This window comes from Aulonocara stuartgranti (genome assembly GCF_965226115.1).
Source record: "Aulonocara stuartgranti genome assembly, chromosome: 3".
Taxonomy (NCBI): Eukaryota; Metazoa; Chordata; class Actinopteri; order Cichliformes; family Cichlidae; genus Aulonocara; species Aulonocara stuartgranti.
This window is the reverse complement of record NC_138941.1, coordinates 54,203,372-54,275,460: the sequence shown is the minus strand read 5'-3', so window position 1 is coordinate 54,275,460 and position 72,089 is coordinate 54,203,372. Positions and strand designations below refer to the sequence as shown.

The 72,089-nt window shown below is 38.2% G+C and overlaps 4 protein-coding genes and 3 long non-coding RNA genes across 7 annotated transcripts in view; all 7 read left to right on the top strand.

Moving 5' to 3' along the window:
• Positions 1-2,509, top strand: part of LOC309699503 (uncharacterized protein) — a 6,685-nt gene extending 4,176 nt beyond the window's left edge. Inside the window, exon 3 of the mRNA XM_082522545.1 lies at positions 1,375-2,509. Coding sequence (XP_082378671.1) covers positions 1,375-2,378 — 1,004 coding nt within the window. The 3' untranslated portion in view covers positions 2,379-2,509. The remainder of the gene's footprint in view (positions 1-1,374) is intronic.
• Positions 2,510-10,828: 8,319 nt separating this feature from the next.
• LOC309699806 lies at positions 10,829-12,890 on the top strand. Its single transcript, XR_014274476.1, has 3 exons — positions 10,829-11,011; positions 12,181-12,667; positions 12,860-12,890. It is a non-coding gene; the product is annotated as an uncharacterized lncRNA (long non-coding RNA).
• Positions 12,891-12,954: 64 nt separating this feature from the next.
• On the top strand, positions 12,955-21,596 carry LOC309699631 (uncharacterized protein). Its single transcript, XM_082522737.1, has 9 exons — positions 12,955-13,123; positions 13,460-13,729; positions 13,834-14,112; positions 19,418-19,525; positions 19,669-19,749; positions 19,920-19,970; positions 20,057-20,110; positions 20,189-20,251; positions 21,143-21,596. The coding sequence occupies exons 1-9, from the start codon at positions 12,967-12,969 to the stop codon at positions 21,148-21,150; spliced, it is 1,071 nt and encodes a 356-aa protein (XP_082378863.1). The 5' UTR covers positions 12,955-12,966; the 3' UTR covers positions 21,151-21,596.
• Positions 21,597-26,855: 5,259 nt separating this feature from the next.
• LOC309698489 (Fc receptor-like protein 5) lies at positions 26,856-30,848 on the top strand (the record flags this gene model as incomplete). Its single annotated transcript, XM_082520968.1, has 6 exons — positions 26,856-27,021; positions 27,352-27,387; positions 27,570-27,836; positions 28,453-28,722; positions 28,826-29,104; positions 30,562-30,848. Exons 1-6 carry the CDS (start codon positions 26,985-26,987, stop codon positions 30,846-30,848), a joined length of 1,176 nt encoding a protein of 391 aa, XP_082377094.1. The 5' UTR covers positions 26,856-26,984.
• An 879-nt stretch (positions 30,849-31,727) lies between these two features.
• On the top strand, positions 31,728-35,578 carry LOC309699784. The gene is made up of 5 exons (XR_014274469.1): positions 31,728-31,919; positions 32,085-32,135; positions 32,222-32,275; positions 32,354-32,416; positions 35,125-35,578. It is a non-coding gene; the product is annotated as an uncharacterized lncRNA (long non-coding RNA).
• A 4,009-nt stretch (positions 35,579-39,587) lies between these two features.
• Positions 39,588-41,560, top strand: LOC309699817. Its single transcript, XR_014274492.1, has 3 exons — positions 39,588-39,725; positions 40,854-41,337; positions 41,530-41,560. It is a non-coding gene; the product is annotated as an uncharacterized lncRNA (long non-coding RNA).
• Positions 41,561-41,597: 37 nt separating this feature from the next.
• On the top strand, positions 41,598-63,835 carry LOC309698483 (Fc receptor-like protein 5; the record flags this gene model as incomplete). Its single annotated transcript, XM_082520946.1, has 18 exons — positions 41,598-41,793; positions 42,406-42,675; positions 42,779-43,057; positions 44,348-44,617; positions 44,721-44,999; positions 56,576-56,845; positions 56,949-57,227; positions 58,535-58,804; positions 58,908-59,186; positions 60,399-60,509; positions 60,636-60,651; positions 60,747-60,820; positions 60,910-60,960; positions 61,043-61,099; positions 62,386-62,445; positions 62,611-62,676; positions 62,880-62,939; positions 63,091-63,835. 18 exons carry the CDS (start codon positions 41,598-41,600, stop codon positions 63,174-63,176), a joined length of 2,973 nt encoding a protein of 990 aa, XP_082377072.1. The 3' UTR covers positions 63,177-63,835.
• Between the last annotated feature and the right edge of the window lie 8,254 nt (positions 63,836-72,089).

The following is a 72,089-nucleotide window of genomic DNA, read 5'->3' as shown; positions in this document are numbered from 1 at the left end:
GCTGCAGGTTTCTGACTGAACCAGTAGCAAAAGATCAAAACTATATTTCACATTTAATAAACATTATCATGATATCAATACTTATTTTCCACCCTGATTTACGAATAAATTCTTTACAAATCCTACCATGTGGATTCATGGATTTTTTTGTTTTTTTTCACATTCTGTCTCTCACAGTTGAAGTGTACCTCTGGTGCAAATTACTGACCTCTGTCATCATTTTAAGTGGGGGAACTTGCACAATCAGTGGCTGACTAAATACTTTTTTGCCCCACTGTATGTTGATTAATGGTTTTCTTCAGTTTTTGATCTACTGCAGAATATTTTTCAGGCGGTTATCGCCTATAAAAAGCCAGGTCAGGAAAATCTTCATGTTTTTCTGTGTTTTATTCTCAGTTACTTTGACTCAAAGGCATCTGCTGTGATGCTCACACCTCTGACGAAGTCTCACATGATCAGAAATGAAAGAAATGGATTATAGAAATCAGTGACGATACACAGCCCTAGTGAGTAGCCTAGGCCTAACAGAAGTGGATGTAGCTGTGGGTAATGAGAAAAGATGAAAAGAACAATTGATAACTTTTTTGCTAAGTTAAGGCCTCATCCGTCTGAAATTCATAGCCAGTGCTCTGATACGGACATTATATCCCCAAGTTTGCGTGGGTTCTCTCCGGGTACTCCGGCTTCCTCCCACCGTCCAAAGACATGCAGCTTGTGGGGATAGGTTAATTGATTAATCCAAATTGTCACTAGGTGTGAATGTGCGAGTGAATGTGAGTGTGAATGGTTGTCTGTCCATGTGTGTTGGCCCTGCGACAGACTGGCGACCTGTCCAGGGTGTACCCCGCCTTTCGCCCTATGACAGCTGGGATAGGCTCCAGCGCCCCCCGCGACCCTGAAAAGGATAAGCGGAAGCGAATGGATGGATGGATGCTCTGATACGGACATTATATGCCGTGATAAATGTACTGCCCAAGTGTCCCCTCTCCCCACTGCCTTTCTTGTAGAACTGTGCTCCAAGTAAAGAACTTTGTTTTGACAAGATTGCTAGTAAATCATTTACAAATTAATGTTGGACAGCAGTTAAAAAAAAAAGTTGAACATTTAAAACTGTGGTCAGAGAGGTCCGGGTGAATATCCTGATGGCATGAGCGAGAGCAGTGAGTCCATCCTGGGTGATCCAGGGATGATGGAGGCAGGAGGTCTGGAAGGTGAAGCTAGATGGAAAACCGAGCATTGTTTTTGTACTCTCTTTGACAGTGTCAATCTTACTTGTGCCTTTGTTTTTTGTTTTCTTTATCACTGTTGTGTGTATGTATACCTTCCTGCATTATCTTATAATATATTTCCTCAAAAGTTTGTTTTTCCTCTCAGACTTCCTACAGGAGGATGTCTGTGAGGAGGAGGTTCTTGCAGACCAGCAAGTCTGTACCCAAGAGAGAAACTCCAGCCTGGACGAGGAGGACCCAGAGCCTCCACAGATTAAGGAGGAACAGGAGGAACATTGCAGCAGTCAGGAGGAAGAGCAACTTGGACTGAAGCAGGAGGCTGATACCTTCATGGTGACTCAATCTTATGAGGAAAGTTCCCACAGTGAGCCAGAACCAAACAGTGAGCAGCTCCTTTCTCACAGCTCTCCTGAACCAGAGAGCCGAGATCATGAAGAAAGCCAGCATGTGGACTCAGGATCAACTAGAAATGAAGAGCTGAAGAAAAGGAGACGTTACAGAAAGAGACGTCACAGTAAAAGAGGAGGCAAAGAGAGCCAACGTAAAACTGAAAGGAAAATGTCCCTAAAATGTGAAACTTGTGGCAAAACTTTCGAGTTTATATCCTGCCTCGCTGCACATTTAGAAATTCACGCAAGTGAGAAAATGTATTCTTGTAGCACGTGTGGGAAAAGATTTGATCAGAAATCTGCATTGGATCATCATTTAACAAGTTATCTAGGTCAGAAGATGTATTCTTGTAGCATCTGTGGAAAAAAAATGCACTCTAAAGCCTACATGCCTACACATATGAGACTTCACACGGGTGAGAAACCATATTCTTGTAGCATCTGTGGGAAACGATTCAATCAGAAAACAGGATTGAAAACTCACATAAGACGTCACACAGGGGAGAAGAGGTATTCTTGTAGCGCCTGTGGGAAAGGTTTTCTCTTGAAAGCAGCACTGGAGCGTCATATAAGATGTCACACAGGTGAGAAGCCGTATGTTTGTTTAAACTGTGAGAAACCATTTGCAGATAAAACGGCACTGGACCGTCACTTAGTAATCCACACAGGTGAGAAACCATATTGCTGTAACAGCTGTGGAAAAAAGTTCAATCAGAGCGCAAACTTAAAGAAGCACATGATGAGAATTCATACTGGTTAAAGTTTCATGCTTAGAAAATGTGGGACGGCTGTGACTTACCCCCTATTTTTTTTTTTTTTTTCTTTTTTTTCTCAAAATTGTCAGCACTGTGTTCTTCTGTTCATTGGATTAAAATGAAGGCTCCGATATCATGTTGGCTCCTTTCTTTACTCAACCACACACTTAACTAGGGCTGTGCGATGTGACCAAAATCTCAGATACCCATATAAGACATTTATCGTCCCGACAACGATATATATCACAAAAATTTACATTTTCTATAAATTATGTGAATCTTGGGCAACTCGTGTGTTTTCAGCTGGGCATTGTGTACCTTATGCTGAGTGTTTTGACAGATGAATTAAACTATATAAATTCAGATATAATTTGTAACGGCCTCTATTTTCTTTTTTTCAATATTTGCTACATAGCGTGCTGCTGAGAAAAGCCTGTTCTTTTTTTTTTTTTTTTTTTGGACAACTTTATGATTTTACAATGTGACAGATAGTAGGTGGCTTTAAAGAAAGAAAAAAGAAAAGGTAAAGGCCTGTTCTAACGTTTGAGTCTAAGGTTTATTTTGTCAGGGTTTGTACGAGTGCTTGAAATCCTTGAGAATGCTTGAATTTTAATGTTGTCTTTTCAAGGTTTGAAAACTGCTTGAATTTCAGATGTGGTGCTTAAAAGTGCTTGAAAGTAACTATATTTCATTCACCACAAATAACTATCTGACTGAATAGTTTTCGTATCAGATAAAAAAAATAAAATAAAATGAATCACAAAATGTAGAAGCAAAAATTTTTTTTAACTATTTTTAACTACTTTTGATGTTTCCTCCACATTTTACCTTTAAAAACTATTTACTTTGCCTTGTTTGGTATCATCCTTTTCAGCACAACCTCGCATGTCTGAATTTACAGTTATGTTTTCATTTTGACATACTGTATTAACACAATTGATCTAAAATCAGACAAAAAACATAAAATCCTAGTAGAAAGTTATATTTTTTACTGTAACAACCACAAACATGTTTATTGAATCATATTTCATAACTTGCAAATATAAATTGTCAATTTTGCACAAGTTTTGCAAACAAAGTTATTTGCAGCCATTTACCTTTTACCTTGATTTTTTTAAATAACCATTTCAAACTATTTACAGAACAATCAGCTGTTCTTCATTCAATAAGATGCCACACAAATTATTTGTGCAACTCCAAAACAATAATTTCTGTCCACTATAAAGGAGAACATCACAGCCTGATACCTGCAGGTCTGACAGCAGCAGGTGTATCACTCCTGTTTCTACCTGGAGACAGCAGTCGCCTCATTGTTCTGGCACACAACACTACACACTAACTACACAAGACAACACATTAACTACACACTCCAAACACGCTAAACATCATAAATCTCTCACATCTCAAAACTCTCTCTCTCTCTCTCTCTCGTCGTCACTCCTAAAACGTCCCCGGTTCTTTTGTTTGTTTGGTTTTTTTGCTCATAAGCAGAGAGTGCTTGCTAGCGCTAACGTGACGAAACACCGTGTATATATTGTTTATCATGACTCTGGTTTTACGTGGCCTATCAACACAATTTAAAAACTGGTATTTATCACCTTGTTGCTTTGTCTTTAAGTGGTCATGTGATTGGCTTACCACAACCACTTTATTCTTCCTCAGTCAAACAGCAGCACTCATGCGATTGTTTTGCACCCTTAGCTCCAGGTGTTGTGCTAGACAGTGATCGTGATTACAGCTGTACTGTCCAGATTACTTACAGCTACTTCCGTGCAACTGATATAAGATGCGGTAAGCTGAACACAGCTTCAACCGTCTGTTTGTTGAAAAATAGTAACAGGCCGCATTTTCTTGTTAGTAACTGTAACGGCGTTGTAACGATAGGAATAGTAATTAGTTAGATTACTCGTTACTGAAAAAATTAACGCCGTTATTCCCATAACTGGTAGTTAGTGTGTAGTATAGTCGTTGTTTTGTTGTTTTTGTCAGTTCTACTAGTGAACATCACAGTTGCTTAGGGTTGCCAACTCCCTGAAAAATAAATAAGGGACACCTCGTGGCCAGGGCCGGGCAACCCAGTTGTCTTCACCCTTCCTAGTGCGGTAGCTCTTTTTTTGTGTGTGAAATTATTTTTTAACCATTTGACTTTAATTTGATTAAAGTAGATGCATATTCTTTGTGATATGACCATATGGGAAACAAATGATCATTTAGCCATTTATTTTTAGCTCAAAATGACAACATTAACACAGTAAAACAGGTCTCTTTCTTAAACAGAAGCCTGTCATGCTTAACTTTTGAGAATATAAGTAAATCTTTCTTTAAAAGAACTCTGTCCTGCTTAACTTAAAATTATATAAATTAATAGAAAGCAATAGAACAAAAATATTCTTGTAACAGTGCACATATAGTGCATTTAGTACAATTGGCTTCAGTTGAGGTTTTATTTCAGCTTTTCTAATGCTAATCAGCTGCTCCTGTTTGTAAACCCGCTTGTTCCCATGATTACTCATCTTAACTCATCATCATTATTCATCTACTTTTATGTATTAGTCATCTATTTGTTGTAATCATCTATCCTTGCAGTTGTTTATTACACAAAATAAGTTATATTATCACACTTCTGGCCACATAGTGCTGATATTCACTGCACATGCCCATATTAACCTTAACCAGAGGGTTTTAAAAAACAAACCAGTGTTTACATACCATATCTGCTTCTGCCGTGGCCTGGTGGACAAGAAATTGGTAAAGGGTTCCCCGAGCTTTCATGCCCCTCGTGTTCTTCATGTGCCCACCACTAGATTAGAAGATTAGAAGCACCATTAGAAGCATGCCTATGGAAAAAGTGCGCCGGCACACAGTGCAGTGTGCTTTAAAGGTGTTATCGTGCACTTTTCCAGCCAGGTGTTTTCCTTTTCCCATTCCTCCTTTTGCAGCCTTTTTTTTCTTTCTCTGAGCAACAAACATTGCTGCTCTAATGCTGGGCTCACACTGTGCGGTTTTTGGCCCATTTTGAGCCGATTTTTGAGTCATGCGACCGATTTGGTGATCAGCCCGATTTTGGCCTTCTTCATCGTGTAGTATACGTGGGGTAACGAGAAGCGATTAACACCTCACGACCAGCTCCCGATCATCAATCGCTCGTGAGGGTGTCACCGCAGCCGCTCACACTGCTCACACTGCAAACACGTAAACGTCGGTGAAAAAGATGGAGCAGCACGGCTGTGCGGCGTGTGATCTGGACACAAGCGATGGAGGCACAACTTGTAGAACTTTGGAAAGCTCATCCGAGCCTTTTCGATGTGGCATCACAAAATTATCACGACTAGGGATGGGTACTGGTATCCGGTGCCATGATGGCACTGGTTCTGACATAAACGGTAGTAACCAGACCGAAAAGCAGCGCACATTTCGGTGCTTTATTTCGGTGCTTTTTTTTCCTGAGCTGTGACACACTTTAGATTCTAGCCAATCATTTTACGTTTCCGAGGATAGTAGGCGGGTCCAGGTACATACGTTCTTTTAGAGCAGAGCTACAGATTAAAAATGCCCAAGGCGAAGCGGTTAAAGTCTGGCTGTACTTCATAGCAAAATATGCAAACTCAGCAGCCTGCAACAAGTGCTTTAAGCTGATACTGTGATACTGTCAAAGGAGGTAACACCTCAAATCCGATGAAACACCTGGCGATGCATAGTGTTTTTTTTAAAAGCCGAGAAATGCGCCGTATTTGATAGCTTGCTGCGAGACCTCACACCGAGCGCATCTACTGCGTGTGGGTTGCCTGTTATCGGACCCAGAGTTAGCAGCATCCCCCAAAAACCCGAAGAGGGGAGTCCTGGCCCCTAGCCCTGCCAGTGTAGCAGAAATGATGATGGATGATGATGGCAGCAGCAGCCGTTCTTCTCTGCGTGAGTAGCTTAATGTTGTTCGTGTGTAATTTACATTGAGTAGGCTAACCACGTTATTACATTAATGCAAGTAAGGTGAACTAGCAAACATCATCATAGCTACATGCGGCTGTCTTCTTGTTTGATGGCAGGTACTCCCTTCACCCTGGACAAAAAGGCTAAAATGACCAAAGAAAAAGAGGGAAACAGCTAAACATGAGAGGTTTTTGGACAAAGATTGTTTTTTTTCCATTGTTTAAGCACTGCTTCCAGCCGAGAGTGATACCATATATGCCCCATAGCTGCAGAAAAGGCTAACATTGTTATCTTTTTACAAAAAAACAGCTGAACATGAGAGGTTTTTGGACCAATTTTGTGTTCTCCATTCTTTAAGCACCGGTTTGAGCACCGTTTAAGCACCGGCACCGTTTCAAAAGTACCGATTTGGCACCGGTATCGGATAAAACCTAAATGATACCCATCCCTAATCACGACCACAACAACCGTGAAAATAGTTGAATTTACACTGCTGGTCAATCACAGCTGCCTGACCAATGTTTTTCATTAGCAATTTAGCAAAGTTGATGGTGGTGGTGTGTCTGTGTGAGTGAAAGACAGAGAGAGCGAGCGACAGATTTTCTGTTATAACCTTCATTTTATGGAGGCACAGTGTGAGCACTCAGGTCGCATCAGAGCATCGGGCGGTATAGTGTGAGACCTGCATCGTGACCTACCAACTTCTAACCCCTGCGAGTCAATCGTGCAGTTTGAGCAGGAGCTGAATAACGTGACTGAAAAAATCGCACAGTGTCTGCCCAGCTTTAGGTGTACTGTCGTCCGAGACTTGCACCGCAGTGTCGGCGTTTGTTTCCCTGTTGGCCATGCTTCTTGTTGTGGTCATCTGTTGTCTTCCGGTATTTTCTCCGCAAGCGACCTTTCCTCGACCAATGAGATGAGCGGTAATCTGAATTGTCATACTCGAATTGTCATAAGTGTGCTGTCAGCTCATTGGTCACAAAGCAGGAGAGGGGCTGGGAATTATGTTTTCAAACAAAGCGTTAATTCCATAAACATTTATAGACTACTTTTGATTCTCACTGTATTACGGGACAAAGTGCGTCCCTTATTAGCTCAATACGGGACTTATTGAGCTAATAAGGGACACACTTTTAGTCCCATGTACCCTAAAAAAGTACATGGGACGTGTACTTTTGTTTCTAAATACAGGACGATTCCATTTTTTAAGGGACGGTTGGCAACCCTACAGTTGCTGCCTTAAAGCCACCAAAGGCAGATTGCAGTGCCAACGCCGAGTGACACACCTGCTGTCAGACCTGCAGGTTTATCCCTGTGCTGTTCTCATCTGTGTTAGAGTGGACACAAACTATTTTTTGGAGTTGCATAAATAATTTGTGTGCCTTCTTATTTGATGCAGAGCACCGTTTTGTTCTGTAAATAGTTTGAAATGGTTATATAAAAAACATCTGAGCCTTGGCTGCACTTTTAGGTAAACCATAAAACTTTGTTTGCAAAACTTGTGCATATTTTTTTTTAAAATGTACAATTTCTATTTGCATTTCAAGTTATGAAAATCATTCGTTAAACATGCTTGTGGTTTTTACAGTCAAAAATATCACTTTCTACTCATGTTTTCAATTTTGTCTGAATTTAGATAAATTGTGCTGATACAATATGTCAAAATGAGTAAATAACAGATTGGCAAGATAAACAGTTTTTAAAGGTGAAATATAGAGGCCAAATCAAAAGTAGTCAGAAATGGCCAATTAAACCCTGGACCCCATAGGGTTAGAGGCTAAAAGCAAAGTTGTCACCAAGTACTGTTTATATTTGTGTTTATTGCTGCAGCTTTTTTGAGTATTAACTTGGTGCCTTTGGGTGAAATAATGGTAATATGAGGGACGGATCCATATGGTCACAAAGAATAGCCACTTGTTTCTGTGCTACCAAAGTTCCCTGGCTTTCATTCAAAATGTGTTTATCGTCAGCACCTGCACATTAAACTACTTAAACATTATAAATGTCTTCAAGCTCACACTGAGGCCTGTGGGGCACAATCAGTCACAGAGACAGTTCACACATTTATATGTGTATTTGTATATGAATATTTCATACTTTAGGCTGCCTGTTTATTTAAGGGAGATGAACAAAATACATTGGAATTATACATAATAACATCACAGATGATAAATTCAATAGATTTTAAGTAGATGCTTGTGCATTCTTAAAGTCTTATATGTTGAATTGAACTATGTGATCTGTTCAAAGCCTCTCAGTCAGTGCTGTTGTCCATGCCTGTCTGACTGTACATGATGTTATTGGCACAAACACTTTAAAAGTGATCATTTAGGACTTCAGCAATAAAACAGTTTTATTGGCAATTAACTTAGAAAACAAACAAACAAACATCTGTCTCCTATTTTCTGTCACACAGGAAAGAAGCATCAATATCTGATGAGAAGACTTATTTCTTTTTTGGGTTTTTTTTTTCAACAGGAGAAGAATATCTCTAACAAGTTGATTTGTTCACATTTTCACATCTTCATTTTTAAGTCAAATGTGCATTTTGAGTTTATACACTATGTATATAAGGCGACCGTTTCCTTTTGCAGTATTTTTGTGTGGTGCGTTTTTCTATGTCTTAACAAAAGGGGAACAAAGGTGTTTAAGATCACCTAGGATGATTTGTTTTAATTTTCACATGGTCTTATTGAGGTGATGCGAATTGAAACACACATTCTTGGTTTTTTTGGGCAGTGGCGGTGGGGGGGTTGGAAAAGCTTGAAAAAGGACCTTGAAAGTGTTTAAAAAGTGCTTGAATTTGACCCTGAGATAGGTGTCTGAACCCTGTTTTGAGCACCTGGCTCTTTTTGCTTCTCATTTGTAAACTCTCTCCATACTCTTTCACATGATTCTTGCATTGGTAGTTGACAAGGTTTTCCATGTTTGAGTCTGAGGTGGGAACCGGTTTCCTGCATAATTTGCATGGTACAGTTTTCTGGTCTGTGTCAGACTTTTCATAACCAGGCTACATGCCTCGTTTAGAAATAAGGTCCTGGATTTGTTCTGACTGATCTTTCTGTTTCTCATCATTTCAGTTCATTTTGAAAAATCTCAACAGGATCTTCAGTTTTATTGTGAAAGGTTTATGTGGGAAATAAACAAGCGGATGGCGGAGCCACACGCTGGGTTCACCGTCATTGTTGCTAACACCAACGCGTAAAAACAGTGGCTTCAAAATGATGAAAAAAACTGATCATAAACAGTTTATTTTACAAAACAAGCGATAGCGTGATATGAAACCATAGACGTTTTCATATCATCCGATGTATATCATTATATCGAACAGCCCTACACTTAACTCAGAGTACACTCAGTTGAACTTCGTCTGATCAGCTGTTTGGGACTTGAAAACTCAGATTTGCCGTTGAGTTTGTTGAACATGTTTCCTGAAAACCGGCATTTATCACCTCATAATTAGAACTGTCTCAGGGAAAGCCTGATCTTATATTTCATGACAGTTAAAGTTATCTGTACTCCTATTCTGTTGGTTCATTGTTTTGTTTTGTTGTTTATTAGTGTTTGTTGTGTTCACAATGTTCAAATAAAGATTTAAACCTATTGTTTTTTTCTGAGGCGTAATCTCTTATACATGAAAGCAGCACAGCAGAGCGTTCTGTTGAATTTCACACACGTGCACACCTATCTTCAGAATACCTGCAGCAACATGCTCACAATGAGTCACCATTAAAAAGGGGCAAATAATAAAACAGTACAGAAAGCCAACAAGTCACTGCTAAGGCACTGGGAGTCTCCTGTTAGTGAGCAAACTGCAGTACAATCAAACAAAAACACCAAACTCAGCATAAAAACAAATTCTATCAACATGAAATGTGACCCTCCATTATGCCCATATGGAAAAGAAATAGTAAAAACATATATGATTTACTCATGAAAGTGGCCACTTTCTCATTACTTTCATATATATTTTTTAGTAAGTATACAAAACATACAAGTTTCATTATATAATTTTTCAAGGGATCTTATATGTGTTTTCACTCTTGTATGCTTTTCATACAAGTTTCATACAAGACAGATAAAAACTTTATAAGATTTATATATATCTTTTCCATATGGGTGAACCCATGACCCAACCACCATCTGCAAGGAAAGCATGAAGAGAATTACTGCTACAACTGTATACCAATCCTGGCATACCTCAGCTGTTTCTCCCTGTCATAGCTATACAACAGTTACAAGAAATAGGAAATGGATTTTGGATTTGAGTTAAAGTGTCTCTTCGGTTTCATCTCAGTGAGTTTCAGTCTGTGCTTGTAACTGAACGATTATCTGCTGCAGTCTGAACGACCTGCCATTTTAAAGTCGGTCAAAGTTTGTTCGATCTCAAAAACATTTCCCATGAGCCTCAGGAAGTAGCTCACTGTGTGGTTACTGAGTGACAAAGTTAACAGCTTTCATCTCTTTGAATACAACAGTTACAGCTACTTTTAAGGAAACAGACAAGAGAAGGGAGGGAGGCGGACTTCATCTCACTTCCTGAATTTGAGTGAACATTTGACCAGAACTGAACTTCATGTTCAAAGACTCTGCAGTGATGACTTTACATTAGTGAAGTTTGTCAGTTAAAATGATAAATAAAGTATTTTTAGTGAAAGATTTCACTGTGGTGGGAAAAAGTGCTTTCTCCTGCTGTGACCATTTGCTCTGAGTAAGTATTACGTCTCTGGGCTGATCATCTATCAATCTGTTTTTAACTGTTTACAAAGCTTCATGGAAACATGTTTGTTGTATTTTGAAGCAATGTAGTGACTTTGTGCAGCAGCCTTTAGAATATAATCAGTGATTCGTGGCTCCTTGAAAATTATCAGCAGCTGATTAATATTTCTATGGCAGGAGGAAAATACTAAATGTCTCTTCTTGTGCTTGCTAATGGTTTTAATCACTTTTCTACAGCAGTTTGAACCCATCAGAATGATGTGTTTGTGTGCTGGAGCATCTGTGAGAGTAACTATTATTGGTGTCAAAGCTCCCAGCAAACACAACAAGCAGACGAGGAGCAGACAAAGGAAACAAAATGTCCATCGCCGTTTCTGTAAGAAGTCAGTCGAGCTCCAAGACTTTAATTTGAAAACTTCCTATGCAGTTATTCCAGGATTTCAAATGTTTCCAAGATTTCAAATGTTTTGAGGGTCTTGATGCTTAATACATCAAAACTCTTAACTACACCTAACAAAGAAAAACAGTTGATAGAGGCCACTTTCACCATCCAGGGTAAACTTACTTATAACTTTATGACTGCATTTTATTAATTTAGTAATTTAAAGAGTAAAAAGAAACTAAAAGAAAATTAAAAAATAAAAAGTGTCCACAAACTTGCCTCTGCCTGTTCTCCGTGTCAGGGTTCAAATGAATGAATACAAACACATTTTATTAGTTTCAGGAGTGGAACAGTTTTGAGAATTAGATTTATTTAATACTGTGTCTGAATGTGATTTATGACAAAGAGTGTTTAACATGTGCATATATGTGATCAGTGTGCGTATGAGACCTGCAGGTGAAGGTGCAGACAGCTGTGTTCTTGTTGTGTTTCTGGATGTAAAACAAAAGTACTTCACATTTAAAGCTTCACTTGGACTTGTAATCTGTTTATTTTGTCTATTTATTATTCAGCTCACATGTGTATGATACAACTACAACTAAGTAAATTATTACTTAGTTTCATAAAAATCTCACTAATTTGTTTCTGCAGCACCAGGAGAGTAAACATGTCAAAGCATGCTGTAGTCAGAGCTTGTTAAGGTGTGATAGTTCTGAGTAAAAGGAAGGAAGCGGAGGAAGCGGAGAGAAGAAGTTTTAAAGTCTTTGTTTTCTTCACAGTTCTCAGCGTCTCGTGTGCTTCTTCTTCTTTCTCTTCACACAAAGTCGTAGAAGTTTTCAGACGTGTCACAGCTGGATGTGAGGATGGGACCCACTTTCCTCTGTGAGCTGGGCCTATTCTGTCAGTGCATCACTTCTTCCTTTGATTCATTGACTGATGAACATGTTTTAGTAAAATGACAGAGTTTCAGTCATTTGCAGCATTTCAGTTCATGTTTTGTTCTCAACATGGTTGTTTGCAGACTGGATTAGATTTCAGTGCACTGACGCTGGTTTAGTTTATCTAAGAATGGTTTGTTTCTTCATCAGTGATAATTTGATGCATATTACATTAAATATATAATTTAAACCAATCACAGCAGCCTCTGGTAACACCAGGTGTGTTTGACTGATGCCATGTTTGAGTGAGTCTTCAGTTTGATGATGTGTGAAGTTTCTTCCTTTATTGCAGTTCTCTGTACGCTCCTCTGCAGCGGACACGCTCAAGGTGACTGAACAGTTTGCACTTTTATTTATTTAGTAAATATTAATCTCAGTGCATCAATCTTAAACACTTTCCATTTCTATTTTTATTTCTCAATATATTTATAAGTTTATGAACATGTCAGAACAGATTTTGATTTGTAAAGTACATAAAAGTGTTTCAGGTCAATGATGTTGTGTTTGTGTTGGATTCTAGATGCTGTGCTAACTGTTGAACCCAGCTCGACCATTTTCATTGGAGAGACTGTTAGCTTCAAATGTGACATGAAGGAAGGAAAACACACTGACTGGGAATACAAACTCATGGAGGATGGTCAAGAGATGTTCAACTTCAACACAAACAAAGGCCTCAGATTAAAACTTGCATCTACAGTTCAGAGTGGTAAATACAGCTGCTCTGCTCACAGGACGAGATCACAGAAAACAAGGAACAGTAACATCGTCTCTCTAACTGTGAAGGGTAAGTCGTCAGTGACATGTGCACTAAATAATGTTGTCATGGAAACTTGTTTCTGTTGCTGTAAAGCATAAACTTTAACCAGGAAACTGATTTTACCTGTTACATCACTCACAGTACACACAGTGATAAAATACTCACAGACTCTAAACTTTAAAACAAAGAAAAAGAAGAAACATGAAAAGTTTAAAGTGACTGATGTTTCTGTTATTTAAACCAAAAACCACACAGAGCTGTGAAACCATCATTGTGTGTCCTTCAGCAGTGACCTGTGTTAGTTTACATTAGTGTGACTCTTTCAGGTCAGTGAATAATGCATTTTTCCTTTCCCCCTAACAGCAGGTAAACCCAGGGCCACACTGACTCCAGGATCAACTATCATACCAGTAGGGGGCAGTGTGACTCTGGCCTGCTCTGTGGGGAGCTCTGCTGGCTGGAAATATGAGTGGTTCAGACGTGACCAAAACACTGACGTTCAAATCAGAACAGATGATCAACAAAACGGAGCAATCAGAGTATCTCAAGGAGGAATCTACCACTGCAGAGGAAGAAGAGGAAACCCAGTTTACTACACTGATAAAAGTGATGATGTCACCATTAAGATAACCTGTGAGTTCAGTCATTTTTGTTTGAAATTCACATTCAGACACACAGTGTTAAGTTTTCTCTGCTGAGCTGATGTTTCTGTTTGTATCTTAACTGTTAATAAACAGTTTCCAATAAGGTTGTTGTTAAAGGACGACCCAGCTGGCCTCAGATATTCAGCGGTGAGACGATCAGTCTGACATGTGAGGTGCAGGAAGGAGGTGAAACCACTGAGTGGGAGTATAGATGGAGAGGACCCAACCAGACCACACAGTGGACTCACAATAATTACTGGATATTCAATGTTTCTGAGTCCAGCAGTGGAGACTACACGTGTAAGAGTCGACGCAGAGATGACTCATATTCTTCAACAGAGTGGAGTGAAGCCTTCAACTTGTCAGCATCAAGTAAGTGATGTTTGTTGTTGAGCTTCATTTTACAAACATAACAAGGATCAGCACAGGATGAGATCAACCTGATTGTAGCCTCGTAGTTTGTCCGACACTTTGTGAATGTTTTGCTGGTACAATAATGTTGAGCTTTATTACCATCACCCCAGTAAGATGATGAAATAAACAAACATCATATGTGTCTATGAAAAGCACTTTCACAACTTTTTAAAATTTTTTTTATTAGCTTCATGTTTATTTCCATTTTTACTTTTAAATGTACAAAACAAATAATGACAAAACTACATCATCCCTATTTAAAAGTCTCTTGGAAATTTTCTTCCAGCTGATAACATAAATAAAACACACACATACTTGATCTCAGTCACCATGATCGTGCTGCCCCTCAGCTTCCTGGTACATGCAAGTAAGCTTGAACATAAGTGATTTCCTTCCTTTTTAGAAAACCTGACCTCTAACTTTGACCTCGAGGTCACTGAGATTTGAACTTATCTGAGATTATTAGTAGATGATGAGTTCCCAAGTTATCGTAATCATGAACACAAGTGTCCAAGCCGCCTGCCCCGCCATTGAGCTGGGGACCCCAACGAATACCCCGTAAAGTGATGATGATGAAAAAAAGTGCTTTACTGTGAATATTGAGGGCTGATGCCAGTTTGACAGTATTCAGTATGATGTTTATATAATATTCAGAATATCTGCTCCTTATCTGCAACACTACCGCAGATTTCACAGTGGCTGCATCACCATCGTTCTTGTGAACACTGACACTTTTTAATTTTAGCGTTTTCAGTGCCGTCTTTACTCAAAGTGTAAAAACACTGAGACAAAACACTGTTTTAGCTTAGAGAAGCTCTATAAAGAGGAAGCTCGCTCTTCTTTGGACCCATTTTTCCACAAAATCATGTCTAGTACATGATTTTATACATCTGTGACAATGGGACACACCTCAGAGATTAACCCTTGGATGCACAACCTACCAGTACCTACACTCTTCCACGAGTGGGGTCAAAAATGACCCCAAATAGAAACAATGCATTTTGCTATAAACTCGGTTGTTATTCTTCAAAATCTTTAAAACAAAGAGTTGTAATATTTTAATATTTGAGTTATTCCTCATAAAACATGTTTGTGACATGAGGCCCTTTGCATTTTTATTTATTTTTTCATTAATTTTAAGAAATTGCAGTTTTTGTATCACTTGTATCACGTTTGTATGCTTGCTCTGCATGTACTGGAGAAGCTGGGTCTTCCTTCTGAAATGCACAAGTTGTTCATCCACTGTAACACAATCACTGAGGGTGAATTTCTGCATGCAGTTGACCAGGAACAGGTCCCATATGTAGCAGAAAGCTGCCATGTGGTTTGTTTTCAGTCGGTAGGCTCTGGTCCTCTTGTCATCAAAGTGCAAGAAACGGCGAATATCTTTAAATCTTTGAATTGACATAGTGGCCTTGTACAATGGGTTATGCAGAGGACTCCCAAAAAACACACCGACTTGTACATCCCAGTTCTTCTCACTTCCTGCAAAAATGGTCAATCAAATGAAGGCCAGGAGCTTAAGTTTGATTACATTTTTCCACTCTTTTCCCCTGTCTGTGGCTACTCTTCATGCCTCCATGTTTGTGCATGTCAGCACCTCTTCTATTAAATTATCAGACATTTGTTTGTCATGTTTGTTGTTGAGCTCCATTTTACTTACTTTTTGATTGTGATTTTTTACCCAATGAATTAGATGTAAGATATTAAAAATGGGCAGGACAATGTTTTACGATAAGGGAATTCTTAGGGACTTCCAATCAATAAAAGATCAATACCAGTTAAGTAAAACGGATTTTTTAAGGTTCTTACAAATTAGGCATCATCTATATAATTTTATACCTAAGAGAACAGATCTTTTCTCTTTACCTGTTTTGAATATATTTGTCAAGGCTTATCAGGCTGACACAGGCCTTAAGGTGATCTCTAGACTGTATAAGGGTATACAAGAGGTTAAGAAATGGAATACTACCTACATCAAAAAAAAAATGGGGAAGTGAAACAAATATAGCAATATCAAATAACATTTGGTATGAGCAGTGCGCTTTTCAGTGGAGAATTTCTAGTTCTAATACATGGAGATGTTATGGTTGGAAGAGTATCTGTAGGTTTTTTATTACCCCTGCACAAAGTAAATATTATTTCAATCACTCTAATTGCTGGAGAAACTGTGGGGCCCAAGGAGTAAAACACTTCCACCTGTTTTGGTCTTGCCCAAGGATCAACATTTTTTGGGTATTGATCCACTCCGAGTTGCAGATTATTTTTGGTATGCAGCTTCCCTTTAACTGGGATGAACTTTTGTTTGGATATTTATACTCAGTAAATGTAGATAAAATGTCTAAGCAGTTGTATGGTATCCTGAGTCTGGCTGCCCGTAAAACTATCACCAAGAAATGGCTTAGTGCGAAAATTCCATCACTGGATGACTGACACGAGACTGTATATGGGATGTTTAAAATGGAAAGAATTACCTTCATTAAAAGACTCCAGTTTGATATATTTAGTGATATTTGGGGTAAATGGAAACATTACATTTGGTTAAGGAGACCCGATCTTGTTTGAATCTCTGTAACTATGTATGCCACATTTTTTGAATTGTTGTGTGTTTATATGTATATGTTAGTATGTATGAGACTATAGGCGAACACATATGTAAGTAGGTATGTGTATGTATGTCTAAGAATATGGGTGTGTGAGCAGAGATGTGCAGTAACGCGTTACTGTAATCTGATTACTTTTTTCAAGTAACGAGTAAAGTAAGGGATTACTATTGCAAAAACGGTAATTAGATTACCGTTACTTTCCCGTAGGAACGCTGCGTTTCTGCGTTACTAAAACCGTGATTTTTTGCGAGAATGTCTCACGACAGTGACGTAAGCGAGTGCGCTGTTAGTGACTGTTTGGGTTTGACAGCTACGTTCTGTTGTTCCAGGCAGCAGCGTTACGGTTGCCATGGTTACAGGGCGACGCTCTCTCTCTCTCTCTCTCTGCGACTGTGTGTTTCCTGGGTGAGAGAGCGCCTTTTCGTTGTTGTTGTTGTTGTGCTAAGCTAACAGACAGAATGCTACAAGCATAGCTCTAAAGAATGTAGCATCATGGGCAGTGTAGTCCGTGTTGCAGGGAGAATGGACTGCCATACACGTTATGGGTCTGTGAGCGCGAGGAGGGAGAAAAAGGGGAGTGGAAAGGTACGAGTTGTCGTCGAGCAAAAACGGGAGCTGGAAGCATGTAAATATAATAATAACCACTGCAGCCAAGAAGAGAGCCTGACGAGCCCAGTTGTAAGTAAGCTATTAAGACTCGACTGTACACTGTGTTCCGTTGGAGCAGTCTTTCAACGCCTCTCTCTGTCTCTCGCAAGAAAAGTTGACCCACACAACAAATAATAATAATAATAATGGATTGGATTTATATAGCGCTTTTCAAGGCACCCAAAGCGCTTTACAATGCCACTATTCATTCACTCTCACATTCACACACTGGTGGAGGCAAACTACGGTTGTAGCCACAGCTGCCCTGGGGCAGACTGACAGAAGCGAGGCTGCCATATCGCGCCATCGGCCCCTCTGGCCAACACCAGTAAAGCTAAAGTAAAGCTATTTTTCGGCTACGAGCCGACAGGGACCCCGCCGTATTAGTCAGAGGTCCCTTTACTACAGTTCGGAGTCGCGGACCTTCAGTAATAGTAATAAATCACACAGCAATAGTACATTCACGTTGTTGTAAAAAGCATGATAATATATTAAGTAATCCAAAGTATTCAGAATACATTACTGTCATTGAGTAACGTAACGGAATACGTTGCAGAATACATTTTGGGGCATGTATTCTGTAATGGAATACATTTTAAAAGTAACCTTCCCAACACTGGTGCAGCGTTTAAAGCGTGGAAGTACTGACCTTACTTTGAGTTTGATTCCATAAAAAGTGACAAAAACATTAGTGTCCGTTGTGCGTGGGAAGAAAACTTCTTTTTACAGCGAAAAAAACCCCTAAACTTCCAAGCAAGCACCGAGTGCGCAACGACGTAATGGGAAATTCACAGAGCTGCCATATCCTTCCACTGACCGCTGCGGCACACCTGCACCAGGGTAAACCTCCGCCTACCACAGTCCTGCTTTACAGGTGAAAATAGAGCAACAGGACCGCTGAGTCTTTGACTTTATTTATTTTCTGCTGTGTTTTACTTGCATCTATTTGAAAGAGTGAGTGTAAACACAAAAAATATTTTATTTTATGTGCTGGAATGTGTAGAAAATAGTTTTTCAAATGCCCGGTATGCCCGATGGCCAGTCCAGCTATGGTAATGACTATCAAGTAGTCATGGGACTAAAAACCAATGTGGTGGCGACTGTCATGCCTGGTGTGATCCCATTATGAGATCATTTCTAGTGTTTCTTTTTTTCTGTCCCTTAGTCATCGAAGGTGTTTTGTTTTTTGTTTTTTTTACTTGTAAAGCTGTTCACACCAGATGATCTTTATATAAATAACATTAAAGTTTGGTTTTTTTCAAAAAAAAAAAAAAAAAAAAAAAAAGAGATAACCTGTGAGTTCAGTCATTTTTGTTTGTCATGTTTGTTGTTGAGCTCCATTTTACAAACGTAACAATGCACAGGAACAATTCCGTAGTCTACAAAGTATGTTACATTGTTTTTAAAATATATGCAGCAAACATTTTTACAGACACTGTTGTAGAACAGGGATTTCTGAGATGATCATATCATTTTACATTTTATCTTTAGGTGTTTTGTTACGTGCAGCTTGTCACATGAACAAATAATTTGTTTCCCCTCTTTGTTAAATCTAAGAAAAATGCTAAATATAGAATCAGAACCAGAAAAGATTAAATTGCCAAGCAATTGATCAGATTTACAATATTAGGAAATTTCTGCTGTACTTAGTGTGAAATATATTATAAGATGAACACTTAAATAGATAAATAAATAAAATAAATAAATAAATAAATAACAGTTTGACAGGAATACAAAAGCATGTTTGTACCAGCAAAACGATTTCAATAGAGTTTTTAATTTAGCTGAACACTTGGCACATCTCAGCATGGTGTCCAGGCTGTCCGTAAAAAATCTGAGAACACTCGATAAAAATAAATGAAGAGTTGGGAGGACTAAAAAACTACAGCAGTGACTGAAGGTCACATCCTTAAGAAATAAAAAATCCAAAGCCCTTGAACATATTTATTGTCTTTAAAGCAGCTTCTGAATTATTGAATTCAAGAGTTTGTGTTTCTTATTTACAACAGCTGTGCTCAGTTCGGAGAGCTCTTCATTTCTAACGATCGTTGGACTCATTTCTGGAATCACATTTATTGTCCTCCTGCTCTTGCTGTATTACTGCATGAAGTCCAAAGGTGAGACTTTTTGTTCCTCTGATCTCAGAGATTTTACTCTTTAAATATTTATGTGCACAGACACATCATGCATTCCTGGAGTTGGAACTGTTGTATAACATGTATAAAAGATAACCATGTAAAAGCAAATGTCTTCTTTTAAGTGTTTAATAAAGGTTCAGCTGATGACCAGAGGGTCAGTCAGGATGAAGATCAGCAGCAGGTGTACTCGTCTCTTCTTCATGGTTAGCTTTTCATGTAGTTTAAAAGATTCTGATGCTCTTTGCAACAAGACTGCTGCAGTTGTAACACTGCTGAATTAAACAAAGTTAATAACAGCATTTAATATAAACGTTACTGATGAGAATACTTGATAATAGTAATGATAAGTAGAATAATTTTCTTTGGCCTGCAGGTGATCGTTGTGTCTATGAGACAATCAGAGGCTCTAAAAGCACTGACACTGGTACAGTATAAACTTTAATTCATTCACAGCTCATGGAGGCTGTTATAAAATAACTGTGATTATTAAAATAAATAATGTTATTTCAGGTCAAATAGAAGGTGATTCATGTGTGAATCAGCTTAAAGTGATTAACAAGACACGTGAGTATCCAACATAAAATATATTACATTTGCAAAACTGTTTGTTTTTTAAATGCTTTCATTTCATGACCTCAACAGAGCACCGTGGTGACCCAGAGGAGAGCTCTGACTATTGTAATGTCAATCCAAATTCAACCCCAGGTATGAAATCTTTACAGGAGCTCTTTAACTGTTTTATCTGCTCTCTCAGTGTGTTTCACTTGTTTCAGTTAAATTAGACGATAATTTTAATGTCCTGTAGATCTGTTTCAGGCTGAGAGGACATTTTACAGTTTTATGCTGTTGAGCATAGATGCACGGAAAGAGAGCATTCATTTAATGTGCTCTGAATATAACTGACTGCGTCTCATAGATACTACCCCAGCCTTCCTCTTTAGGAAGCTGGGTGACCTGTGTGATGGTCCAGTGGGTTCTTCCTGTGGAAAGTGATTCTTTCTGTTTGAATTACACATCTTTTTAGAATTGCATTTTGTTAACTTTCGTCTGTTTTTGTTTTATACCTTGTGAAGCACTTTGTGATCTTTTATCAAGAAATGTGCTATATAAATAAAATTTATATTAAATAAAAAAATTCTTACTTACTTAATTATGCGAGCCATGAGACGTAACAGTAGGTGGAGCTTCTCCTCGTGACCTAAGAGCCACTTTGGTTCTCAGCCATCAGATCTTATCTTTGTCATGTTCTGCCTCCACGTTTCCTTCCTGTCTATGCAGTCTCATGAAGAAAAACATTTTAATGAATGAATACAAACCCCTGTTAAGAATTACGCCTGGGTGAAGGGGACTGATAGGACGAGGATATACAGAAAGATTTGCTAAAGCACATAATGAAAGTGTGAAATAGTAAATCTGTGTGGACTAAAACCTGTTTTTATAAACTCCTTTAATCCAGCTTTTATTGATTATTTTATTGCTTTCTCTAGAATAATGAAACTGCACACATAATGTAGTGCATGTCAGAGGGCAGCGTATATCATTTACACACATGTGCATGAGTCTGTTTCACAGCTGTTTGTTATGATTTTGTTTCAGGTCCATAAAGAGCAGCTCACCATCAACAGAACGAGGAAAGTGACTGATGACAACAGCTTCTGTTGAGGAGACAATATGACAGGTTTTACATCACATTATAGCCAAACGTCTAAAATATTTTTAAAATTTGTCTATTTATTTATCTGGGAGCATTTATAGCTTTTATAGAAAATATATAAAATGTAGATTGCGTAACATTTGATGCAGCAAGAAAACATTTGAAACATGATGTTTAGCAGCTAATAATCTGGTTTTAAATTCAGCTTTTGCTGTGTTAAATGCAGGTAACAGTGAATATTATTGCTGTATGTGACCTCCTACATTATATCAGACTTAATGATGCAACACATGCTGTATGGATTTGAATGTATCAGTGAATGTATTTTGTATGTGTGTGTTTTTATTTCTAGCTATGAGCAGCATTTCTGTTGTATCCTACATCATGTTTGCAAAATAAAACTCAAAACCAAAGGTTTATATTAAGCTTTTATTTAAATTATGCACTATGAACACAGACAATTATAATTACATTGAAGCTTAATCAACACACTTATTGGTTCCTTGAAATGCTGCTAATGATATTTTGTGTTAAAGTGTAACAGGACAAGCAGCAAAGTCAGCTTTTTGTCACATTTCTACTTTCCGTCCTCCTCTTCTTCTTTCGTCTTCAACAACTGTGCTGTAAAAATGTCCAAACTTTGGCACAATGATGAACGGATGAGGCTTTATTTACTTAATTATAGTTTTTTCTATCATTGTAGCACTGTCAATAGATTAGGAACAGTGTTATGACTTAAAAAAATAATTTTCAAAACAAGGCACCACTGATTCTTTGGAATTTAGTCTAAGTCAAAGAAGACGTTACTATCTGTCTATAAAACCAGTCAAATTGAACCCCATAGTTATATATTTTTGGGGGGTTGGTAATATTGTATTTCTATTTTATATTCACACCAAGCCCCTGCATGTCCTCCTTGACTACGTCCAAAAATCTTCTCTCTGGTCTTCATCTGTGCCTTCTGCCTGGCAGCTCCATCGTCAGCATCCTTTGTCCAAAATATCCCCCATCCCTTTTCTGCACATGTCCAAACCATCTCAGCCTCGCCTCTCTAACTTTGTCTCCAATCCACTCAACCCAGGCTGTCCCTCAGATCTGCTCACTCACTCCCAGTGAAAATCCAAACATCTTCACACCACCCGTCTTTCTGTCAGTGACACCATCTCCAATCCTTACATCGCAGCAGGTCTCACTTCTGTCATGCTGCCCACTATTTCCGAGATGTTCAAATATTTATTTTCATTTGCTTTGTGAGTTTGTCTTTAATTGGACTTATTTAATAGTTGAAAAATGTCGTGTGAGTCTCAGTTTTATTTAGTTTTATTTTGAGATACTCTGATTACTCTTTTTTGTTGATAATCTGCTCTAGGCAAGGCAAGTTTATTTGTATAGCACAATTCAACAACAAGGTGATTCAAAGTGCTTTACAGAGACATTAGAAACAAAAACAAATAAAAAGCATGATTTAAAATTGATTAAAACAAGCAAACAAACAAACTAATTAACAAACAAACAAAACAGTATATAAAATCAAAACAGATAAAATCAGTAGTTAAATGTAAGTTTTGAAGTTTAAGCTTAAAAGTGTGGATTTGGTGCTTTATTCAAATGGAGCTGAGAACAGGTGAGTCTTCAACCTGGATTTAAATAAACTGAGTGTTTCAGCTGATCTGAGGCTTTCTGGGAGTTTGTTCCAGATATATGGAGCATAAAAGCTGAATGCAGCTTCTCCGTGTCTGGTTCTGACTCTGGGAACTGATAAAAGACCGGATCCAGATGACCTGAGGGATCTGGATGGTTCATACTGGGTCAGGAGGTCATTGATGTATTTTGGTCCTAAACCATTCAGAGCTTTATAGGCCAGCATCAGAACTTTAAAGTCTATCCTCTGACGGACAGGCAGCCAGTGTAAAGACCTCAGAGCTGGACTGATGTGGTCCACTTTTTTGGTCTTAGTGAGGAATTTAATTTGAACTTCAGTGTTTTGGTCACGCCTCTACAATCTTCCCTTTGACAGTTTTACTGTTTGATTGCATGAACAGAAGAACAATGTGCACACAAAAAGGGAAAATGGTACAACATCGCTTACAACGTATTTTCTCATTTTCTAGATATTTTAGGGTGAGTCAGTCCCTGAGCATGAATCAAGGCTCCGCTCTCACCCAGAATAAAACTAAAGTTTATTCCTCTCAGCTTCATGGTCAGCAACACTTCCACATTTACATATATCTAAAATCTCAGACGGATGAAACTAATGCTCAAGTGTAAATCTTCACATCTGTGATGAACATGATTAAACTTTAAACATGAATGTTGTCGATATGATTGTTCATGAGCTTCCATTTTTTATTAATTTTGGCTCTCCAAAACGTGAAATGGGCACGCATGGTTGCTTCACTGAATACAAACATTACAGCAGCAGCAGGGGGAGATAATATATTTAAAGAAAAGACACCACTAGTGAGCAAGCAACTGTAGACCAGTATTGAAGTACATTCCAGTTTCCTTAATCACCACAAATATTTCATGTACGTTTCTTATAAATATATATGTGTTAAATGGGTTAATAATGTCTATTTAAGGGCTTTCTGTGATTATTATTATGTTGCCTTGACATAAAAACCTCCCTCTGCTGTTATTGCAGTTTACTACAACTTACTGCAACATCTGGGTGGACCAGTGTGTCTAGTATACATTATGGTGTGATATCAGGTTGAACCAGGGGAGGCCCATATATAGAGGCGGCCACAACCATAAAAATACACCACTGGTCAATGTTTTTGAACACCCCAATTTTTCCAGTTGGACTTAAAAATATATCGTGGAATCAATTTATAGACCAACATGTCTTCTAAACTTTAGACTCATCAAAGTAAACACCTCTGGCAGATATGACAGCTGAACACGCTTGTGGCATTTTTTCTACAAGAGAAATCAAATATTCTTCAGAAAGTTCTTCTCATATCTGTTACAGATGTTCCCATAAATGTGTGTCACTTGTAGGTTGCTTTGCTTTCACTCTTCTGTCCAGTTCATCCCAAACCAGCTTGATGGGGTTAAAGTTTGGATACTGTGCTGGACACTCCATGTTTTCAAGCTTACCATCTTCTTTTTTCCTGAGGTAGTTCTGGCATAGCTTGGACTGTCGTTCAGCTTTTATGAACCCTGACCAACTAGGTACCTACCAGAGGGAATTGCATGGTGGTGCAGAATGCTGTGGCAGCTGTTTTGGTTCAGGGTGCCTCTCATTCTGCACAAGTCACCGACCCTGGGTCCAGCACACAGCCGGAGACCATCACGCTTCTTCCTCCATGTTTGACACTTGATGCCACACACTGTGGCTGTTCTGTGTTGCAGTTCTGTAACTATGCAAACTGTGTTTGAGCACTTTAAACAGGCCAGAGTGTCTGGATTTTCAGCAGGCTCCACCACTGTTTCTGCTTAAGGCTCAGCACCCCTCCTGACCCAGCACAGATTTAAACCATACAGAGTGGAGGCTGATTGGCCCAAAGAAGGAGGGCAAGAAGATGATTGGACTAGAGTAATGATGTAAGTATAGAGACTGACAGTGATAGTGATGCAGAGAACAGAAAAGCAGACTAACAGCCAGGAAAGCAGATGACTGATTACAGATCTTCCTTACACATAGGCAGCTCAACTTACACATAAGCTTCATTTACAATTATCGTATTGCAGCTTAACCAAAGAGTCACTGATTTAATGATTTTTTCTTTAAATCTGCTAAGTTAATAGGTGTAAGTGGAGGCCAAGCAACGTAACCGGGTTCTTCTTCCTCTTCTTCTATCAGGCCCATGAAGTGTGCTGTACAATGGTTTGAACGATGGCACACTGATGTTGGGACTAACGTTGAAGTCTAGCACAACACACTTACACCTCACCAGGAAACCTAACAAGAAGCACAAATGTATTTAGTGCATTCATATAACATCTGTGTTTCCAGCTGTGCTCTGCTATCCAACAATCAGACTGACAGTGTTTGTCTGTAGTCAGCCTAAAGAATTGTAATGTCTGGATTTACTCTGATTACTAATTCTCAAACAGTTTATGGAAACCTCCTACAGTATTTTCAGGAAATGGATTTTGGATTTGAGTTAAAGTGTCTCTTCAGTTTCATCTCAGTGAGTTTCAGTCTGTGCTTGTAACTGAACGATTATCTGCTGCAGTCTGAACGACCTGCCATTTTAAAGTCAGTCAAAGTTTGTTCGATCTCAAAAACATTTCCCATGAGCCTCAGGAAGTAGCTCACTGTGTGGTTACTGAGTGACAAAGTTAACAGCTTTCATCTCTTTGAATACAACAGTTACAGCTACTTTTAAGGAAACAGACAAGAGAAGGGAGGGAGGCGGACTTCATCTCACTTCCTGAATTTGAGTGAACATTTGACCAGAACTGAACTTCATGTTCAAAGACTCTGCAGTGATGACTTTACATTAGTGAAGTTTGTCAGTTAAAATGATAAATAAAGTATTTTTAGTGAAAGATTTCACTGTCGTGGGAAAAAGTGCTTTCGCCTGCTGTGACCATTTGCTCTGAGTAAGTGTTACGTCTCTGGGCTGATCATCTATCAATCTGTTTTTAACTGTTTACAAAGCTTCATGGAAACATGTTTGTTGTATTTTGAAGCAATGTAGTGACTTTGTGCAGCAGCCTTTAGAATATAATCAGTGATTCGTGGCTCCTTGAAAATTATCAGCAGCTGATTAATATTTCTATGGCAGGAGGAAAATACTAAATGTCTCTTCTTGTGCTTGCTAATGGTTTTAATCACTTTTCTACAGCAGTTTGAACCCATCAGAATGACGTGTTTGTGTGCTGGAGCATCTGTCAGAGTAACTATTATTGGTGTCAAAGCTCCCAGCAAACACAACAAGCAGACGAGGAGCAGACAAAGGAAACAAAATGTCCATCACTGTTTCTGTAAGAAGTCAGTCGAGCTCCAAGACTTTAATTTGAAAACTTCCTATGCAGTTATTCCAGGATTTCAAATGTTTCCAGGATTTCAAATGTTTTGATGGTCTTGATGTTTAATACATCAAAACTCTTAACTATACTTAACAAAGAAAAACAGTCGATAGAGGCCACTTTCACCATCCAGGGTAAACTTACTTATAACTTTATGACTGCATTTTAGTAATTTAGTAATTTAAAGAGTAAAAATAAACTAAAAGAAAATTAAATATTTTAAAAGTGTCCACAAACTTGCCTCTGCCTGTTCCCCATGTCACGGTTCAAATGAATTATTAGTTTCAGGAGTGGAACGGTTTTGAGAATTAGATTTATTTAATACTGTGTCTGAATGTGATTTATGACAAAGAGTGTTTAACATGTGCATATATGTGATCAGTGTGCGTATGAGACCTGCAGGTGAAGGTGCAGACAGCTGTGTTCTTGTTGTGTTTCTGGATGTAAAACAAAAGTACTTCACATTTAAAGCTTCACTTGGACTTGTAATCTGTTCATTTTGTCTATTTATTATTCAGCTCACATGTGTATGATACAACTACAACTAAGTAAATTATTACTTAGTTTCATAAAAATCTCACTAATTTGTTTCTGCAGCACCAAACATGTCAAAGCATGCTGTAGACAGAGCTTGTTAAGGTGTGATAGTTCTGTGTAAAAGGAAGGAAGCGGAGGAAGCGGAGAGAAGAAGTTTTAAAGTCTTTGTTTTCTTCACAGTTCTCAGCGTCTCGTGTGCTTCTTCTTCTTTCTCTTCACACAAAGTCGTAGAAGTTTTCAGACGTGTCACAGCTGGATGTGAGGATGGGACCCACTTTCCTCTGTGAGCTGGGCCTATTCTGTCAGTGCATCACTTCTTCCTTTGATTCATTGACTGATGAACATGTTTTAGTAAAATGACAGAGTTTCAGTCATTTGCAGCATTTCAGTTCATGTTTTGTTCTCAACATGGTTGTTTGCAGACTGGATTAGATTTCAGTGCACTGACGCTGGTTTAGTTTATCTCAGAAAGGTTTGTTTCTTCATCAGTGATAATTTGATGCACATTACATTAAATATATAATTTAAACCAATCACAGCAGCCTCTGGTAACACCAGGTGTGTTTGACTGATGCCATGTTTGAGTGAGTCTTCAGTTTGATGATGTGTGAAGTTTCTTCCTTTATTGCAGTTCTCTGTACGCTCCTCTGCAGCGGACACGCTCAAGGTGACTGAACAGTTTGCACTTTTATTTATTTAGTAAATATTCATCTTAGTGCATCAATCTGAAACACTTTCCATTTCTGTTTTTATTTCTCAATATATTTATAAGTTTATGAACAGATTTTGATTTGTAAAGTACATAAAAGTGTTTCAGATCAATGATGTTGTGTTTGTGTTGGATTCTAGATGCTGTGCTAACTGTTGAACCCAGCTCGACAATTTTTTTCATCGGAGAGATTGTTAGCTTCAAATGTGTCGTGAAGGAAGGAAAACACACTGACTGGGAATACAAAGTCATGAAGGATGGTCGAGAAATTTTAAACTCCAACACAAACAAAGGCCTCAGATTAAAAGTTGAATCTACAGTTCAGAGTGGTAAATACAGCTGCTCTGCTCACAGGACGACATCACAGAATACAAAGACCAGTAACATCGTCTCTGTAACTGTGACGGGTAAGTCGTCAGTGACATGTACACTAGATAATGTTGTCATGGAAACTTGTTTCTTTTGCATTGAAGCTTAAACTTAAACTAAACAGGAAACTGATTTTACCTGTTACATCACTCACAGTACACACAGTGATAAAATACTCACAGACTCTGTAATCATTACATAGATGTGTTTTAATGCTTTAAAAAACATCAACTATGGATAAATTAAACTTTAAAACAAAGAAAAAGAAGAAACATGAAAAGTTTAATAAAGTTTAAGGTGACTGATGTTTCTGTTATTTAAACCAAAAACCACACAGAGCTGTGAAACCATCATTGTGTGTCCTTCAGCAGTGACCTGTGTTAGTTTACATCAGTGTGACTCTTTCAGGTCAGACAAACATTTATACTGTGATTATTTAGAGATTTAAACCAGAGTTACAGAAACAATATCCACATGTTGAGAAAGACACGAGAAGAAAATCAAAGAACACAGAGAGAAAATAAATAGAAAAATATGATAAAGAGTAATGTGGGTGGAAAGTTTCACCACATTAAACCAAATCTTTAAATTTCCCTTTTCTGTTTTTTATGAGTTCATAGTGAATAATGCATTTCCCCCTTTTCCCCCTAACAGCAGGTAAACCCAGGGCCACACTGACTCCAGGATCAACTATCGTACCAGTAGGGGGCAGTGTGACACTGAACTGCTCTGTGGGGAGCTCTGCTGGCTGGAAATATGAGTGGTTCAGACGTGACCCAAACACTGAAGTTCAAATCAGAACAGATGATCAACAAAACAGAGTAATCAGAGTATCTGAAGGAGGAATCTACCACTGCAGAGGAAGAAGAGGAAACCCAGTTTACTACACTGATAAAAGTGATGATGTCACCATTAAGATAACCTGTGAGTTCAGTCATTTAGTTTGAAATTCACATTCAGACACACAGTGTTAAGTTTTCTCTGCTGAGCTGATGTTTCTGTTTGTATCTTAACTGTTAATAAACAGTTTCCAATAAGGTTGTTGTTAAAGGACGACCCAGCTGGCCTCAGATATTCAGCGGTGAGACGATCAGTCTGACATGTGAGGTGCAGGAAGGAGGTGAAACCACTGAGTGGGAGTATAGATGGAGAGGAGCCAACCAGACCACACAGTGGACTCACAATAATTACTGGATATTCAATGTTTCTGAGTCCAGCAGTGGAGACTACACGTGTAAGAGTCGACGCAGAGATGACTCATATTCTTCAACAGAGTGGAGTGAAGCCTTCAACTTGTCAGCATCAAGTAAGTGATGTTTGTTGTTGAGCTTCATTTTACAAACATAACAAGGATCAGCACAGGATGACATCAACCTGATTGTAGCCTTATTATAGACAGTTTTAAATCCATTGGATGTATGGGACTAAAGAAAAACATCCAAATATTGTTATTACCATGTCATAGTCAAAGGTGACTACGATGACCTGGATGACTGAGAACCTTCACAGACATATTACCATGTCATCACTACCACTCTCACCAACCCCAGTCATCATACTGAGACTGATCCTTTTCAAGCACTAATAGGTCCTGAGCCAGTTTATTATGGACAAACAGACATTTGGTCTGATTCCTGATAATTACTCTAAACAGAAGCTGAGGTCATTTTATTGTAAAGTTTGTGTGTGTAAGAAAGAGCAGTGAGGCTTGTAGGAAGTTAAACAGAGATGAGTAGGTGGAGAAAAGGTTTGTTGTAATATTTCAGATGGAGATGTTGTCATGGTGACTGATGGAGCTACAAGCAGAAATCGAATGTTTTCACTGTTGAGCTGGTTTATTGTGGCAGCCTAGAAACAGAGATGGTGACTCTGTGACGTCTGTGCAGCTGAAGTGGTGTAGAGAGCCCAGTGATGTGAACATAGTTTCTGCTGTATGCTGTGAATGTGAACACATCTCTAATGTGGAAACAACATTTTACGGCTGCGACAGACATTTTTTCCTCCACAGGGGACCGAACTGTTTGAAGGGATTTTCTTCATGGATTACATGTTTTTATACATTTTATCTCAGGAATGATGGATGAGTTTGTTTTATTAATGCAGTGATGTGTGAAATGTTTGACTTCTGATGGTGTTGAAAGAAGATTAACTAACACCAAATAAAAGCAAGATATTAAAGTTTGAAGGTATGAATTAAAGAAATGAAAAGTTAGAAGTCTCATAATTAAACTGCTGCAGTAGAGATTTGTCTGTGCAGCTATGATGATCTGCTTCTGTGTGGTCTGACATCTGAGTCTTACATTAGTGAGAATCTTCTGATGAATCAAGCAGGAAGGCTTGATGCAGAAAAAGGAAAGCAGTAGTTTATAAATGGAAATGCATTACAGAGCTGTGTGAGAGGAGAAAGTGGATGAGACCAGTATTAACACTGCTGGGATGCTTTAACGATTAATTTGTGATGCCTGTTGATGAAATAGAGAGTATTTTTTTTTCAAATGATGTTGTTATTAAATTTTTTTTAAAAAACTTTTCTCACACAAAAATGAAACAAAACAGAGTAATCAGAGTATCTCAAGGAGGAATCTACCACTGCAGAGGAAGAAGAGGAAACCCAGTTTACTACACTGATAAAAGCGATGATGTCACCATTAAGATAACCTGTGAGTTCAGTCATTTAGTTTGAAATTCACATTCAGACACACAGTGTTAAGTTTTCTCTGCTGAGCTGATGTTTCTGTTTGTATCTTAACTGTTAATAAACAGTTTCCAATAAGGTTGTTGTTAAAGGACGACCCAGCTGGCCTCAGATATTCAGCGGTGAGACGATCAGTCTGACATGTGAGGTGCAGGAAGGAGGTGAAACCACTGAGTGGGAGTATAGATGGAGAGGACCCAACCAGACCACACAGTGGACTCACAATAATTACTGGATATTCAATGTTTCTGAGTCCAGCAGTGGAGACTACACGTGTAAGAGTCGACGCAGAGATGACTCATATTCTTCAACAGAGTGGAGTGAAGCCTTCAACTTGTCAGCATCAAGTAAGTGATGTTTGTTGTTGAGCTTCATTTTACAAACATAACAAGGATCAGCACAGGATGAAGTAAATGTTCTAGAAAGAAAATCATATTGTTTTTGTGAGACACAGACCTGATATTGGACTTTTATTTTTTCAGGTACTTTGTGTAATGAATATTTAGCTGGTATAAACAAGACAGTGATGATTTGTTGCTTCATCATTTGTGTAAAATAATTATATAAATTAATAAAAAGAAAAAAAATTGTCTTTTATTATTACAAACTCCCTCCACTAAGAGTCCTTTGACCACTTTAAAAAACAATAACAGCAAAGTAGCACTTTGTTGCATTATTTTGTGAAATAAACTTTACAGACAATTTTAAATTTTATCTTTAGATGTTTTGTTACTTGCAGCTTGTCACATAAACAAACATTTATTCCCCTTCTTTGTTAAATCTCTGAAAAATGCTCAACATAACACAGTTTGATACAATATTATTTTTGTACCAGCAAAATGATTTCAATAGAGTTTTTAATTTAGCTGAACACTTGGCACATCTCAGCATGGTGTCCAGGCTGTCCGTAAAAAAATCTGAGAACACTGGACAAGCCACAGAAAAAAAATGAAGAATTGGGAGGACTAAAAAACTACAGCAGTGACTGAAGGTCACATCCTTAAGAAATAAAAAATCCAGAGACCTTGAACATATTTATTGTCTTTAAAGCAGCTTCTGAATTATTGAATTCAAGAGTTTGTGTTTCTTATTTACAACAGCTGTGCTCAGTTCGGAGAGCTCTTCATTTCTAATGACCGTTGGACTCATTTCTGGAATCACATTTATTGTCCTCCTGCTGTATTACTGCATGAAGTCCAAAGGTGAGACTTTTTGTTCCTCTGATCTCAGAGATTTTACTCTTTAAATATTTATGTGCACAGACACATCATGCATTCCTGGAGTTGGAACTGTTGTATAACATGTATAAAAGATAACCATGTAAAAGCAAATGTCTTCTTTTAAGTGTTTAATAAAGGTTCAGCTGATGACCAGAGGGTCAGTCAGGATGAAGATCAGCAGCAGGTGTACTCGTCTCTTCTTCATGGTTAGCTTTTCATGTAGTTTAAAAGATTCTGATGCTCTTTGCAACAAGACTGCTGCAGTTGTAACACTGCTGAATTAAACAAAGTTAATAACAGCATATAAACGTTACTGATGAGAATACTTGATAATAGTAATGATAAGTAGAATAATTTTCTTTGACCTGCAGGTGATCGTTGTGTCTATGAGACAATCCCAGGCTCTAAAAGCACTGACACTGGTACAGTATAAACTTTAATTCATTCACAGCTCATGGAGGCTGTTATAAAATAACTGTGATTATTAAAATAAATAATGTTATTTCAGGTCAAATAGAAGGTGATTCATGTGTGAATCAGCTCAAAGTGATTAACAAGACACGTGAGTATCCAACATAAAATATATTACATTTGCAAAACTGTTTGTTTTTTAAATGCTTTCATTTCATGACCTCAACAGAGCACCGTGTTGACCCAGAGGAGAGCTCTGACTATTGTAATGTCAATCCAAATTCAACCCCAGGTATGAAATCTTTACAGGAGCTCTTTAACTGTTTTATCTGCTCTCTCAGTGTGTTTCACTTGTTTCAGTTAAATTAGACGATAATTTTAATGTCCTGTAGATCTGTTTCAGGCTGAGAGGACATTTTACAGTTTTATGCTGTTGAGCATAGATGCACAGAAAGAGAGCATTCATTTAATGTGCTCTGAATATAACTGACTGCGTCTCATAGATACTACCCCAGCCTTCCTCTTTAGGAAGCTGGGTGACCTGTGTGATGGTCCAGTGGGTTCTTCCTGGGGAAAGTGATTCTTTCTGTTTGAATTACACATCTTTTTAGAATTGCATTTTGTTAACTTTTGTCTGTTTTTGTTTTATACCTTGTGAAGCACTTTGTGATCTTTTATCAAGAAATGTGCTATATAAATAAAATTTATATTAAATAAAAAAATTCTTACTTACTTAATTATGCGAGCCATGAGACGTAACAGTAGGTGGAGCTTCTCCTTGTGACTGAAGAGCCACTTTGGTGGCCACTAAGAGCCACGCCTGGGTGGAGGGGACTGATAGGACGAGGATATACAGAAAGATTTGCTAAAGCAGATAATGAAAGAAATGTAAGAAATGAGTGTGAAATAGTAAATCTGTGTGGACTGTGTGGACTAAAACCTGCTTTTATAAACTCCTTTAATCCAGCTTTTATTGATTATTGTGTGGATGCCCTCAAAGGCAGTTTTTTGGCGCTTAACTACTCCCTCAGTTTTTGTGCTATTTGCACCGTTCAAGTCTTAAAAAATTCTGCTCTTTCTGCTCTTTGTGGCTATATCTTTTGGTGCTCATAACTTCTATACTTTTTGAGATATTGAATTTTTTTTGCAATATTTTTTGCCTATTTCTGCATATTATCAGTGGCCTCACTGATTTTCCTTGCCGGCTTGACCTGTGTTTTAGCTCAGTGAGATGAGCGTCCGTTCTCAGACTGGGAGGCCGGGGTTCAAATCCCGCTTATGGCAACATTTCTTTCAGTCAACAGTTAAACTTTTTTTAACTCTTTTTAACACAAATTTAAGCTTTTTCACCCCTTTTCAGCACAATATTCAGTTTTTTCACCACTTTTCACCAGTTTTTTCTACTGTTTTCAGAAAAAAACTCTTTTCAGCAAAATTCTGCTGATTGAACTCTTTTCAGCAGAATTTTCACCTCTTTTATGCCCAAATTCTGCTTATTCATCTCTTCTGAAAAACTTTCAGCCTTTTCACCTCTTATTAGCACAAATCTCAGCTGTTTTCAGAAAAAACTCTTTTGAGCAGAAATTCTGCTGATTCATCTCTTTGCAGCTCATCTTTTTGCTTCCTTGCCTCTTTTCTGCAAAATTTTTAGCCTTTTCACCTCTTATCAGCACAATTCTAAGCAGCTTCTGCTAATTTCACCAGAATTGTCAGTCTATCCACCTCTATTTGTTAGAAGGAGTTTGGCACACTGAGGTGGAACGCTGCCTTTAGACCAGAAGGGCCAGGTTCGAATCCTGCTAAGGGCAATGTTTTTTTTTTTTTCCCAACTTTTTCAGCTTTTTTCAGCCGACATCTTCAGCGTTAAGGCATCCACACAGCATTTTCGCAGGAAATGCAAATTTTTCTAGTTCTTTATTCTACTTTATTCTAGTTGCTTCCGTACGTTTTTTGGCGCTTAACTACTCCCTCAGTTTTTGTGCTATTTGCACCGTTCAAGTCTTAAAAAATTCTGCTCTTTCTGCTCTTTGTGGCTATATCTTTTGGTGCTCTTCTATACTTTTTGAGATATTGAATTTTTTTTGCAATATTTTTTGCCTATTTCTGCATATTATCATTGGCCTCACTGATTTTCCTTGCCGGCTTGACCTGTGTTTTAGCTCAGTGAGATGAGCGTCCGTTCTCAGACTGGGAGGCCGGGGTTCAAATCCCGCTTATGGCAACATTTCTTTCAGTCAACAGTTAAACTTTTTTAACTCTTTTCAACACAAATTTAAGCTTTTTCACCCCTTTTCAGCACAATTTTCAGTTTTTTCACCACTTTTCAGCACAAATACCAGCTTTTTCAGCTGTTTTCAGCAAAAACCTCTTTTCAGCAGAATTCTGCTCATTGAACTCTTTTCAGCACAAATTCTGCTGATTGAACTCTTTTCAGCAAAATTTTTCAGTTTTTTCTGCTATTTTCAGCAAAAACCTCTTTTCAGGAGAATTCTGCTCATTCAACTCTTTTCAGTAGAAATTCTGCTGATTAAACTCTTTTCAGCAAAATATTCAGAGTTTTCACCTCTTTTCTGCCCAAATTCTGCTTATTCACCACTTCTGAAACATTTTCAGCCTTTCCACCTCTTATCAGCACAATTCTCAGCAGCTTCTTCTCGTTTCAGCACAATTGTCAATCTCTCCACCTCTTCTTTGTGAGAATGACTTTGGCTCAGTGAGCTAAATAGCTGCCCTTAGACCAGGAGGGCCAGGTTCGAATCCTGCTCAGGGCAACATTTTTTTTTTTTTTCAACTTTTTCAGCTTTTTTCTGCAGACATCTTCAGCGTTAAGGCATCCACACAGCATTTTCGCAGGAAATGCAATTTTTTCTAGTTTTTATTGGTTTCTCTAGAATAATGAAACTGCACACATAATGTAGTGCATGTCAGAGGGCAGCGTATATCATTTACACACATGTGCATGAGTCTGTTTCACAGCTGTTTGTTATGATTTTGTTTCAGGTCCATAAAGAGCAGCTCACCATCAACAGAACGAGGAAAGTGACTGATGACAACAGCTTCTGTTGAGGAGACAATATGACAGGTTTTACATCACATTATAGCCAAACGTCTAAAATATTTTTAAAATTTGTCTATTTATTTATCTGGGAGCATTTATAGCTTTTATAGAAAATATATAAAATGTAGATTGCGTAACATTTGATGCAGCAAGAAAACATTTGAAACATGATGTTTAGCAGCTAATAATCTGGTTTTAAATTCAGCTTTTGCTGTGTTAAAGGCAGGTAACAGTGAATATTATTGCTGTATGTGACCTCCTACATTATATCAGACTTAATGATGCAACACATGCTGTATGGATTTGAATGTATCAGTGAATGTATTTTGTATGTGTGTGTTTTTATTTCTAGCTATGAGCAGCATTTCTGTTGTATCCTACATCATGTTTGCAAAATAAAACTCAAAACCAAAGGTTTATATTAAGCTTTTATTTAAATTATGCACTATGAACACAGACAATTATAATTACATTGAAGCTTAATCAACACACTTATTGGTTCCTTGAAATGCTGCTAATGATATTTTGTGTTAAAGTGTAACAGGACAAGCAGCAAAGTCAGCTTTTTGTCACATTTCTACTTTCCGTCCTCCTCTTCTTCTTTCGTCTTCAACAACTGTGCTGTAAAAATGTCCAAACTTTGGCACAATGATGAACGGATGAGGCTTTATTTACTTAATTATAGTTTTTTCTATCATTGTAGCACTGTCAATAGATTAGGAACAGTGTTATGACTTAAAAAAAATTATTTTCAAAACAAGGTACCACTGATTCTTTGGAATTTAGTCTAAGTCAGAGAAGACGTTACTATCTGTCTATAAAACCAGTCAAATTGAACCCCACAGTTATATTTTTGGGGGGTTGGTAATATTGTATTTCTATTTTATATTCACACCAAGCCCCTGCATGTCCTCCTTGACTACGTCCAAAAATCTTCTCTCTGGTCTTCATCTGTGCCTTCTGCCTGGCAGCTCCATCGTCAGCATCCTTCGTCCAAAATATCCCCCATCCCTCTTCTGCACATGTCCAAACCATCTCAGCCTCGCCTCTCTAACTTTGTCTCCAATCCGCTCAACCCAGGCTGTCCCTCAGATCTGCTCACTCACTCCCAGTGAAAATTCAAACATCTTCACACCACCCGTCTTTCTGTCAGTGACACCATCTCCAATCCTTACATCGCAGCAGGTCTCACTTCTGTCATGCTGCCCACTATTTCCGAGATGTTCAAATATTTATTTTCATTTGCTTTGTGAGTTTGTCTTTAATTGGACTTATTTAATAGTTGAAAAATGTCGTGTGAGTCTCAGTTTTATTTAGTTTTATTTTGAGATACTCTGATTACTCTTTTTTGTTGATAATCTGCTCTAGGCAAGGCAAGTTTATTTGTATAGCACAATTCAACAACAAGGTGATTCAAAGTGCTTTACAGAGACATTAGAAACAAAAACAAATAAAAAGCATGATTTAAAATTGATTAAAACAAGCAAACAAACAAACTAATTAACAAACAAACAAAACAGTATATAAAATCAAAACAGATAAAATCAGTAGTTAAATGTAAGTTTTGAAGTTTAAGCTTAAAAGTGTGGATTTGGTGCTTTATTCAAATGCAGCTGAGAACAGGTGAGTCTTCAACCTGGATTTAAATAAACTGAGTGTTTCAGCTGATCTGAGGCTTTCTGGGAGTTTGTTCCAGATATAAGGAGCATAAAAGCTGAATGCAGCTTCTCCGTGTCTGGTTCTGACTCTGGGAACTGATAAAAGACCGGATCCAGATGACCTGAGGGATCTGGATGGTTCATACTGGGTCAGGAGGTCATTGATGTATTTTGGTCCTAAACCATTCAGAGCTTTATAGGCCAGCATCAGAACTTTAAAGTCTATCCTCTGACGGACAGGCAGCCAGTGTAAAGACCTCAGAGCTGGACTGATGTGGTCCACTTTTTTGGTCTTAGTGAGGAATTTAATTTGAACTTCAGTGTTTTGGTCACGCCTCTACAATCTTCCCTTTGACAGTTTTACTGTTTGATTGCATGAACAGAAGAACAATGTGCACACAAAAAGGGAAAATGGTACAACATCGCTTACAACGTATTTTCTCATTTTCTAGATATTTTAGGGTGAGTCAGTCCCTGAGCATGAATCAAGGCTCCGCTCTCACCCAGAATAAAACTAAAGTTTATTCCTCTCAGCTTCATGGTCAGCAACACTTCCACATTTACATATATCTAAAATCTCAGACGGATGAAACTAATGCTCAAGTGTAAATCTTCACATCTGTGATGAACATGATTAAACTTTAAACATGAATGTTGTCGATATGATTGTTCATGAGCTTCCATTTTTTATTAATTTTGGCTCTCCAAAACGTGAAATGGGCACGCATGGTTGCTTCACTGAATACAAACATTACAGCAGCAGCAGGGGGAGATAATATATTTAAAGAAAAGACACCACTAGTGAGCAAGCAACTGTAGACCAGTATTGAAGTACATTCCAGTTTCCTTAATCACCACAAATATTTCATGTACGTTTCTTATAAATATATATGTGTTAAATGGGTTAATAATGTCTATTTAAGGGCTTTCTGTGATTATTATTATGTTGCCTTGACATAAAAACCTCCCTCTGCTGTTATTGCAGTTTACTACAACTTACTGCAACATCTGGGTGGACCAGTGTGTCTAGTATACATTATGGTTTGATATCAGGTTGAACCAGGGGAGGCCCATATATAGAGGCGGCCACAACCATAAAAATACACCACTGGTCAATGTTTTTGAACACCCCAATTTTTCCAGTTGGACTTAAAAATATATCGTGGAATCAATTTATAGACCAACATGTCTTCTAAACTTTAGACTCATCAAAGTAAACACCTCTGGCAGATATGACAGCTGAACACGCTTGTGGCATTTTTTCTACAAGAGAAATCAAATATTCTTCAGAAAGTTCTTCTCATATCTGTTACAGATGTTCCCATAAATGTGTGTCACTTGTAGGTTGCTTTGCTTTCACTCTTCTGTCCAGTTCATCCCAAACCAGCTTGATGGGGTTAAAGTTTGGATACTGTGCTGGACACTCCATGTTTTCAAGCTTACCATCTTCTTTTTTCCTGAGGTAGTTCTGGCATAGCTTGGACTGTCTTTCAGCTTTTATGAACCCTGACCAACTAGGTACCTACCAGAGGGAATTGCATGGTGGTGCAGAATGCTGTGGCAGCTGTTTTGGTTCAGGGTGCCTCTCATTCTGCACAAGTCACCGACCCTGGATCCAGCACACAGCCGGAGACCATCATGCTTCTTCCTCCATGTTTGACACTTGATGCCACACACTGTGGCTGTTCTGTGTTGCAGTTCTGTAACTATGCAAACTGTGTTTGAGCACTTTAAACAGGCCAGAGTGTCTGGATTTTCAGCAGGCTCCACCACTGTTTCTGCTTAAGGCTCAGCACCCCTCCTGACCCAGCACAGATTTAAACCATACAGAGTGGAGGCTGATTGGCCCAAAGAAGGAGGGCAAGAAGATGATTGGACTAGAGTAATGATGTAAGTATAGAGACTGACAGTGATAGTGATGCAGAGAACAGAAAAGCAGACTAACAGCCAGGAAAGCAGATGACTGATTACAGATCTTCCTTACACATAGGCAGCTCAACTTACACATAAGCTTCATTTACAATTATCGTATTGCAGCTTAACCAAAGAGTCACTGATTTAATGATTTTTTCTTTAAATCTGCTAAGTTAATAGGTGTAAGTGGAGGCCAAGCAACGTTCTTCTTCCTCTTCTTCTATCAGGCCCATGAAGTGTGCTGTACAATGGTTTTAACGATGGCACACTGATGTTGGGACTAACGTTGAAGTCTAGCACAACACACTTACACCTCACCAGGAAACCTAACAAGAAGCAAAAATGTATTTAGAGCATTCATACAACATCTGTTTCCAGCTGTGCTCTGCTATCCAACAATCAGACTGACAGTGTTTGTCTGTAGTCAGCCTAAAGAATTGTAATGTCTGGATTTACTCTGATTACTAATTCTCAAACAGTTTATGGAAACCTCCTACAGTATTTTCAGGAAATGGATTTTGGATTTGAGTTAAAGTGTCTCTTCAGTTTCATCTCAGTGAGTTTCAGTCTGTGCTTGTAACTGAACGATTATCTGCTGCAGTCTGAACGACCTGCCATTTTAAAGTCAGTCAAAGTTTGTTCGATCTCAAAAACATTTCCCATGAGCCTCAGGAAGTAGCTCACTGTGTGGTTACTGAGTGACAAAGTTAACAGCTTTCATCTCTTTGAATACAACAGTTACAGCTACTTTTAAGGAAACAGACAAGAGAAGGGAGGGAGGCGGACTTCATCTCACTTCCTGAATTTGAGTGAACATTTGACCAGAACTGAACTTCATGTTCAAAGACTCTGCAGTGATGACTTTACATTAGTGAAGTTTGTCAGTTAAAATGATAAATAAAGTATTTTTAGTGAAAGGTTTCACTGTTGTGGGAAAAAGTGCTTTCTCCTGCTGTGACCATTTGCTCTGAGTAAGTATTACGTCTCTGGGCTGATCATCTATCAATCTGTTTGTAACTGTTTACAAAGCTTCATGGAAACATGTTTGTTGTATTTTGAAGCAATGTAGTGACTTTGTGCAGCAGCCTTTAGAATATAATCAGTGATTCGTGGCTCCTTGAAAATTAGCAGCAGCTGATTAATATTTCTATGGCAGGAGGAAAATACTAAATGTCTCTTCTTGTGCTTGCTAATGGTTTTAATCACTTTTCTACAGCAGTTTGAACCCATCAGAATGACGTGTTTGTGTGCTGGAGCATCTGTGAGAGTAACTATTATTGGTGGCAAAGCTCCCAGCAAACACAACAAGCAGACGAGGAGCAGACAAAGGAAACAAAATGTCCATCGCTGTTTCTGTAAGAAGTCAGTCGAGCTCCAAGACTTTAATTTGAAAACTTCCTATGCAGTTATTCCAGGATTTCAAATGTTTTGATGGTCTTGATGTTTAATACATCAAAACTCTTAACTATACTTAACAAAGAAAAACAGTCGATAGAGGCCACTTTCACCATCCAGGGTAAACTTACTTATAACTTTATGACTGCATTTTAGTAATTTAGTAATTTAAAGAGTAAAAATAAACTAAAAGAAAATTAAATATTTTAAAAGTGTCCACAAACTTGCCTCTGCCTGTTCCCCATGTCACGGTTCAAATGAATTATTAGTTTCAGGAGTGGAACAGTTTTGAGAATTAGATTTATTTAATACTGTGTCTGAATGTGATTTATGACAAAGAGTGTTTAACATGTGCATATATGTGATCAGTGTGCGTATGAGACCTGCAGGTGAAGGTGCAGACAGCTGTGTTCTTGTTGTGTTTCTGGATGTAAAACAAAAGTACTTCACATTTAAAGCTTCACTTGGACTTGTAATCTGTTCATTTTGTCTATTTATTATTCAGCTCACATGTGTATGATACAACTACAACTAAGTAAATTATTACTTAGTTTCATAAAAATCTCACTAATTTGTTTCTGCAGCACCAAACATGTCAAAGCATGCTGTAGACAGAGCTTGTTAAGGTGTGATAGTTCTGAGTAAAAGGAAGGAAGCGGAGGAAGCGGAGAGAAGAAGTTTTAAAGTCTTTGTTTTCTTCACAGTTCTCGTCTCGTGTGCTTCTTCTTCTTTCTCTTCACACAAAGTCGTAGAAGTTTTCAGACGTGTCACAGCTGGATGTGAGGATGGGACCCACTTTCCTCTGTGAGCTGGGCCTATTCTGTCAGTGCATCACTTCTTCCTTTGATTCATTGACTGATGAACATGTTTTAGTAAAATGACAGAGTTTCAGTCATTTGCAGCATTTCAGTTCATGTTTTGTTCTCAACATGGTTGTTTGCAGACTGGATTAGATTTCAGTGCACTGACGCTGGTTTAGTTTATCTAAGAATGGTTTGTTTCTTCATCAGTGATAATTTGATGCATATTACATTAAATATATAATTTAAACCAATCACAGCAGCCTCTGGTAACACCAGGTGTGTTTGACTGATGCCATGTTTGAGTGAGTCTTCAGTTTGATGATGTGTGAAGTTTCTTCCTTTATTGCAGTTCTCTGTACGCTCCTCTGCAGCGGACACGCTCAAGGTGACTGAACAGTTTGCACTTTTATTTATTTAGTAAATATTAATGTTAGTGCATCAATCTGAAACACTTTCCATTTCTGTTTTTATTTCTCAATATATTTATAAGTTTATGAACATGTCAGAACAGATTTTGATTTGTAAAGTACATAAAAGTGTTTCAGATCAATGATGTTGTGTTTGTGTTGGATTCTAGATGCTGTGCTAACTGTTGAACCCAGCTCGACCATGTTCATAGGAGAAACTGTTAGCTTCAAATGTGACATGAAGGAAGGAAAACACACTGACTGGGAATACAAAGTCATGAAGGATGGTCAAGAGATGTTCAACTCCAACACAAACAAAGGCCTCAGATTAAAAGTTGAATCTACAGTTCAGAGTGGTAAATACAGCTGCTCTGCTCACAGGACGACATCACAGAAAACAAAGACCAGTAACATCGTCTCTGTAACTGTGACGGGTAAGTCGTCAGTGACATGTACACTAAATAATGTTGTCATGGAAACTTGTTTCTTTTGCATTGAAGCTTAAACTTTAACCAGGAAACTGATTTTACCTGTTACATCACTCACAGTACACACAGTGATAAAATACTCACAGACTCTGTAATCATTACATAGATGTGTTTTAATGCTTTAAAAAACATCAACTATGGATAAATTAAACTTTAAAACAAAGAAAAAGAAGAAACATGAAAAGTTTAATAAAGTTTAAGGTGACTGATGTTTCTGTTATTTAAACCAAAAACCACACAGAGCTGTGAAACCATCATTGTGTGTCCTTCAGCAGTGACCTGTGTTAGTTTACATCAGTGTGACTCTTTCAGGTCAGACAAACATTTATACTGTGATTATTTAGAGATTTAAACCAGAGTTACAGAAACAATATCCACATGTTGAGAAAGACACGAGAAGAAAATCAAAGAACACAGAGAGAAAATAAATAGAAAAATATGATAAAGAGTAATGTGGGTGGAAAGTTTCACCACATTAAACCAAATCTTTAAATTTCCCTTTTCTGTTTTTTATGAGTTCATAGTGAATAATGCATTTCCCCCTTTTCCCCCTAACAGCAGATAAACCCAGGGCCACACTGACTCCAGGATCAACTATCGTACCAGTAGGGGGCAGTGTGACACTGAACTGCTCTGTGGGGAGCTCTGCTGGCTGGAAATATGAGTGGTTCAGACGTGACCCAAACACTGAAGTTCAAATCAGAACAGATGATCAACAAAACAGAGTAATCAGAGTATCTGAAGGAGGAATCTACCACTGCAGAGGAAGAAGAGGAAACCCAGTTTACTACACTGATAAAAGTGATGATGTCACCATTAAGATAACCTGTGAGTTCAGTCATTTAGTTTGAAATTCACATTCAGACACACAGTGTTAAGTTTTCTCTGCTGAGCTGATGTTTCTGTTTGTATCTTAACTGTTAATAAACAGTTTCCAATAAGGTTGTTGTTAAAGGACGACCCAGCTGGCCTCAGATATTCAGCGGTGAGACGATCAGTCTGACATGTGAGGTGCAGGAAGGAGGTGAAACCACTGAGTGGGAGTATAGATGGAGAGGAGCCAACCAGACCACACAGTGGACTCACAATAATTACTGGATATTCAATGTTTCTGAGTCCAGCAGTGGAGACTACACGTGTACGAGTCGACTCAGAGATGACTCATATTCTTCAACAGAGTGGAGTGAAGCCTTCAACTTGTCAGCATCAAGTAAGTGATGTTTGTTGTTGAGCTTCATTTTACAAACATAACAAGGATCAGCACAGGATGACATCAACCTGATTGTAGCCTTATTATAGACAGTTTTAAATCCATTGGATGTATGGGACTAAAGAAAAACATCCAAATATTGTTATTACCATGTCATAGTCAAAGGTGACTACGATGACCTGGATGACTGAGAACCTTCACAGACATATTACCATGTCATCACTACCACTCTCACCAACCCCAGTCATCATACTGAGACTGATCCTTTTCAAGCACTAATAGGTCCTGAGCCAGTTTATTATGGACAAACAGACATTTGGTCTGATTCCTGATAATTACTCTAAACAGAAGCTGAGGTCATTTTATTGTAAAGTTTGTGTGTGTAAGAAAGAGCAGTGAGGCTTGTAGGAAGTTAAACAGAGATGAGTAGGTGGAGAAAAGGTTTGTTGTAATATTTCAGATGGAGATGTTGTCATGGTGACTGATGGAGCTACAAGCAGAAATCGAATGTTTTCACTGTTGAGCTGGTTTATTGTGGCAGCCTAGAAACAGAGATGGTGACTCTGTGACGTCTGTGCAGCTGAAGTGGTGTAGAGAGCCCAGTGATGTGAACATAGTTTCTGCTGTATGCTGTGAATGTGAACACATCTCTAATGTGGAAACAACATTTTACGGCTGCGACAGACATTTTTTCCTCCACAGGGGACCGAACTGTTTGAAGGGATTTTCTTCATGGATTACATGTTTTTATACATTTTATCTCAGGAATGATGGATGAGTTTGTTTTATTAATGCAGTGATGTGTGAAATGTTTGACTTCTGATGGTGTTGAAAGAAGATTAACTAACACCAAATAAAAGCAAGATATTAAAGTTTGAAGGTATGAATTAAAGAAATGAAAAGTTAGAAGTCTCATAATTAAACTGCTGCAGTAGAGATTTGTCTGTGCAGCTATGATGATCTGCTTCTGTGTGGTCTGACATCTGAGTCTTACATTAGTGAGAATCTTCTGATGAATCAAGCAGGAAGGCTTGATGCAGAAAAAGGAAAGCAGTAGTTTATAAATGGAAATGCATTACAGAGCTGTGTGAGAGGAGAAAGTGGATGAGACCAGTATTAACACTGCTGGGATGCTTTAACGATTAATTTGTGATGCCTGTTGATGAAATAGAGAGTATTTTTTTTTCAAATGATGTTGTTATTAAATTTTTTTTAAAAAACTTTTCTCACACAAAAATGAAATGGTCTTTTATCCATTTTTCTTCTTTTCTTCCTCTTTTCCCCTAACAGCAGGTAAACCCAGGGCCACACTGACTCCAGGATCAACTATCGTACCAGTAGGGGGCAGTGTGACACTGGCCTGCTCTGTGGGGAGCTCTGCTGGCTGGAAATATGAGTGGTTCAGACGTGACCAAAACACTGAAGTTCAAATCAGAACAGATGATCAACAAAACAGAGTAATCAGAGTATCTCAAGGAGGAATCTACCACTGCAGAGGAAGAAGAGGAAACCCAGTTTACTACACTGATAAAAGCGATGATGTCACCATTAAGATAACCTGTGAGTTCAGTCATTTAGTTTGAAATTCACATTCAGACACACAGTGTTAAGTTTTCTCTGCTGAGCTGATGTTTCTGTTTGTATCTTAACTGTTAATAAACAGTTTCCAATAAGGTTGTTGTTAAAGGACGACCCAGCTGGCCTCAGATATTCAGCGGTGAGACGATCAGTCTGACATGTGAGGTGCAGGAAGGAGGTGAAACCACTGAGTGGGAGTATAGATGGAGAGGACCCAACCAGACCACACAGTGGACTCACAATAATTACTGGATATTCAATGTTTCTGAGTCCAGCAGTGGAGACTACACGTGTAAGAGTCGACGCAGAGATGACTCATATTCTTCAACAGAGTGGAGTGAAGCCTTCAACTTGTCAGCATCAAGTAAGTGATGTTTGTTGTTGAGCTTCATTTTACAAACATAACAAGGATCAGCACAGGATGAAGTAAATGTTCTAGAAAGAAAATCATATTGTTTTTGTGAGACACAGACCTGATATTGGACTTTTATTTTTTCAGGTACTTTGTGTAATGAATATTTAGCTGGTATAAACAAGACAGTGATGATTTGTTGCTTCATCATTTGTGTAAAATAATTATATAAATTAATAAAAAGAAAAAAAATTGTCTTTTATTATTACAAACTCCCTCCACTAAGAGTCCTTTGACCACTTTAAAAAACAATAACAGCAAAGTAGCACTTTGTTGCATTATTTTGTGAAATAAACTTTACAGACAATTTTAAATTTTATCTTTAGATGTTTTGTTACTTGCAGCTTGTCACATAAACAAACATTTATTCCCCTTCTTTGTTAAATCTCTGAAAAATGCTCAACATAACACAGTTTGATACAATATTATTTTTGTACCAGCAAAATGATTTCAATAGAGTTTTTAATTTAGCTGAACACTTGGCACATCTCAGCATGGTGTCCAGGCTGTCCGTAAAAAAATCTGAGAACACTGGACAAGCCACAGAAAAAAAATGAAGAATTGGGAGGACTAAAAAACTACAGCAGTGACTGAAGGTCACATCCTTAAGAAATAAAAAATCCAGAGACCTTGAACATATTTATTGTCTTTAAAGCAGCTTCTGAATTATTGAATTCAAGAGTTTGTGTTTCTTATTTACAACAGCTGTGCTCAGTTCGGAGCGCTCTTCATTTCTAATGACCGTTGGACTCATTTCTGGAATCACATTTATTGTCCTCCTGCTGTATTACTGCATGAAGTCCAAAGGTGAGACTTTTTGTTCCTCTGATCTCAGAGATTTTACTCTTTAAATATTTATGTGCACAGACACATCATGCATTCCTGGAGTTGGAACTGTTGTATAACATGTATAAAAGATAACCATGTAAAAGCAAATGTCTTCTTTTAAGTGTTTAATAAAGGTTCAGCTGATGACCAGAGGGTCAGTCAGGATGAAGATCAGCAGCAGGTGTACTCGTCTCTTCTTCATGGTTAGCTTTTCATGTAGTTTAAAAGATTCTGATGCTCTTTGCAACAAGACTGCTGCAGTTGTAACACTGCTGAATTAAACAAAGTTAATAACAGCATATAAACGTTACTGATGAGAATACTTGATAATAGTAATGATAAGTAGAATAATTTTCTTTGACCTGCAGGTGATCGTTGTGTCTATGAGACAATCCCAGGCTCTAAAAGCACTGACACTGGTACAGTATAAACTTTAATTCATTCACAGCTCATGGAGGCTGTTATAAAATAACTGTGATTATTAAAATAAATAATGTTATTTCAGGTCAAATAGAAGGTGATTCATGTGTGAATCAGCTTAAAGTGATTAACAAGACACGTGAGTATCCAACATAAAATATATTACATTTGCAAAACTGTTTGTTTTTTAAATGCTTTCATTTCATGACCTCAACAGAGCACCGTGTTGACCCAGAGGAGAGCTCTGACTATTGTAATGTCAATCCAAATTCAACCCCAGGTATGAAATCTTTACAGGAGCTCTTTAACTGTTTTATCTGCTCTCTCAGTGTGTTTCACTTGTTTCAGTTAAATTAGACGATAATTTTAATGTCCTGTAGATCTGTTTCAGGCTGAGAGGACATTTTACAGTTTTATGCTGTTGAGCATAGATGCACAGAAAGAGAGCATTCATTTAATGTGCTCTGAATATAACTGACTGCGTCTCATAGATACTACCCCAGCCTTCCTCTTTAGGAAGCTGGGTGACCTGTGTGATGGTCCAGTGGGTTCTTCCTGGGGAAAGTGATTCTTTCTGTTTGAATTACACATCTTTTTAGAATTGCATTTTGTTAACTTTTGTCTGTTTTTGTTTTATACCTTGTGAAGCACTTTGTGATCTTTTATCAAGAAATGTGCTATATAAATAAAATTTATATTAAATAAAAAAATTCTTACTTACTTAATTATGCGAGCCATGAGACGTAACAGTAGGTGGAGCTTCTCCTTGTGACTGAAGAGCCACTTTGGTGGCCACTAAGAGCCACGCCTGGGTGGAGGGGACTGATAGGACGAGGATATACAGAAAGATTTGCTAAAGCAGATAATGAAAGAAATGTAAGAAATGAGTGTGAAATAGTAAATCTGTGTGGACTGTGTGGACTAAAACCTGCTTTTATAAACTCCTTTAATCCAGCTTTTATTGATTATTGTGTGGATGCCCTCAAAGGCAGTTTTTTGGCGCTTAACTACTCCCTCAGTTTTTGTGCTATTTGCACCGTTCAAGTCTTAAAAAATTCTGCTCTTTCTGCTCTTTGTGGCTATATCTTTTGGTGCTCATAACTTCTATACTTTTTGAGATATTGAATTTTTTTTGCAATATTTTTTGCCTATTTCTGCATATTATCAGTGGCCTCACTGATTTTCCTTGCCGGCTTGACCTGTGTTTTAGCTCAGTGAGATGAGCGTCCGTTCTCAGACTGGGAGGCCGGGGTTCAAATCCCGCTTATGGCAACATTTCTTTCAGTCAACAGTTAAACTTTTTTTAACTCTTTTTAACACAAATTTAAGCTTTTTCACCCCTTTTCAGCACAATATTCAGTTTTTTCACCACTTTTCACCAGTTTTTTCTACTGTTTTCAGAAAAAAACTCTTTTCAGCAAAATTCTGCTGATTGAACTCTTTTCAGCAGAATTTTCACCTCTTTTATGCCCAAATTCTGCTTATTCATCTCTTCTGAAAAACTTTCAGCCTTTTCACCTCTTATTAGCACAAATCTCAGCTGTTTTCAGAAAAAACTCTTTTGAGCAGAAATTCTGCTGATTCATCTCTTTGCAGCTCATCTTTTTGCTTCCTTGCCTCTTTTCTGCAAAATTTTTAGCCTTTTCACCTCTTATCAGCACAATTCTAAGCAGCTTCTGCTAATTTCACCAGAATTGTCAGTCTATCCACCTCTATTTGTTAGAAGGAGTTTGGCACACTGAGGTGGAACGCTGCCTTTAGACCAGAAGGGCCAGGTTCGAATCCTGCTAAGGGCAATGTTTTTTTTTTTTCCCCAACTTTTTCAGCTTTTTTCAGCCGACATCTTCAGCATTAAGGCATCCACACAGCATTTTCGCAGGAAATGCAAATTTTTCTAGTTCTTTATTCTACTTTATTCTAGTTGCTTCCGTACGTTTTTTGGCGCTTAACTACTCCCTCAGTTTTTGTGCTATTTGCACCGTTCAAGTCTTAAAAAATTCTGCTCTTTCTGCTCTTTGTGGCTATATCTTTTGGTGCTCTTCTATACTTTTTGAGATATTGAATTTTTTTTGCAATATTTTTTGCCTATTTCTGCATATTATCAGTGGCCTCACTGATTTTCCTTGCCGGCTTGACCTGTGTTTTAGCTCAGTGAGATGAGCGTCCGTTCTCAGACTGGGAGGCCGGGGTTCAAATCCCGCTTATGGCAACATTTCTTTCAGTCAACAGTTAAACTTTTTTAACTCTTTTCAACACAAATTTAAGCTTTTTCACCCCTTTTCAGCACAATTTTCAGTTTTTTCACCACTTTTCAGCACAAATACCAGCTTTTTCAGCTGTTTTCAGCAAAAACCTCTTTTCAGCAGAATTCTGCTCATTGAACTCTTTTCAGCACAAATTCTGCTGATTGAACTCTTTTCAGCAAAATTTTTCAGTTTTTTCTGCTATTTTCAGCAAAAACCTCTTTTCAGGAGAATTCTGCTCATTCAACTCTTTTCAGTAGAAATTCTGCTGATTAAACTCTTTTCAGCAAAATATTCAGAGTTTTCACCTCTTTTCTGCCCAAATTCTGCTTATTCACCACTTCTGAAACATTTTCAGCCTTTCCACCTCTTATCAGCACAATTCTCAGCAGCTTCTTCTCGTTTCAGCACAATTGTCAATCTCTCCACCTCTTCTTTGTGAGAATGACTTTGGCTCAGTGAGCTAAATAGCTGCCCTTAGACCAGGAGGGCCAGGTTCGAATCCTGCTCAGGGCAACATTTTTTTTTTTTTTCAACTTTTTCAGCTTTTTTCTGCAGACATCTTCAGCGTTAAGGCATCCACACAGCATTTTCGCAGGAAATGCAATTTTTTCTAGTTTTTATTGGTTTCTCTAGAATAATGAAACTGCACACATAATGTAGTGCATGTCAGAGGGCAGCGTATATCATTTACACACATGTGCATGAGTCTGTTTCACAGCTGTTTGTTATGATTTTGTTTCAGGTCCATAAAGAGCAGCTCACCATCAACAGAACGAGGAAAGTGACTGATGACAACAGCTTCTGTTGAGGAGACAATATGACAGGTTTTACATCACATTATAGCCAAACGTCTAAAATATTTTTAAAATTTGTCTATTTATTTATCTGGGAGCATTTATAGCTTTTATAGAAAATATATAAAATGTAGATTGCGTAACATTTGATGCAGCAAGAAAACATTTGAAACATGATGTTTAGCAGCTAATAATCTGGTTTTAAATTCAGCTTTTGCTGTGTTAAAGGCAGGTAACAGTGAATATTATTGCTGTATGTGACCTCCTACATTATATCAGACTTAATGATGCAACACATGCTGTATGGATTTGAATGTATCAGTGAATGTATTTTGTATGTGTGTGTTTTTATTTCTAGCTATGAGCAGCATTTCTGTTGTATCCTACATCATGTTTGCAAAATAAAACTCAAAACCAAAGGTTTATATTAAGCTTTTATTTAAATTATGCACTATGAACACAGACAATTATAATTACATTGAAGCTTAATCAACACACTTATTGGTTCCTTGAAATGCTGCTAATGATATTTTGTGTTAAAGTGTAACAGGACAAGCAGCAAAGTCAGCTTTTTGTCACATTTCTACTTTCCGTCCTCCTCTTCTTCTTTCGTCTTCAACAACTGTGCTGTAAAAATGTCCAAACTTTGGCACAATGATGAACGGATGAGGCTTTATTTACTTAATTATAGTTTTTTCTATCATTGTAGCACTGTCAATAGATTAGGAACAGTGTTATGACTTAAAAAAAATTATTTTCAAAACAAGGTACCACTGATTCTTTGGAATTTAGTCTAAGTCAGAGAAGACGTTACTATCTGTCTATAAAACCAGTCAAATTGAACCCCACAGTTATATTTTTGGGGGGTTGGTAATATTGTATTTCTATTTTATATTCACACCAAGCCCCTGCATGTCCTCCTTGACTACGTCCAAAAATCTTCTCTCTGGTCTTCATCTGTGCCTTCTGCCTGGCAGCTCCATCGTCAGCATCCTTCGTCCAAAATATCCCCCATCCCTCTTCTGCACATGTCCAAACCATCTCAGCCTCGCCTCTCTAACTTTGTCTCCAATCCGCTCAACCCAGGCTGTCCCTCAGATCTGCTCACTCACTCCCAGTGAAAATTCAAACATCTTCACACCACCCGTCTTTCTGTCAGTGACACCATCTCCAATCCTTACATCGCAGCAGGTCTCACTTCTGTCATGCTGCCCACTATTTCCGAGATGTTCAAATATTTATTTTCATTTGCTTTGTGAGTTTGTCTTTAATTGGACTTATTTAATAGTTGAAAAATGTCGTGTGAGTCTCAGTTTTATTTAGTTTTATTTTGAGATACTCTGATTACTCTTTTTTGTTGATAATCTGCTCTAGGCAAGGCAAGTTTATTTGTATAGCACAATTCAACAACAAGGTGATTCAAAGTGCTTTACAGAGACATTAGAAACAAAAACAAATAAAAAGCATGATTTAAAATTGATTAAAACAAGCAAACAAACAAACTAATTAACAAACAAACAAAACAGTATATAAAATCAAAACAGATAAAATCAGTAGTTAAATGTAAGTTTTGAAGTTTAAGCTTAAAAGTGTGGATTTGGTGCTTTATTCAAATGCAGCTGAGAACAGGTGAGTCTTCAACCTGGATTTAAATAAACTGAGTGTTTCAGCTGATCTGAGGCTTTCTGGGAGTTTGTTCCAGATATAAGGAGCATAAAAGCTGAATGCAGCTTCTCCGTGTCTGGTTCTGACTCTGGGAACTGATAAAAGACCGGATCCAGATGACCTGAGGGATCTGGATGGTTCATACTGGGTCAGGAGGTCATTGATGTATTTTGGTCCTAAACCATTCAGAGCTTTATAGGCCAGCATCAGAACTTTAAAGTCTATCCTCTGACGGACAGGCAGCCAGTGTAAAGACCTCAGAGCTGGACTGATGTGGTCCACTTTTTTGGTCTTAGTGAGGAATTTAATTTGAACTTCAGTGTTTTGGTCACGCCTCTACAATCTTCCCTTTGACAGTTTTACTGTTTGATTGCATGAACAGAAGAACAATGTGCACACAAAAAGGGAAAATGGTACAACATCGCTTACAACGTATTTTCTCATTTTCTAGATATTTTAGGGTGAGTCAGTCCCTGAGCATGAATCAAGGCTCCGCTCTCACCCAGAATAAAACTAAAGTTTATTCCTCTCAGCTTCATGGTCAGCAACACTTCCACATTTACATATATCTAAAATCTCAGACGGATGAAACTAATGCTCAAGTGTAAATCTTCACATCTGTGATGAACATGATTAAACTTTAAACATGAATGTTGTCGATATGATTGTTCATGAGCTTCCATTTTTTATTAATTTTGGCTCTCCAAAACGTGAAATGGGCACGCATGGTTGCTTCACTGAATACAAACATTACAGCAGCAGCAGGGGGAGATAATATATTTAAAGAAAAGACACCACTAGTGAGCAAGCAACTGTAGACCAGTATTGAAGTACATTCCAGTTTCCTTAATCACCACAAATATTTCATGTACGTTTCTTATAAATATATATGTGTTAAATGGGTTAATAATGTCTATTTAAGGGCTTTCTGTGATTATTATTATGTTGCCTTGACATAAAAACCTCCCTCTGCTGTTATTGCAGTTTACTACAACTTACTGCAACATCTGGGTGGACCAGTGTGTCTAGTATACATTATGGTTTGATATCAGGTTGAACCAGGGGAGGCCCATATATAGAGGCGGCCACAACCATAAAAATACACCACTGGTCAATGTTTTTGAACACCCCAATTTTTCCAGTTGGACTTAAAAATATATCGTGGAATCAATTTATAGACCAACATGTCTTCTAAACTTTAGACTCATCAAAGTAAACACCTCTGGCAGATATGACAGCTGAACACGCTTGTGGCATTTTTTCTACAAGAGAAATCAAATATTCTTCAGAAAGTTCTTCTCATATCTGTTACAGATGTTCCCATAAATGTGTGTCACTTGTAGGTTGCTTTGCTTTCACTCTTCTGTCCAGTTCATCCCAAACCAGCTTGATGGGGTTAAAGTTTGGATACTGTGCTGGACACTCCATGTTTTCAAGCTTACCATCTTCTTTTTTCCTGAGGTAGTTCTGGCATAGCTTGGACTGTCTTTCAGCTTTTATGAACCCTGACCAACTAGGTACCTACCAGAGGGAATTGCATGGTGGTGCAGAATGCTGTGGCAGCTGTTTTGGTTCAGGGTGCCTCTCATTCTGCACAAGTCACCGACCCTGGATCCAGCACACAGCCGGAGACCATCATGCTTCTTCCTCCATGTTTGACACTTGATGCCACACACTGTGGCTGTTCTGTGTTGCAGTTCTGTAACTATGCAAACTGTGTTTGAGCACTTTAAACAGGCCAGAGTGTCTGGATTTTCAGCAGGCTCCACCACTGTTTCTGCTTAAGGCTCAGCACCCCTCCTGACCCAGCACAGATTTAAACCATACAGAGTGGAGGCTGATTGGCCCAAAGAAGGAGGGCAAGAAGATGATTGGACTAGAGTAATGATGTAAGTATAGAGACTGACAGTGATAGTGATGCAGAGAACAGAAAAGCAGACTAACAGCCAGGAAAGCAGATGACTGATTACAGATCTTCCTTACACATAGGCAGCTCAACTTACACATAAGCTTCATTTACAATTATCGTATTGCAGCTTAACCAAAGAGTCACTGATTTAATGATTTTTTCTTTAAATCTGCTAAGTTAATAGGTGTAAGTGGAGGCCAAGCAACGTTCTTCTTCCTCTTCTTCTATCAGGCCCATGAAGTGTGCTGTACAATGGTTTTAACGATGGCACACTGATGTTGGGACTAACGTTGAAGTCTAGCACAACACACTTACACCTCACCAGGAAACCTAACAAGAAGCACAAATGTATTTAGTGCATTCATATAACATCTGTTTCCAGCTGTGCTCTGCTATCCAACAATCAGACTGACAGTGTTTGTCTGTAGTCAGCCTAAAGAATTGTAATGTCTGGATTTACTCTGATTACTAATTCTCAAACAGTTTATGGAAACCTCCTACAGTATTTTCAGGAAATGGATTTTGGATTTGAGTTAAAGTGTCTCTTCGGTTTCATCTCAGTGAGTTTCAGTCTGTGCTTGTAACTGAACGATTATCTGCTGCAGTCTGAACGACCTGCCATTTTAAAGTCAGTCAAAGTTTGTTCGATCTCAAAAACATTTCCCATGAGCCTCAGGAAGTAGCTCACTGTGTGGTTACTGAGTGACAAAGTTAACAGCTTTCATCTCTTTGAATACAACAGTTACAGCTACTTTTAAGGAAACAGACAAGAGAAGGGAGGGAGGCGGACTTCATCTCACTTCCTGAATTTGAGTGAACATTTGACCAGAACTGAACTTCATGTTCAAAGACTCTGCAGTGATGACTTTACATTAGTGAAGTTTGTCAGTTAAAATGATAAATAAAGTATTTTTAGTGAAAGATTTCACTGTTGTGGGAAAAAGTGCTTTCTCCTGCTGTGACCATTTGCTCTGAGTAAGTGTTACGTCTCTGGGCTGATCATCTATCAATCTGTTTTTAACTGTTTACAAAGCTTCATGGAAACATGTTTGTTGTATTTTGAAGCAATGTAGTGACTTTGTGCAGCAGCCTTTAGAATATAATCAGTGATTCGTGGCTCCTTGAAAATTATCAGCAGCTGATTAATATTTCTATGGCAGGAGGAAAATACTAAATGTCTCTTCTTGTGCTTGCTAATGGTTTTAATCACTTTTCTACAGCAGTTTGAACCCATCAGAATGATGTGTTTGTGTGCTGGAGCATCTGTGAGAGTAACTATTATTGGTGTCAAAGCTCCCAGCAAACACAACAAGCAGACGAGGAGCAGACAAAGGAAACAAAATGTCCATCGCTGTTTCTGTAAGAAGTCAGTCGAGCTCCAAGACTTTAATTTGAAAACTTCCTATGCAGTTATTCCAGGATTTCAAATGTTTCCAGGATTTCAAATGTTTTGATGGTCTTGATGTTTAATACATCAAAACTCTTAACTATACTTAAAAAAGAAAAACAGTCGATAGAGGCCACTTTCACCATCCAGGGTAAACTTACTTATAACTTTATGACTGCATTTTAGTAATTTAGTAATTTAAAGAGTAAAAATAAACTAAAAGAAAATTAAATATTTTAAAAGTGTCCACAAACTTGCCTCTGCCTGTTCTCCATGTCACGGTTCAAATGAATTATTAGTTTCAGGAGTGGAACAGTTTTGAGAATTAGATTTATTTAATACTGTGTCTGAATGTGATTTATGACAAAGAGTGTTTAACATGTGCATATATGTGATCAGTGTGCGTATGAGACCTGCAGGTGAAGGTGCAGACAGCTGTGTTCTTGTTGTGTTTCTGGATGTAAAACAAAAGTACTTCACATTTAAAGCTTCACTTGGACTTGTAATCTGTTTATTTTGTCTATTTATTATTCAGCTCACATGTGTATGATACGACTACAACTAAGTAAATTATTACTTAGTTTCATAAAAATCTCACTAATTTGTTTCTGCAGCACCAAACATGTCAAAGCATGCTGTAGTCAGAGCTTGTTAAGGTGTGATAGTTCTGAGTAAAAGGAAGGAAGCAGATAAAGAAGAAGTTTTAAAGTCTTTGTTTTCTTCACAGTTCTCAGCGTCTCGTGTGCTTCTTCTTCTTTCTCTTCACACAAAGTCGCAGAAGTTTTCAGACGTGTCACAGCTGGATGTGAGGATGGGACCCACTTTCCTCTGTGAGCTGGGCCTATTCTGTCAGTGCATCACTTCTTCCTTTGATTCATTGACTGATGAACATGTTTTAGTAAAATGACAGAGTTTCAGTCATTTGCAGCATTTCAGTTCATGTTTTGTTCTCAACATGGTTGTTTGTAGACTGGATTAGATTTCAGTGCACTGACGCTGGTTTAGTTTATCTCAGAAAGGTTTGTTTCTTCATCAGTGATAATTTGATGCATTTTACATTAAATATATAATTTAAACCAATCGTAGCAGCCTCTGGTAACACCAGGTGTGTTTGACTGATGCCATGTTTGAGTGAGTCTTCAGTTTGATGATGTGTGAAGTTTCTTCCTTTATTGCAGTTCTCTGTACGCTCCTCTGCAGCGGACACGCTCAAGGTGACTGAACAGTTTGCACTTTTATTTATTTAGTAAATATTAATGTTAGTGCATCAATCTTAAACACTTTCCACTTCTGTTTTTATTTCTCAATATATTTATAAGTTTATGAACAGATTTTGATTTGTAAAGTACATAAAAGTGTTTCAGATCAATGATGTTGTGTTTGTGTTGGATTCTAGATGCTGTGCTAACTGTTGAACCCAGCTCGACAATTTTTTTCATCGGAGAGATTGTTAGCTTCAAATGTGTCGTGAAGGAAGGAAAACACACTGACTGGGAATACAAACTCAACAAGGATGGTCGAGAAATTTTAAACTCCAACGCAAACAAAGGCCTCAGTTTAAAACTTGCATCTACAGCTCAGAGTGGTAAATACAGCTGCTCTGCTCACAGGACGACATCACAGAAAACAAAGACCAGTAACATCGTCTCTGTAACTGTGAAGGGTAAGTCGTCAGTGACATGTACACTAAATAATGTTGTCATGGAAACTTGTTTCTTTTGCATTGAAGCTTAAACTTAAACTAAACAGGAAACTGATTTTACCTGTTACATCACTCACAGTACACACAGTGATAAAATACTCACAGACTCTGTAATCATTACATAGATGTGTTTTAATGCTTTAAAAAACATCAACTATGGATAAATTAAACTTTAAAACAAAGAAAAAGAAGAAACATGAAAAGTTTAATAAAGTTTAAGGTGACTGATGTTTCTGTTATTTAAACCAAAAACCACACAGAGCTGTGAAACCATCATTGTGTGTCCTTCAGCAGTGACCTGTGTTAGTTTACATCAGTGTGACTCTTTCAGGTCAGACAAACATTTATACTGTGATTATTTAGAGATTTAAACCAGAGTTACAGAAACAATATCCACATGTTGAGAAAGACACGAGAAGAAAATCAAAGAACACAGAGAGAAAATAAATAGAAAAATATGATAAAGAGTAATGTGGGTGGAAAGTTTCACCACATTAAACCAAATCTTTAAATTTCCCTTTTCTGTTTTTTATGAGTTCATAGTGAATAATGCATTTCCCCCCTTTCCCCCTAACAGCAGGTAAACCCAGGGCCACACTGACTCCAGGATCAACTATCATACCAGTAGGGGGCAGTGTGACACTGGCCTGCTCTGTGGGGAGCTCTGCTGGCTGGAAATATGAGTGGTTCAGACGTGACCCAAACACTGAAGTTCAAATCAGAACAGATGATCAACAAAACGGAGTAATCAGAGTATCTCAAGGAGGAATCTACCACTGCAGAGGAAGAAGAGGAAACCCAGTTTACTACACTGATAGAAGTGATGATGTCACCATTGAGATAACCTGTGAGTTCAGTCATTTAGTTTGAAATTCACATTCAGACACACAGTGTTAAGTTTTCTCTGCTGAGCTGATGTTTCTGTTTGTATCTTAACTGTTAATAAACAGTTTCCAATAAGGTTGTTGTTAAAGGACGACCCAGCTGGCCTCAGATATTCAGCGGCGAGACGATCAGTCTGACATGTGAGGTGCAGGAAGGAGGTGAAACCACTGAGTGGGAGTATAGATGGAGAGGAGCCAAGCAGACCACACAGTGGACTCACAATAATTACTGGATATTCAATGTTTCTGAGTCCAGCAGTGGAGACTACACGTGTAAGAGTCGACGCAGAGATGACTCATATTCTTCAACAGAGTGGAGTGAAGCCTTCAACTTGTCAGCATCAAGTAAGTGATGTTTGTTGTTGAGCTTCATTTTACAAACATAACAAGGATCAGCACAGGATGACATCAACCTGATTGTAGCCTTATTATAGACAGTTTTAAATCCATTGGACGTATGGGACTAAAGAAAAACATCCAAATATTGTTATTACCATGTCATAGTCAAAGGTGACTACGATGACCTGGATGACTGAGAACCTTCACAGACATATTACCATGTCATCACTACCACTCTCACCAACCCCAGTCATCATACTGAGACTGATCCTTTTCAAGCACTAATAGGTCCTGAGCCAGTTTATTATGGACAAACAGACATTTGGTCTGATTCCTGATAATTACTCTAAACAGAAGCTGAGGTCATTTTATTGTAAAGTTTGTGTGTGTAAGAAAGAGCAGTGAGGCTTGTAGGAAGTTAAACAGAGATGAGTAGGTGGAGAAAAGGTTTGTTGTAATATTTCAGATGGAGATGTTGTCATGGTGACTGATGGAGCTACAAGCAGAAATCGAATGTTTTCACTGTTGAGCTGGTTTATTGTGGCAGCCTAGAAACAGAGATGGTGACTCTGTGACGTCTGTGCAGCTGAAGTGGTGTAGAGAGCCCAGTGATGTGAACATAGTTTCTGCTGTATGCTGTGAATGTGAACACATCTCTAATGTGGAAACAACATTTTAAGACTGCGACAGACATTTTTTCCTCCACAGGGGACCGAACTGTTTGAAGGGATTTTCTTCATGGATTACATGTTTTTATACATTTTATCTCAGGAATGATGGATGAGTTTGTTTTATTAATGCAGTGATGTGTGAAATGTTTGATTTCTTCTGATGGTGTTGAAAGAAGATTAACTAATACCAAATAAAAGCAAGATATTAAAGTTTGAAGGTATGAATTAAAGAAATGAAAAGTTAGAAGTCTCATAATTAAACTGCTGCAGTAGAGATTTGTCTGTGCAGCTATGATGATCTGCTTCTGTGTGGTCTGACATCTGAGTCTTACATTAGTGAGAATCTTCTGATGAATCAAGCAGGAAGGCTTGATGCAGAAAAAGGAAAGCAGTAGTTTATAAATGGAAATGCATTACAGAGCTGTGTGAGAGGAGAAAGTGGATGAGACCAGTATTAACACTGCTGGGATGCTTTAACGATTAATTTGTGATGCCTGTTCAAACTCATCCAATTGATGAAATAGAGAGTTTTTTTTTTCAAATGATGTTGTTATTAAATTTTTTTTAAAAAACTTTTCTCACACAAAAGTGAAATGGTCTTTTATCCATTTTTTTTCTTTTCTTCCTCTTTTCCCCTAACAGCAGGTAAACCCAGGGCCACACTGACTCCAGGATCAACTATCATACCAGTAGGGGGCAGTGTGACACTGACCTGCTCTGTGGGGAGCTCTGCTGGCTGGAAATATGAGTGGTTCAGACGTGACCAAAACACTGAAGTTCAAATCAGAACAGATGATCAACAAAACGGAGTAATCAGAGTATCTCAAGGAGGAATCTACCACTGCAGAGGAAGAAGAGGAAACCCAGTTTACTACACTGATAAAAGTGATGATGTCACCATTGAGATAACCTGTGAGTTCAGTCATTTAGTTTGAAATTCACATTCAGACACACAGTGTTAAGTTTTCTCTGCTGAGCTGATGTTTCTGTTTGTATCTTAACTGTTAATAAACAGTTTCCAATAAGGTTGTTGTTAAAGGACGACCCAGCTGGCCTCAGATATTCAGCGGTGAGACGATCAGTCTGACATGTGAGGTGCAGGAAGGAGGTGAAACCACTGAGTGGGAGTATAGATGGAGAGGAGCCAAGCAGACCACACAGTGGACTCACAATAATTACTGGATATTCAATGTTTCTGAGTCCAGCAGTGGAGACTACACGTGTAAGAGTCGACGCAGAGATGACTCATATTCTTCAACAGAGTGGAGTGAAGCCTTCAACTTGTCAGCATCAAGTAAGTGATGTTTGTTGTTGAGCTTCATTTTACAAACATAACAAGGATCAGCACAGGATGACATCAACCTGATTGTAGCCTCGTAGTTTGTCCGACACTTTGTGAATATTTAGCTGGTACAAAGCTAATGTTGAGCTTTATTACCATCACCCCAGTAAGATGATGAAATACACAAACATCATATACGTGTGTCTATGAAAAACACTTTAAATGTACAAAACAAATAATGACAAAACTACATCATCCCTATTTAAAAGTCTCTTGGAAATTTTCTTCCAGCTGATAACATAAATAAAACACTCACATACTTGATCTCAGTCACCATGGTCGTGCTGCCCCTCAGCTTCCTGGTACATGCAAGTAAGCTTGAACATAAGTGATTTCCTTCCTTTTTAGAAAACCTGACCTCTAACTTTGACCTCGAGGTCACTGAGATTTGAACTTATCTGAGATTATTAGTAGATGTTCCTGAGTTATCGTAATCATGAACACAAGTGTCCAAGCCGCCTGCTGGGGACCCCAACTAATACCCCGTAAAGTGATGATGATGAAAAAAGTGCTTTACTGTGAATATTGAGGGCTGATGCCAGTTTGACAGTATTCAGTATGATGTTTATGTAATATTCAGAATATCTGCTCCTTATCAGCTGCAACACTACCGCAGATTTCACAGCGGCTGCATCACCATCGTTCTTGTGAACACTGACACTTTTTAATTTTAGCGTGTTCAGTGCCGTCTTTACTGAAAGTGTAAAAACACTGAGACAAAACGCTGCTTTAGTTTAGAGAAGCTCCGTAGAAGGCTACGTGCTTGATTTTATACATCTGTGACAATGGGACACACCTCAGAGATTAAGAAGGCTACTACACATTTTATTAGGTACACCTTGCTGGTACTGGGTGGACCCCCATTAGCTTTCAGCACTGCCTCGATTTGCCTCTGTATAGTTGAAGTAATTGTATATTACACTGCACCAGCTGACATCTGTCCTGGAGATCCTGTTGGTTCCAAGTTACACAGAGAAAATTTTCTTTCGCTTGTGCTTTTTTGTACATATTACAAAATCATGTAAAATAACATGAGAGTGGCGGAGATGTGATCAGGAGTTCTGGTATTGGAGATAGTGCCAGCTCTTGTGTGTGTTTCATGTGAAGCCTGTTGTACATTAAATCTGTTTACATACATGTAATTAAATCTTCTCATTTATTCAGCAGTGCCCAGGACTGGAAACTCTTCATTTCCTGCTCTGTTGATCGTTGGACTCGTCTGTGGACTTTTACTGATTCTTCTTCTGCTGTGTTGTTGCTTCAAACAGTCAAAGGGTGAAACCATTTCTCTCTGATATTACACTGAGCATAATCTAACCCTGAACGCTGCATGTAACGGTACAGCACCAGAACAGTTTGCAATAAAAACATCTGATTGTGTTTTTCTGTTTTGTTTTTCAGATTCATGCTTTGCCAGGTTTGTTTACATTTTCTCTCTCATTATTTATCAAACCAGAATTTCATCCCGTGTTTCTTATTAAATCCACTGTTTTACTACATTTTATGTTCCAGCACAAATCAAACCATAAACCAAACGATCAACCAGGATGAAGCTCGAGACAGCCAACATGCTTCTCCTCACCAAGGTCAGCGTTAACCGTGACGAGTTCTGCTTTAGACATTTCTGTTTGTAAGGTGATCAGATCCATGTATATGAGTTTTAATTGTTTCTTAGGTGATGCTTGTCTCTATGAATCAGTCAAAGACCACGATGACACAAAAAATGGTGAAGTATAAACAGCGGTTTATAAGTATGCAGACTCTTTGATTATTCTCATTTATGTGTAAATGTTTGAACTCTATTTTAGTTGAATCTGGGGATGTCACATATTCTTTGATTGAGTTTAAAAACATCACTCAGAAAGGTGAGTATTTATTCTGCTACCAATACAAAATACACTAGTTTACATGCTTTTATTGGACCGTAGTATCCAAATGAAGGAAAAACTAGACTTTCATTCATGTTATCGCTCCAAGAAGAAAAAGCAAGAAACCAGCGGCTCGCTGTAATGTGCTCTGTTCAACAAATAAACTAATAAATAGAGGAGAAAGTGGAAAAAGGTGGAACACATTTAAAAAGTTAAAATTCAGGGACTTCAATCAGTGTAGTTAGGAAGCATAAAACATTGTGAGTCCATTTCAGCTGCTTTGGTGCAAACCGCTGGTATTGTGAGACGTTACCATCAGGCTGCACAGGCAGACCAGGACGGCCCATTCTCATGTGCATGCTTTTGATCAAACTGTTAGAAATAGACTCTGCGAACACAGCACGAGGCCTCATGACCTTTACTAGGACTTGTACTCACAGCACAGCTCGACTGAACAACAGCATCAAGAAAAGTCAGTCAGGGGGATAAAGAGAGAGCAATGACCTGTGAACACCACCTCGAAGATATTCTCTTTTTGGGGTTTTTGTTGTTGTTTCCTCTTCAGTGCACCTCTTGTCATTCTGAGTTGCATCAAAGCTGCTGAAATGGAGCCAGGTATCCCTGAAGTTTGAATGAAAATGTTTCATACTGTGATAGTCGAATGTTCCCTTAATTTAATTTGAATAATGAATCTTTTACAATAAAACAATAAACCAAAGAACAATTAATAATCAGTCCAATTCCTTCAGTATTTAAAACCTTTGCTGATATGTTTTTGCTTTGCTGATTTTTCAGAGATTCCACTTTTCTTTTTCCAGAGTGTAATTTAATGTAATTACTTTTTTCCCATAAAGGTTTTTATGTTCTTATGGGTGCTGGAGGTTATAAACCTTAACCTATAATCACAGGATTCATTTTAATCCTGTTCTCAACAGAGACAATACATTCAGTTTAGTCCAATCATGTCAAAGATCTGTATTTTAACTGAGATTAGCCACCATCATTCTTCTCGTATTTCATGTGATTCTAATATCAGGGGTCATCTATCACTGAGGAGACCCTTCTGAATGCTCACTGGCTGTTTTTGATGTAGGCACAATGTGAAAGAAGCTTTTTTTAATAATACAACAACGAGCTGTCAAAAAAAAATCATTTTCAATAGATGAGAACCTCCCTCAGTCAGTTCATGTGATGAGTTAGGTCTTTAATGACAAAATGATTTCAGTATAAAGAAAATCAAAGTTACTCCAAAGTTAGTTTATCGTCTGTCTGTCCTCCTTTAGATGAGAGCCCGTTGTATGCAGAGGTCTCCCACAAGAGAGCTAAAGCCAAGAGAAACAAGGGCAAGTAAAGTAGTAAAGCACACATTTCTTTTTGCTGTCTGTTTACACTTTTTACCCCTCAGTCTAAAAGGCTGATTTGAGGTATTGTCATCCTGCTGGCTGTGTGGACTTAGAATTAAGATGTTACTGACAATCATCTTTGACTAATAATGTGTTTATTTGCAGAAAAATCAGCCTCTGCAGCAGCTGAAGAAGTCATTTATTCTGAAGTCAAGTCACAACCAGCTCTTGGTAATTGCACAGAAATAACAGACTCATTATCGCTATAATGATGAACTCAAACGAGATAATATCTAATGCTGAGAAATGTTAGTCAGTGTAGAGAACATCCTTCAGTCATGTCATGTAGTTTAGGTGTTGAATGACAGAATGATATAAATATAAAGGAAATTAAAGACAGTCAACCTTTTCTGATCATCGTCTGTCCTCTTTAGATTACAGCCTGTTGTATGCAGAGGTCTCCCACAACAGAGCTAAAGTCAAGATAGATAAAGGTAAGTAAAGTAATCTAAAAAATTGCAAATTTTTCATTTTGCTGTCTGCTTTATACTTTTATACACACCAAGAAAAAGTGTATAAATAGTAGAGCCTTTGAATTAAGATGTTACTGGCAGTCATCTCATCAAAAAATCTCTTTATTTGCAGGAAAATCAGCCTCTGCAGCAGCTGATGAAGCAGTTTATTCTGAAGTCAAATCAAAACCAGCTCTTAGTAATACAGAAATAAAATAGCTTACATACTGTGATTTGTTGTTGTAATGATTAACTCGATAAACTGAGTCCCAAATCACCTTTAAACACTGAATAATTCTGCATTGATTCTTCATGATCACGTGTCTGCAAAACCAACTAAATGTAGCAAAAGCAAAATTTAATTCATTTGAATTTAACAGCAGATTTCAACTTTTTTATGAAAAGTTTTCTTTCGTTGAAAAATAGGCAGCAGCAGCAAGTGATAGTGTGGTGTTAGGATCAGGATCTTTCCACTTCCACACAAGCATTTATTGAACTGCATGTTGTAAACATACACAGTAGACCCAGTGCATTTTGATCACTTGTATTAATTCTTTGACGGTTGCTGGACACACACACACTGCAGCTCAACACAACAACCACAACAACATCGTTAACCAAAACTCTGAACTTTTAAGCCAACGAGGCATGATTGCAGACGCCGCGCAGGTGTGTACATCGCACCTGCAGCAGCATCGTAAACCACGCCCCCAACACATGTATTGTTTTTATATCTATATTTACAGATCTTTCCTTTGCAAATAAGCATCTTTGTTCCTCTTGTTTTTTTTAAATGGGTTTGTACATTAATAACATTTTATATTTGTTTATTTCATATTTGGTAAACTGCCGTCAAATTTTTTATTCTGTTATCTCATTTTGTGTTTCGTTTAAACCACGTAACCTTTATTATATAAATGTTATACAGTATATGCTTCAGTCTTGTGTGTTGTGTTTGTTGATAAATTACATAAACATAAATGCTGAGAGGAGTCCTTCAAGTGTTTATATAACACTGACCTGCTGGAACTTTGTACTGAGGCAGGAAAACTTTGAACATGTATGACACCATTTATACCACACAAATGGACAAACTTTGTTGAGGGACAGGAGGAGGGGCGATAGTTTTCAACACAGAATACAGTGTTGAAAATTTCTGTTAGTATTTTAAATCTAATATTTCATGTCAGAGTTTTTGTGACTTAATGGCTGCAGTTTCATCTTAAGTCTTAAGACTTGCCTAGTGAAGTCAAAAACAGACGACAATGAAAACATGAAAGAGATCTCTCTCCTTTTAATTTAACTCACCTTGGATCCCGTTGGAAACTGTGGCATCTCAAATTCACATGTGTTCCCATGTCCTGTTAATGGTGGCAGGACCTTGTCAAGCTGTGTAACCAGCAGCTTTTTTGTTGGCGTTTGCATTGTACTGACATGAGCCTGGATCAGGAGCGTTCAACAATGCTGTCAACTAATCATGGCAGCACAGGAACAAGCTCTGAGCACAAGAGCCATAGAGGCTGGGGTCTATCACACCAGGCAAGACCCCAGGTACAGGCTGTGTAAAGATACCCCAGAGACAATCCAGCACATAACAGCAGGGTGCAAGATGCCAGCAGGCAGGGCATACATGGAACGCCATAACCAAGTGGCCGGCATAATATACAGGAGTATCTGTGTCTGGAAGTGCCTGGAAGTCCAGAGTTCAAAATGGGAGACTCCTCCAAGGGTGATGGAGAATGACCGAGCTAAGATCCTGTGGGACTTCCGTAGTGATCGATGTAGCGATTCCCAGTGACAGCAACATCAGGAAGGAGGAACACGAGAAGCTGGAGAAGTGCAAAGGGCTCAGAGAAGAGCTCGAGAGGATGTGGAGGGTGAAGGTGACGGTGATCCCAGTGGTAATTGGAGCACTAGGTGCAGTGACTCCCAGCAGATCCCGGGAACAACATCGGAGATCTCTGTCCAGAAGAGCGCAGTCCTGGGAACAGCTAAGATACTGCGCAGGACCCTCAAGCTCCCAGGCCTCTGGTAGAGGACCTGAGCTTGAAGGATTGACCGCCCACAGGGGCGAGTGGGGAATCTTTTTATATATACCACACTGCTGCTTACTTCTCATTGCTTTAGGCAATGAAACAGGAAATGTCTGTCGTTTCACGCCTCTAAACCCACTTACAGCGACATGTAAGGCAACAGTGGCAAGTTCAGAAAAAAGGACGACTTCCTCTCACCTCACACTCACTTCTGTTACTGTTTGAGTTGTCCGTTTCCTGTAAATCAATTTATGATGAAACCAGAAGATTTTACAGGGGTTTAATGGAATAATCTATATTAGTAAAGCTCAGTTTTATCAATTAAGATAAAAAAAAGTCAATTTTTTAGTTACAGATTTCATTGTTGTGTGAGAGAGTGCATGGATTAACTGATGTGAACATCTGCTTATGGTGAGTATGACACTGCTATTTGTCAACTGATAGTTGAAGCTATGAGGCTAAGCTAGATGAAAATGCATTTATTTTATATTTGAAGCAATTTAAGGATTTTGTGCAGCAGCTTTTAGTGTAGAAGAAGCAATTCAAGACTCCTTGAAAATTGCTTTTCTACAGCAGTTTGAACCCATCAGAATGGTGTATTTCCATGATGGAGCATCTGTGAGAATAACTATTATTGGTGGCAAAGCTCCCAGCAAACACAACAAGCAGACGAGGAGCAGACAAAGGAAACAAAATGACATGTAATCTGCTCATTTTGTCTCTTTCACTACTCAGCTCACATCTGTATGATAAAATGATTCTTATTACTTAGTTTTATAAAAAGAAATCTCCTTAATTTGTTTCTGAAGCACCAGGAAAATACAAACATGTCAAAGCATGCTGTAGTCAGAGCTTGTTAAGGTGTGATAGTTCTGAGTAAAAGGAAGGAAGCAGATAAAGAAGAAGTTTTAAAGTCTTTGTTTTCTTCACAGTTCTCGGCGTCTCGTGTGCTTCTTCTTCTTTCTCTTCACACAAAGTCGTAGAAGTTTTCAGACGTGTCACAGCTGGATGTGAGGATGGGACCCACTTTCCTCTGTGAGCTGGGCCTATTCTGTCAGTGCATCACTTCTTCCTTTGATTCATTGACTGATGAACATGTTTTAGTAAAATGACAGAGTTTCAGTCATTTGCAGCATTTCAGTTCATGTTTTGTTCTCAACATGGTTGTTTGCAGACTGGATTAGATTTCAGTGCACTGACGCTGGTTTAGTTTATCTAAGAATGGTTTGTTTCTTCATCAGTGATAATTTGATGCATATTACATTAAATATATAATTTAAACCAATCACAGCAGCCTCTGGTAACACCAGGTGTGTTTGACTGATGCCATGTTTGAGTGAGTCTTCAGTTTGATGATGTGTGAAGTTTCTTCCTTTATTGCAGTTCTCTGTACGCTCCTCTGCAGCGGACACGCTCAAGGTGACTGAACAGTTTGCACTTTTATTTATTTAGTAAATATTCATCTTAGTGCATCAATCTTAAACACTTTCCATTTCTATTTTTATTTCTCAATATATTTATAAGTTTATGAACATGTCAGAACAGATTTTGATTTGTAAAGTACATAAAAGTGTTTCAGATCAATGATGTTGTGTTTGTGTTGGATTCTAGATGCTGTGCTAACTGTTGAACCCAGCTCGACAATTTTTTTCATCGGAGAGATTGTTAGCTTCAAATGTGACATGAAGGAAGGAAAACACACTGACTGGGAATACAAACTCAACAAGGATGGTCGAGCCTTTATCCCGTACAACAGATACAAAAATTACAGAAAACAAATCAAGTCTACATCTGATACTGGTAAATACCAGTGCTCTGGTCATATGAAGAAATCACATTATACAAAGAACAGTAATACTGTCTCCCTGACTGTGCTGGGTAAGTCCTCAGTGACCATGACCAATAAATATAATATACTTAATATAATAATTCAAATATTCATCTAAATTATAAAACAGAGTGTACACTTAATTAATGTGTTCATGGAAGGAGCTTTGAAAATAAAAACTTTAGCCAGGACCTGTGTTCTTATTACTTAATAATAGATAATGTATACATATTTTATTTTCCCTAACAGCAGGTAAACCCAGGGCCACACTGACTCCAGGATCAACTATCATACCAGTAGGGGGCAGTGTGACACTGGCCTGCTCTGTGGGGAGCTCTGCTGGCTGGAAATATGAGTGGTTCAGACGTGACCAAAACACTGAAGTTCAAATGAGAACAGATGATCAACAAAACGGAGTAATCAGAGTATCTCAAGGAGGAATCTACCACTGCAGAGGAAGAAGAGGAAACCCAGTTTACTACACTGATAGAAGTGGTGATGTCACCACTGAGATAACCTGTGAGTTGAAAAGTTTTCTTTGAAATGGGCAGTGGTGTGAACAAGTGTTTGCCCCCCTCCAGATTTCCTACTTTTTGTATGTTTGTCACACTTAAATTTTTCAGATCATAAATCAAGTTTAGTGTAATATTAGAAACAGATAACACAAGTAAACAGAAAATAAAGATTCTAATCGAAAGGTTTTATAGTTAAAGGAGGAAAAATCCACGCCTACCTGGCCGTGTGTGGAAAAAGCCCCCACCTTGTTAAATAATATTATTAACTGTGATCAACCACATTTTTTTATTACAACGCTGAGTTTAGTTTCACTCTCATATCAAGGCCTTATATACTGCCTTGATATTACTACCAGACCTGCTGAAGGTCGGTCTGTCAGGCCTCAGTTGCCTCAGTTAAGGTCAGTGTTCATGTCTCCACCCTAAGAGAGAGACTAGTCAGAAATGGCCTGCATGGCAGAGACAACAACAACAAAAAGAGGAAAATTAAGGCTCGTCTCAGTTTTGCCAGAAAATTTTTTAATGATCCCCAAGACTTTTAGGAAAATACTTTGAGAAAATAGTTGAACTAATTGGAAGGTGTGTGTCCTATTACATTTGGCTTAAAAGTAACACAGCATTTCAGCAATGGAACACCAACAGTAAACTACGGTGGTGTTAGTGGGATGGTCCAGGTCTGTTTTGCTGCCCCAGGACCTGAAAGACTTGCTTTGGTAAATGGAGCCATGAATTCTGCTGTTTATAAAAACATCATGAAGGAGAATGTCCAGCCATGCGTTCATGACCTCAAGTTGGAGCACACTTGGGTTCTGCAGCAGGACAACGATCCAGATCACACCAGTAATCTCTGGCTGTCTGGCTCAGCATGTTTTCCCTTCCTACTGTTGCTCATAGGGGGTCATATGGTTGTTGGGGTTTTCTCAGTTTACTTTGTATTATTGTAGAGTCTTCACCTTACAATATAAAGCACCTTGAGGCAGATGTTATTGTGATTTGGTGCTGTATGAATAAAATAAAATTGAACTGAAGTCCACCTCTGAATGGGTTAAGAAAAGCAAAATGAAGAGTTTGGAATGACTGAATCTGGTTGTTGCTGCCAAGGACGCCGTAACCAGTTATTAGGTTTAGGTGGCGATCGCTTTTTCACACAAGGTTTGGATTTTTTTTATACTTAATGATAAAGATTTAGAAACTGCATTTGTGTTTACTTTTGTTATCTATGTTTAACATTTAAATTTGTTTGATGATCTGATGATCGCCCTATGACAGCTGGGATAGGCTCCAGCGCCCCCCGCGACCCTGAAAAGGATAAGCGGAAGCGAATGGATGGATGGATGATCTGAAACATTTAAGTCAAAAATACAAGACATAGGAAATCATGAAGGGGGAAGACACTTTTTACACTACTGTACATTGACTCGTCACTATCAAGCAACTCAATATTAAATTATTTCTGTTGATTTTATGTTTGTTTGTATCTCAACTGTAAATATGTGTAAACAGTTTCCAATAAGGTTGTTGTTAAAGGACGACCCAGCTGGCCTCAGATATTCAGCGGTGAGACGATCAGTCTGACATGTGAGCTGCAGGAAGGAGGTGAAACCACTGAGTGGGAGTATAGATGGAGAGGAGCCAAGCAGACCACACAGTGGACTCACAATAATTACTGGATATTCAGAGTTTCTGAGTCCAGCAGTGGAGACTACACGTGTAAGAGTCGACGCAGAGATGACTCATATTCTTCAACAGAGTGGAGTGAAGCCTTCAACTTGTCAGCATCAAGTAAGTGATGTTTGTTGATGAGCTTCATTTTACAAACATAACAAGGATCAGCACAGGATGAAGTAAATGTTCTAGAAAGCAAATCATATTGTTTTTGTGAGACACAGAGATTTTGTGAAGCCTGAGACCTGTGAGGCCAACACTGACCTCCCTTTCAGGTCTGCCATTCACAGGAGGAGCCATAGGAGTTAAATGCAATGTGTGTCAAGAGGGGATCAAGGGTGGAGACCTTGGCAGTAACATCCCCAGCTCCTAGCTACCATTGCTGGCTGTTGTGTTAAGGAGTATCCACTCTCTTAGAGGCAAAGTCAAAGGCAAATGACTTAGGTATCCAGTTCCCAGTTGCTGAAACTAGCAATTACCTCCCTGGTGTGGGAGGAGGCAGAGCTAGTGCATGAGTTTGACAGATTGACAGAGCTACAGTTGGGCTCACCTCAATCTGGAACAAGTCTCCTGGAGAAACTCTTGGGTTCTCTTTGGCAAGAGTTGCCAGACAGGGGTGGATGTCCTAGTAGGTTTGCTGCATGTGTTTGTGTTTTTTACCAGCGAAAGAGAGGATTGCTCTCCACTGGGTTTGTCATGATATGTGGAGGCAGATTGTGTGGATTCTCTTAGGTGAGGACCCAAATGCAGACCACAAAAGACAAAAACGAGAAGTAACAGAAAGTGTACCATTTATTAACTAATCACCAGTCAGTCGTAATTTGCATCAGCTAACAGGGGAGGGTGCTAGATATGCCTGGTAAACCTAAACATATAGTGAGAGTAGTGCTCTTGATGTTGCAGAGCTGTCTTGGAACCTGCCTGTTTAGTTGATCTATTTTTCTTTAGAAGCTTTCGTTGTTATTCAAATGGAAAATTCACTTGAGTTGACTGAAGTTAACAGTTCACGTTTCTAATTTACAACAGCTGTGCCCAGTCCTGAAAGCTCTTCATTTCTTATTTTGATGATCATTGGAATAATTTCTGGAGTCATATTTATATTCTTGCTGCTCTTGTTCTATTGCTACAGAAAATCCAGAGGTGAGCATTTTTGTTCCTCTGAGAAAATATATTTTACTCTTTAAATATTTAAGTACACAGATTCAGCATACAGGCATGGGAAACTGTTCACAACAATGTATAAAAATCAACCATGCAAAGGCAAATGTCTTATTTCAATTTTTTTTTGTTTTAAAGGTTCTACTGATGACCAGAGGGTCAGTCAGGTAGAAGATCAACAGCAAGTATACTCCTCACTTCTTCATGGTTAGCACTCTCTCTGTTTTAATATAGACTATATTCTGAAGCAATTTGCAAGACTGTACTTTAACATCTGCTGCAGTTTTAACACTGTTGAATTAAACGAAGCTACAACAATATCAACATTTAATATAAATGCTACTTGCATGAATACTTATGTTTAAATTAGGCTCACAGAAATGAGAAGACGAATTTTCTTTGACCTGCAGGTGACCGTTGTGTCTATGAGTCCATCAGATGGTCTAAAAACACTGAAAATGGTACAGTATAAACTTTACTTTACACACAGTTTGTGGAAGCTGTGTGGTTATAAAAGAACTGTAATTACAACTATAATATTGTAATTATAGGTCACCAGAAGGTGACGATGTCTGTGTTTCAGCTCTTATGAACAAGAGGCGTGAATACACAAAATAAGAGAAATGAAATATACAAACAAGCAAAAATAAACATTATTTATACAGTAATAGCAGAGTTTATCTATCAATCATTTAATTTTCTTCTACTTATCCAGGTCTGGGTCACGGTAGCAGCAGCCAAAGCAGAGAAGCCCACACCTCCCTCTCCCCACCCACCTCCTCCAGTTTATCTGCAGGAACGCTGAGGTGCTCGCAGGCCAGCCGAGACACTTAATCTCTCGAGTGTATTCTGGGTCTGCCCTGGGTTTCATCTTCGTCAACCCCAAAGGAACCAAATTAAGGGACTAGTCTAGCCTACCTGGGATAGGCTTCCCAGGACCCCACCCTGGAATCAAATCTGGGAACGGTGCTCAAGGAAGCATCTGGTGACTGGGCGCAACCTGAAGAGGAGACATGGGCCTGTGGGGCCACCACCCGCAGAGACATCATGGGAGTGGGGTGTAATGTGGGGCATAATGTGTGTTGGGCGGTGATCTGATCCGTGCCCTTTGGGGCATAACAGTGTTTTCATTTGATCAACTTGAGGCAGCTGGTGACAAAATGTAGTCTTATCCAGGATATTGGTCACGTAGCCAAATACTATACTATAAATTACTATAACTACTTTATGCTGCACTGAAGCCACATTTCAACTTAGATAAGCATTTAGCAAACCACAAACTTTCTTAGCCATCAAGCTTAAACGTTACTCTTACCAATGGGTCTAAGGATGGCTAAAAGTAGGTGGCAAGGAGGGAGTCCACAATAGATGTTTGCTTAAATAAAATATTATAAAATATAAATTAGATTTACTTATAAATTAAGCATTAATACATTAAACATAAATTAAGCATAAAAACCACTAATAGGTTAATGCCAGCTGGAGTGGAAGAGAGAGTGAATATTTTGGTCTGGAAGACAGATGAGCTGATGATGCCAGCCAATCATCAATAAGACCAGACAAGGACTTAACAATTGAAGTTGAACTGCATTAACCTGATTACCAAACATGATAATTACTGAGTTTCATTATGACTTTTGATTGTTTTATAATCATCATTTTAAAGCTTTTAAAGCAGTAAAATGAATACTTATGTTTCAACAGTTTTTTGAACACGGTTTTAAATTTTCCAGCTTTGGGAAGTTAAAATGGGTTAAAAATAACCTAATTTGGACCCAGCGAACCCTGGCTGGTTTCAACTCAACAGGGTTGGGTTATTGGTTTGATCCAGCACACTGGGTTAGGCTAACTACACAAAAATTGGGTTAATTGATTAGTGTTTAAAGTTAAGATTACAAAAAATTGTGTTGAAACTCAAAAGGGTTATATTACC

What these genes read in the sequence shown, in the direction of transcription:
- LOC309699631 (XM_082522737.1), top strand. Translation starts at nt 12,967, where the DNA reads ATGGAGGATGGTCAAGAGATGTTCAACTTCAACACAAACAAAGGCCTC. An exon ending in TTACTGCATGAAGTCCAAAG is followed by an intron (nt 19,526 to 19,668) that starts GTGAGACTTTTT and finishes TCTTCTTTTAAG; the next exon opens with TGTTTAATAAAGGTTCAGCT. An exon ending in CTCTAAAAGCACTGACACTG is followed by an intron (nt 19,971 to 20,056) that starts GTACAGTATAAA and finishes ATGTTATTTCAG; the next exon opens with GTCAAATAGAAGGTGATTCA.